Source organism: Nycticebus coucang, chromosome 8 (assembly GCF_027406575.1).
Source record: "Nycticebus coucang isolate mNycCou1 chromosome 8, mNycCou1.pri, whole genome shotgun sequence".
Taxonomy (NCBI): domain Eukaryota; kingdom Metazoa; phylum Chordata; class Mammalia; order Primates; family Lorisidae; genus Nycticebus; species Nycticebus coucang.
In genome coordinates this window covers 65,688,494-65,760,582 of record NC_069787.1, presented here as the reverse complement: position 1 = coordinate 65,760,582, position 72,089 = coordinate 65,688,494, and the positions used below count along the sequence as shown (strand labels likewise).

The window sequence follows — 72,089 nt, the reverse complement described above, 5'->3', positions numbered from 1 at the left end:
TCTTTTCTTAGACTTTCATAGTTCTCCTTATAGAGATCTTTCACATCTTTCGATTGGTAAACTCCCAAATATTTCATCTTCTTTGGCACTACTGTGAATGGAATAGAGTCCTTGACTATTTTTTCAGCATGACTATTGTTGGTATATATAAAGACTACAGATTTATGACTGTTGATTTTGTAACCTGAGACGCTGCTGTATTCCTTGATCACTTCTAAGAGTGTTGTAGAAGAATCCCTGTGTTTCTTAAAATGCAATTTTTTTCCTTCTGCTTTTGAAGCAAGTTCCAGTTTGAACGCAAGCATAGCATCTCAAGCCTGTCAGCACCTGTGTAGATGTGACTCTCACTGACCTTGCAGTTACCTTGAACTGAACTACCACCTGTCATGGGTGCAGTGGAATTCTGTGCTCCTGGGGCATCATGAATGCTCTTTGTGAGTAGAGTAGCAAGGAAAAGCAGATGTGTTCATTGCAGATGTCTCTGCTCATATCCGTGTTCCATTTTTTCATGAAATTTGCTCACAAACTACAGGTTCAAAGATAAATGATGAAATTTCAAGATGGTGATAGAGGACCACAGGTCAAGCCCTTACAGTTAAGGTACCCTCTGTAGCTGCACAGGTCAAAGCCCATGAAGTTGGTTCTGATTGAAGAACTGGACCCCCAAGGCCACACAATGTGGCTCACTCACATAGCCGGCCATTGATGCTGGCTGATTGTTGGGGGTTCAGCCAGGAGTGTAAACCAGAAACTTTATATGGTTCCTTTCAAGATAATTAAACTTCTTTCATGGTGCTCAGCCTCCCCCAGAGCAAACATCCCCAATGAAGCAAGCAAAAGTTGCATGGTCTTTTACAGCCCAGCTTCAAAATTCATGTACTGTAACTCCCATCAGATGTTATTACTCAGAGCCAGTCACAACATTCCTCCAGCTTCAGGTGAAGAAACAAAGACTCCATCTCTCAACAGGGAAAATGTTAAAGAATTTGTAGCCATTATAGGTGATCTGGAAAACTCTTGGGAATGTCATAACAAATGTAATAATATCAGTAGTATATCCTCATATGTCATAATTGAAGGTACATATTGTTTTGCCATGTTATTTGTCCAGCATCCTTTTCCTGACAAGGGTGTGAGGAGGATCAGAAAGGCTGAAGTGAGAGGTCAGTCACTGCATCTTTGAAGCCTGGAATTGGCCTTAGCATCTTTCTCTCCCAGGAAGGTCACATGTTTGGTCTATGAATTAAATTCAAGGCAGCACTGTGGGGAGGCATGCGTCTGCAAAGAGTGAGATAGTAAACCTAACTGGAAAGAGGCTGAGGAAAGGCAGGTGATCCAAGAAGGCCAGAGGTGGGTCAGGGTAGCCAATGAGAGAATGATTAGAAAAAGAGCAAGGAAAAGAAGGCATGGAATACTTTTTGAAAAAATCATGAGAGGAAAAAGCATGTTCAGCTTTCTAACTTGTTAAAGTTGATGTGTTCTGTTTTGTGTGTCTCTAAAGGTAAAAGCAGAACAGACAGAACTTTCTCCTCAAGTCACAACAATTTCGCCGATATTGCCCCTTTGGTAGACCAAGAATAGGAATCTGAAATATTTTAAAGCCAAATTCTGACATTCTACTTGCTTGAGAATTTATGACATACCATGTATTCTGCATCATGTGAAAACTTGGTTTTTATTTTTCTTTCTGCATCACCTGTAACACTCTGGAGATCAGTCCCTAAGAATTTTCTTCAAGGATTAATTTATCCATTTTTACTTAATCTAAATATTGGTTAGTATACTCTTTTGTGAATGATGTTTTAGAAATTTAGTTTTAAGTTAATAATTGAAATAAACAATAAACATAGCATGAGATTGTCCCTGAAGGGTTATGAAAAGATAAAGCCTAAAATTCAGGGATTTTTTTGCCAGCAACTAGGAGATAAACACACACACACACACACACACACACACATATATACATATGTATATATATTTTTTGAGACAGTCTTTGTCACTGTCTGTAGAATGCGGTAGCATCATAGCTCACAATAACCTCAAACTCTTGGGCTCAAGCAGTCCTCTTGCCTCAGACTCCTGAGTAGCTGGGACTACAGGTGCCTACCACAATGCCCGGCTATTTTTAGAGATGCAGTCTTGCTCTGGCTTAGGCTGGGCTTAAATCTGTGAATTTAGGCAATCCACCTGCCTTGGCCTCCCAGAGTGCTAGGATTACAGATGTGAGCCACCATACCCAGTCAGCAAATAGGCTATTTTACTAAGTTATTTAAAGACTTAAACTATGGCAAGAAATATTTTATATAAAAGCCATATATAATAAACGCACAGCCAATTACATACTGAATGGCAGAATGTTGAAGGCATTCCCCCTGATCACTGGAGTAATACAGACTATCTACTTTGCTCATTTCTATTCAACATTATACTGAAAGTCCTTACCAGAGCAATCTGACAAGGGAAAGAGATAAAGGGGATCCAAATTGGAAGAGAGGAATTCAAATTACCTGTGTGGGGTGATAGGATCTTATACCTAGAAAACTCTAAAAATTCCTCCAAAAGACTCTCAGATTTGATAAATGAATTCAGCAAATTCTCAGATTATAAGATCAATACCCAAAATTCAATAGCATTTCTAAATACCAGCAATACCATGTTAAGAACCAAATCAAGAGTGCAATCCCATTTATAATAGTGGCAGAAACAAAAAACAAAAACAGATGGAATAAGCATAATCAAAAAGAATAAAATAACCAGTGTTGATGAAGATGTAAAGTTATTAGAACTCCTATGCTTTAGGCTCGGTGCCTGTAGCTCAGCTGCTAGGGCATTAGCCACATATACCAGGGCTAGCGGGTTTGAACCTGGCCTGGGCCTGCCAAACAAGAATGACAACAACAACAACTGGGTGTTGTTGTGAGCACCTGTAGACCCAGCTACTTTCCCAGCTACTTGGGAGGCTGAGGCAAGAGAATCGCTTAAACCCAAGAGTTGGAGGTTGCTGTGAGCTGTGACGCCATGGCACTCTACCAAGAGAGACATAGTGAGACTGTCCCAAGAAAAACAAAACAAACAAAAAAAAAGCTCCTATGCTTTGCTGATGGAAATATAAAATGGAGAAGTCACTTTGGAAATCTATTTAGCAGTTCTTCAAATGGGGAAACATAATGCTATCATATGACTCAGAAATCCTACTCTTAGGTATATACCCAAAGAATTGAAAACATGGTCACATAAATTCTTGTGCATAAATGTTCATAGTGGCATTATTATAATAGATAAAAGGTGGAAACAACCCAAATTTCTATCAAGTGATGAATAGATAAGTAAAATGCACTACATTTATGCAGTAGAATAGTGTTCACCCATAAATAAGATTTAAATACTGATCTATGCTATAATATGGATGGATTTTGATATTACACTAAGTCTAAGAAGCTAGATGCAAAAGGCCACATATTGTATCATTCCATTTATGTTAAATGCCCGGAATAGACAAATCCATAGAGACAGAAAGTACATTGCCAGTGTCAGGAGCTGTAAAGAGGGAGCAAAAGGGAGTGACTGCTAATGTAATGTCTACTTTCTTTTTTCCTAACTCATGAAAATGTTCTGAAATTAGATAGTAGGAATGATTGTACACCCTTTTGAATGTACTGAGAACCAATGAGTTGAACATTTTAAAAGCATGAATTTTATGGTGACTATTTCTCAATTAAAAAAATGTTCCAGACCATACAGATATACCACTATAGATAAAAATTTTCTTTTGCTCCTAGTTAACTTCCTTGTGATAATTATTATTAAAAATTTCAAATACTTTTTATAAAGAAAGCATACACATACACAAACATAAATATTCATATATAAAATATATACATATTTATATACATATGCATATTCTAAAATTTACTTCCCACATGATGTCATTACTTATGTGATTTTTTTTACAATTTGCTTTGTTTGCATTTAATAATTTGTATTATTCTTCGTGCTACTTATATATTCTAGATGTACCATCTCCATTTTAGAGTTTTTTCTAAATTCCTTGTTGCAATCAATGTTGTAGTGATTCTTGCTTCCCCTATCGTCTGCATTTTATGAACACCTCTCTGTAGGAAATTTATCAAAATGGAACTGATGAGTCAAAGAGCATGTGTTGAATTTTAATTCAACAATAAATATTTATTTTCCACTTCTCATTTGCCAGACATTAATCTGGACACTTACCCTAATGGTTATTTTCACAGTACCATTCAAAGGGATTGTACCAATTTGCACTCCCACCAGATTATGTGCGAAGTTCTGTTTCTTCCTGCCCTTGCTAGCACAGTGTTATTAAGCATATTATTCTTCAATAAGTAGATAACTGAAAAATGATTTGATTTTCAATTTCTGACTCCGAGTATGCTTGAGCATATTTTGTTATTTCTTTTTTTACAAAAAGAAAATTGCTTGCATATATCATTTGACCATTATTCTTGTGGCTTAACAAGTCATCTTCTTCCGTAAGTACTCTTTAACATTAAGAAAACTGCGTGGCAGATGGGTTGCGTATTTTGTCTCTAGTTGTCATTTTGGCATTGTTTTGGGTATTTTGGCCGTGCAGAAGATTCTAATATTTTGTTCTGTTGATCTTTTATATCATGTTTTCTGAATGTTTTGAAATGCTAAATGTGTGGTCATCTTTCCCCTCTTTCTTCCTGGTAATTTGCCTCACTTTACCTCTCTTCATGCTAGATTACTGCCAAGTTCACAATTAATTTCTTTCAGGTATACTTTTCACATTTGAATATTTATTCCAGTTTTAAATAAGTAAAAATCTCTGAAGTGTAAGTATTCACTCTTTTTGAGAAGATAGTTCATAAATATTGAAAGCATATGAGATGCAGAGATTTGGGGTCTAGGTGAAGATTCTGGGTTTTTATAGAAAAATACTTAATTCTTTTTTAATACACACATATATATATGTGTGTAACTACATATTACATAAAGACATTTTCTATACACAAATGTGTTTTCCCTAATGAACTTACTGGAAATTCTTTTATCAAAATTTGACTGCTTTGATTTTTAACTCATGCTTTGGTTGTTCCTTGTTTTCTTTTAGGTAGCTGAGATTTTCTACACCTAATGAAATAAAGAAAACGTACATTTACTTATTTGAGGTTACAGAAAGGTTTACTTGAAAATATTTTGCCTGACTAAACATCAAAAGTGTCTCTGAATACATTACTTGAGAATTTATAGCATTGTAGTGCAAGACAATGAAATAATATTTAGTTTTGTTATTTTTTATTGAGCATTCGCAAGGCACAGATCTATCCTAACAACTTAACTGAGAGATATATTTCATAGTATTTCTATTGACAGATAATGTGATCTGAAAAAATCACTACAATAAAAGGAGCATATACTTGGAAAATATTTGTTATAAATTCAATAAGGGATGTATTCATTAAATAATCATGAATAAATTTACTTCAAAGGAGTTGACCCATGATCTGTCATCAAGACATAGTCATCACAAAACCTCTATAGGCTAAGATTATGGCAGCATGCTTTTCAGTCAAATAGAAGAATAAAAAAAAAGAAGTTGTTCAGGAGTGATATCCAGGACATCTTTGGGGAATAGTGACTTTTTTCAGATTTGATGAAACATATAATTTACATTTGAGGATAGACTTCAGTGGGACTACAAAGAAGAAGATTGCCATGGGCTCAAGATTTGAGTCTGTTTTCCAGTCATCGGGCTGATCTTTGTGGCTTATTGAACCGCTAAATGGAACAATCACCACAATGCTTTTAAGGCAATAAATCTGATGGCAGTAAATAAATTCACAGAGGAGATGAAGCAAAGTAGGATTTCTGGAGGGAAATAGAGCAGTTGTTTTGATAAGGTAGCAAAGACTTGGGTCCATATTGGATATAATGAGAATGCAAGGTAAAATAAGAATTTGTATGTCAATCCAAATAATACATTTACATACCTGGTGAATATTTGGTGCAAACAGTGATAAAATTCTTCTGAAAGCTTCGATTTGAGTGACTGTAAAATTGCCAGAGATGTTAGCTTTTAGCTGGCTTCATATTGGAGAATAGATTTGTTTTCAAGTACATGAACTTTGAGGTGGAATCCTGGAGTGCAGATTAGGAGATAGGAGAGTGGAAGGTTTACTCATCACAGAGATAATTAAACCTTTAAGAAATCATAGTAATTTGTGAGCAGGGCAATGAATTTTTAATACTGCCAATTTATTGCTTCCACTACCTAAATATCAAAATGAGAGTAGAGGACTAAGACTTTGGGAAGGAGACATAGGAAAAAATATTCAAATAGGTGGAAGGGTAATTATGCCATTATTTCCTAGAAATCAAAAGATGTAAAAATTTTAAGGTAGAAATGTGTATGAATTTCATTGGAATAGTATCAGTGAAGCAGTGTGAGTGGAAGCTAGGTGTCCAGGGGATTAATAGTCAAGTGGCAAGGTCATATAGACAATAAGTAGGGGATATTCCTAAATCAAGTTTATTGTGGTATAAATGGTATGCAATAATATGCACCAATTTTAAGCATGCATTTCAATGAGTTTTAATGCATGTATACATCTGTGGAACCACCAACGATTATGACATTTTCATTATTCCATTAAGTCCTCTTATGACCCTTCTCAAATCAATACCCTCATGTGTTGCTTCAGGCAACCTCTGATCTGCTTTCACTACAAATTAAATTCATCTTTTAAAGAATTTCTTGGAAAAATGTCCTTAGAGTTTGTACCCTCTTGTGGCTGCCTTTTTGTACTCAGCATGATTCAGAGATTTATTCATATTGTTGTATGTATCCTTAATCTGTCCTCCTTTATGGCTGAGTATGCAGAATATCTCTTTGAGCAGTTTTATTAGTGAGGTAAGGTAGAGGATACAAGAGACAAATACACATATATTTCTGACTTTTTTTTTTTGAGACAGAAAAAAATCTGTGGGTTTTTTTTATGAGCAGATAAAAAGACCCAATAAAGAAACTATGCAAAAACATAAATAATTTATAGCAAAATGTTCTCAGGGGATCATGGGTCATAAAAGAGAAAGGAGCATGAAATGAGTATAGGTAGCTAATTTAACCTGAGAATTTAAAATAAAAACAACATAAAATTAAAAATATCAGTTTATCTAACCAGAGTGAAGGAGTTCAGGTGAACTGAAGGAGAGGCTAGTGAAGAGGACATCTTCAAGGATATAAAGAATGCGTCAGGGATTGTGACGGAGATTAGATTGCATAGAAAACATACATCAAGGGGTCTTTTCCTTGTAAGCAAGTGAAGCCATCGTTTGAGAGAGGGAAATAAAAAGTTCAGGTTGGACATTAGAGGAAAAGAGTTCAACAATATTATTTTGTTAATATGGTACGTAGAACCAGCTGTTGACTTAATATGCTCGGCACATTTCTTAGCTACTCTAACATTTGAAAAGTAGAATGATCCCAAATGATCTTATATTTGGGGATTGCACAAGGGGTAGAGGATGAGGCCAACAAGGTAAAGCATTTTGGCTTGCTAGAGGAAGCATCATTGAAAACATTGACTTTGAGGTCCAGACTAAGAGGGAAGATAAGTCCGGGAAGTTTGATGGATGAGGAGAACAGGAAGGGAAATGGAGTGAAAGAAAAGGAAAAAGTGGAACATAGGAAAACATCCAGTCCTTTGAATGTAGTTGAATCTCGTAACCATAATTTAGGCACCAATGTGCCCTGTCAGTTAAGATCACTTGGCAAGTGATGCTTTCCTGTGTTGAACGGGAATCTTCCAAAGACCCTTTGACTAGGCAATTGGGACTGCATTTATTTCCTCAGTGAAAACCGTTGCTACCTTGCCCCTGGAACTCTCATTTCTTCTCTGTGGCATCTTTGCAGTTCCTACTCTGTCACTTGACCCTGGCCCACTAATGCTCTTAGAATGAAAAATTTCAATTGCTATACGTTCTTTGTATCAGCGTCTGTATTAGCTATGCTAAAACTTCTCGGGCTTTAATGTATCTGTTAATATTGGGAAGTCTTGTTCAATGCAGGTTCTGATTCAGTAGATCTGAGCTGGACCCTGAGAATGTGCATCTCAGGCAAGCTAACAAAAATGCAGAATGATGCTGAATGTGCTAAAATCATTCTGAGAGTTAAAAGAATCTCACCTACACTCCTTCATCTTGGCCTTTGCAGGCAGAAATATGTCAAGGAAGAATGAGCTCAAAGATACGATTAAACATTGAATGGAGAGAATATTAAGGTCACAGGAGTCGTCAGCATTGCACCAGTAGATAGGAAAATCAACACAGATGCTAACTAATGGCATATAATGAAATGCCAGATGATAGGGTAGAGAGAAAAGCAAGATAAGTGAAGGGGAGAAAGAATATACTGAAAATAAAAACATGACTGATACATGTGTGGAGAGGATGCTATAAATGGATGACCTAGACTTCAAAAGAAGCGAGTGTTGAAAGCTTGCCTGGGGACGGAGAATCAGCGCAAAACACATCATAAACAAATGAGGTGCCTGGTAACTTTAATCACAGATTCTTAAAACAATCAAAACTAATCATTACATGAGCTGCCAAGGTTACCGTTTTCACAATTTAGAAGTGTTGTTTTGTCACTTATAGATGGAAGAACAAAACAGCTGGGCTTTGGAAGATAACTTTTGAAGGCTGTGTAAAACAATCATCTTCCGGGGATCAGGGAGTCTCGGCTGTTGTCTGCTGAGCTCTGTTTGCTTGTGCCGTGTAGCTTTCTCAAATGCCATTCCTTCCCATTGTCTGTTTAGGACTCTGAGATTTCACTGGCCTGTCATGCTGAGGCCCCATGCTCTCAAGCTCCTTGATCGCTGCTGAGAGCTTGCTTAGAATTTTTGTGTCCAGCTGTGGTAAAAGTGAATACTCTTAAAAAAGGAATTGGGTTTTTTTTTTCTTTCTATTGGATCAAACTTGGAAAAGGGAACATTGATATAAAATAAGCAGTACTTAGCCAACTTTTTTTTTTTTAAGTTCCATTTGCTTTGGAAGAGATAAGTTAAGATTCTTTTCCACTTACAGTTTTTTTTCATGTTGAGTCCTACAGTGAAGGTACAATAATGTGCATGTACAAGTAACCAGCGGGGTCTTAATATCAGTGGAAATCAGAGGTGGGTTAAGCTTGAGGGAGTGGCTTAGAGAGAACCCTTCCTATGCTCTTTGAGATATGACATAAACTATTGAAAAGTGTTGTATGTGCACAAGTCCTTTCAGCTGAAGTAAACACATTGAACTTGTTAGTATTACTGGCAAAGATTCATTAGATGAATATTAAGATTACATTTGTGTAAGTCTAGCATATAAAAATGTTTACTACATCTGAGATGAGCATGAAAATTTGACATTAATCTGTCGTGGCTTGGGTTTGCTCAGAGTTAGCCTCTGGGACAAGCATTTGAGGTTAAGTATTTGTTTGGATGCTGCATCCAGAAAATACTGGTTAAAAAAAAATTGGAAAGCGAGATAGGGAAGGAAAGGCAGCCTTGTGGGGGGGTGTATTATCATGCAGCCAGTGCGGTGGGCAATTATTGTTTGATGCCACCGTAGAGGCCCTGGGAGTCAATGCAGGGCACATACCTTAGTGTTAAATCCCCACATGCCTAACCCCACACACATCCACAGTACGAGGAAAGTGGGATGAAGGATTCATACATCAACCTCCATCAGCCATTGGTTGAAAGGTGCTTACAGTAGAGAACGTAGATTTAATTCTCTGGCATGTCTGACCTTCCACATGGGAGCAAGGTGTGCTGGGATTGCAGGAGGGCCTCAGGTAAAGCAGTGCATGCTCTGGCAGTGGAACTTCAGGCTAGTGCACAGCCAGGCAGCAAGGATGAAGGGACATGCAGGGGGCGTCCACAGTGCCTGCTGCCTGCTCTAATACTGAATGCAGTTTACACGTGTTATCTCTTCCTGAAGGCATGTGTTACAAATCAGGATTATGTTTGCATATAAGATGGGAAGTAAATTAAACAAATGTTTACTATACAAAGTCAGGAATTTAGAGAGCTAAAAATAGGACACAAGGCTTGCTGAACGTAATTTTTATCTGTTATTTTAAATGTACATTCACTGTTAATATAATTAGAGGTTTATCAGACATTTTTGAGAGTAAGAACTTAATAGAAACAGCATATTTTTAGAAGTCAGATTTTCTGATTATATTTTCTTTTAGAATGCAAGAAGACATAGAAATAGGTATTTCTGTTGCGTGATGAACAAAACTTACAGTCAAACTCTTGTGAACAGGTGGCTCCCAGAGTGGGTCTGCAGTGCCCCCCCAGAGGGAGCAGCTCTCAGGCAGCTGGGCTGAGCTGAGGATCTGGTAGGATTAAATCCTTTTGGAGTCAGGCTGCCAAGCTTCCCCTGTCTGAGAATAGAAATGGGATCACTGGAAAAGAAATAGCTCAACTTTGATTGGCTCTTGCCACAAGTTGCTGATAGAGGTCTTCCTCAGTGTTCTGCCTTCCCTGTGGTGTCTTCTTGGGTCTCCAGCTTGTGTGTCATTGTGTCCTAACTGTGTTCTCTCTGAGCCTCAGTCACTTTATTAGCCTTTGCCAGTCACTGTGGAGCTTTGCTTAATAGACACTGCGGTTGTCTGTCATGTCTTCAGGTTCAGAACAGTAGTAAAACCATCTGAAGTGTCATAAAGGTATGACTGTAACATAGAAATCAGAATGCATACGTCAACTAAAGACACTTACATTTAGATATTTTAAACACTTACCCCAATAAAATATGTACGTGGGGTATGCTAACCTGGTGAGTAGCCTCTTTGTGACTACACGACTATTTATTTTTAATAAAGAAGGTTAAAAATACAAACAATTAGGAACTTTAGGAAAATTATCTCTTTACATGGTTGAAATAAAAATTTTCTCCTCTGAAGTATACCTGTATTGAATTTATTTATACCTATCTCTTATTGTCTCATCATGAATGTTCTTTGTCCTTATTCTTTTTTTTTTTAAGGATCAAATTCAAGATCAGTTTCTCTTTGATTGCCTCAACATATTTAGACATGTGACTTGCATATATTTGTGATAAGCTAGACTTTATTTTTTGTATGCATTAACTCATGGTACAATTATTTTTGGAGTTGTACTATGAACTAGGTATCAAATGCTGGGGACAGGCAGTATACAATGGTGATTAAAATAGGCAAATGCCCATCTTTACACAGTTTCATTCTAGTGAGACTGGCATGTAGTAAAAACTAAATAAACCTCTCAGAATAAAGATACTTTAGGAATTACATAAAAATGATTAACATGTCTTAAATTTTCACAAATAATAATTCAAAGTCATTAAGTTATTTGTGAGCAACATTCACATTTTTAATCCACTTTGTTTTTATCAACACATTTTTGGACATCTTTATTTCTTTGTCTTATGCATCCAAATTGTTTAAAATTATTAAAATATATTTATTGTTAAGGATAGTGGTTGGCATATAGCATGCTTTCAATAAACACTATTTATTATTATTAAGTATATCATATTCTGCTAGTGGTCAGGAACCCTGCATATACTTTTTAAGCAACACTATTTCTTACCAAATCTTATGATATAATCAGTGTTCTATCCCCAATTTATAGGTAAGGAAATTTGAGGCCCAGAAATAAAATGTGCTCCATGTCACACTCTTCAGCAAGTAAGTGATACAGTGCAAAAATAGAGATTTGTCTCATTTCAGAGCCTACATTATTACTTTATTTATTTATGTACTTATTTATTTTTTGGTTTTTGGCCAGGGCTGGGTTTGAACCCACCACCTCCGGAATATGGGGCCGGCACTGTACTCCTTTGAGCCACTGGAACTACCACCAGACCCTACATTATTAAATATTATACACACAGTAGCACAGTGTAGCTCAGTTTGTCCAAAGCCTTGACTATACCTGTAGAAATTACCAACAAGTAAGCCAGATATAGAAAACAAGAAGGAAAAAAAAATAAGCATGATATATTAAGTTTCTGGTTATGTGTCTGTTTTTCTTTTCAGATCATTTTGATTTAAGATATACTGAACACATTTATAAAGACTATATAATTCTTCTGAAAATTAAAGGAGGGATGATGAGAAACAAGAGAAATATCATAGTGTATATCATAGTATATAAAGTGATATATACTATCACTTTAACTGTTAGTATACAAGTAAACTTATACCCTTAATATCTTAAAAAATGGAAATAATGATATATCTCACTAAACTAAGTTTTGCAAAGGATGGCTTCATGACAGACTCCTTCAGGAATAATTATCAACGAATGATTCAACAAAGATATACAAAAGGTAAAAAGAATATATATTGTGTTAGCTGAGTTACATAATATCAACACTGAATATTTAGATGAACTCTATCAGCACAAAGGCTTTAGAAGGTTTCAAAATTTTTATTGTCATTTAAGGAACTCTCCTGTGGTTCTTATTTTGGTAGCAGTACAGAGAAATTTTACTATCCTTTAATCTTTCTCAGTTGTTGAATACTCTAAACTGCCTAATAATAAAAACTCATTTTACTTAGAGCTTTATGATTAGCAAGAGCACTTGTATATCCATTCTTTCATTTAGTTTTTACAAGAGGGAAGACAAGCTGTTGTTATTTCCATATTATAAATGAATAAGCTGAGGTCTAGAGCAGTAAGAGGCCTGCCCCAAGGTCATGCAGCTTGCCCACTGTCCTGCTAGTTGCTGTTATATAAGCCTAGTTCAGGTCCAGAAATAAGCAAGTTCAAAATTGATGTTCCACTCCTTACTGTCACTGTCCTGATGGAGATGTCAGAAATGACCTTCACCTTTGAGGGCTCTTAGTTTGGTACCTTTACCACAGGATTCCTTTAAAAAAAAAAGTGAAGACTTTTAAAGTAAATAGCTACAAATTTTGTTCATTCACTAAGTTTTCATCCTGTAATTTTTTTAAAAACTAAGACTGTTTTGGCTTTTATGGTGAGCAGAATTGAGGGTGGTCAATGAATCTTCTGTATATAAAGTTTTGAAAATTATCCTGGAAAACCTATGGTTTCTCTACACATTCCTTGAGGGCATTTACATCTGCTACTCAGTCGCGGAGATCTTTTTATGACTATCTTAGAGGTTTTGATGAACAAAGAATGTAAAACTTAAAATTGAATAAATTGCACAAAGATGAATTAAATTTAAATTAAATGTTTTTCAATCTTTGTACCAGCTTTTTGTACAAATATTCTGTAATTTAGTTACTCTCAGCCATGCAAACTATATACCATTCAGATGTCTATATTAACAAGTTAAGAACAAATGAGTCATCTCTTTTATTAAAGAGATCAAAAATGTATAGCTACAAAGAAATCTATTTTCTCATAAAACCCTGGAGTGATTAGAAATCCATATAACAAAAGCAAAATGAAACTTAACTATCCTTTTATCAGAACTTCAGAACTGCCTTGTGCATTGGAAAATTAGTGAAGATTTTCAGTCTTAAGAATACTCTATACCAATGCTTGTAAAACTTTAATGCACATACAAATTATCATATTGATTAATGAAATGTTATTATGTCTGGGCTTTGCTTCAAAATAAGTGAGGTTGAGGGGTGAGGTATTACATAGGGGTACAGGTGCGATGTGATTGATTATAAGTTGGTGATTGTTGAAGCTGGCATTGAATGTATGTGGTTCCATAACAGTTTTTCTACTTATATAAGAAAAGTAGAAAACAAGAAAAAAAGTTTATCATTCTAATATTCCATATATATTAAGTGGATGTATGTGTGTGTATATATGTGTGTGTGTGTGTGTGTGTGTGTATCTTTGAGTATGTATATTTTTGTGTATAGATAAATATATGCGTGTAAGCACAAATGTATGTTTTTATGTGTTCATGCACATATAACTTCCAACTTTACAGCATGGTAAATAAATGCATTAGGTTTGATAACATCTTACTGCTATTAAAGTATTACATAGAGGGATGAAAGGAGATTTCTAGAGATTTCCTTTAATTATCTATGTGAGAATTAGTTCTTTTCCCAGAGAAAATGGGGAAAAAATGAAAGGCATTTGTCTGGTAATGTCTTTATGGAATAGAAATATGCCATACTTATATGGTCGTAAAACAAAAATTATTGAATGTTAAAATATATAAATAAAAACCCTGAAAATAGCATTGGTAGCATAGTAAAATATAACACTGGGTGAAAGTGATAATGGTGGTGGTGTATGATGGGAAAAGAAAGATAAGGGCTTCAGGGGATGTGACTTTGAAAGAGTCTCATGTGGCTGAGAGTTAAAATGGAATCCCATACAGAAGCATATGGCGCATACAAGGACCCAGGAATGTAACACAAAAGGATGTGGAAAATTCTAAAAGCAGAATAGAATGACTTGGGGATAGCATGGACATTAAAAAACAACAATAACATTTAGGAAATAAGAGACACCCAGATGAATAACAACTTTTACCCAGTAGGAGATATGTTCTATTGGTGTTTTTAAGCTGAAAGGTGATATTGTCAACTGAGTTATAGATGGTTAGCTTTGAAATTAGTTCTGTGAAATTCTTATGGAAATTTGGGAGATTAACTGTTAGAAAGTAAACATGATTTCTAGGTGAGAAAGACACAAAGGTCTGATTAAGACAGTGACAGTAGAGAAGAAGTTGAAAGTTAATTAGAAAATTGAACTAACCCATCATGTTGAATACAATGAGAAAAGAGGAAGAACATAGCAAAAAAAAAAAAAAAAAAAGACTCCCTTAGATTTATAATTTGAGAAAAGGGTAAACATCCAAAAATCTGAGAGTGAAACCAGAAAATTTTTACCAGTTTGTTACCAAAACTTACTTAGTTGCTAACCATTACTTGAAATGAACTAAGACTATTCAAAAATCTTTATTTATTCCACTTATTATAAATAATCATGCATTTCATGTGGAAATAATAAAGTATTTCATTATGAGCCTTTGCTCTAGGAAGAGCTGAGAAGATTACATAACATACGCTGTTGGTACCTCATTACTTTGATGAAATCTGAAATATTCTGAATAGCAAAGCACATTTAGTCCCAAGAGTTTCAGATGGGGATTATGGATCTTTTGTACTACATAATAGGATGTCTTTTATTAATAAGATGCCATATAGTCTCTTAAAAGATAAAATAACTATAAAATTTAAGCATGAAATTTCATTCATCTCCCTGGAGAAGAGGTTGTAAAATATATAATGTCAGGGAAAAATGATCAGCAAATGACTCAAATGTGGCTTGGGAAGAACCACACGTTGAGTTTTCCTGTTCTAGTACTTAGCCCATTCATATTCTCCTGACCAAGATACATATACATACACAAAACAGGGTCAGGCCGAGGAGCAGGGAGTTATGAGGTAGAAAGACAAAAAATATCAGAGATGCCCCTATGGTGGCACTGAAAGAGAAGATTCTGCAGAAATTGTTGCAAGTTATAAAAGAATGTCACTTCTGGTATACTTGATATAGGAAAAAAGTCTGTGTCAGACAAAAAAGAGCTTCAGTAAGTTTCAGATCATCACCGTGGAGTTTGACACTGAGTTATGTCAAGTGATTGGCCGTGCTTACAGTTTAAGCTCTGAGAATAGTCAAATGAAATACCCATCAAAATAACTGCTGGATTATGATCTATTTATGCCATGTATAAATTCACACTCCAGTGTGGATAAATACAAGGAGGTAGAACTTTATGGTCTCAAATAAAATAATCCATAAAAATGTATTTTTTAATGAAAAAGGTGTGGCCTCTAGAAATGTTTTCCTAAATAACGCAGATCCTTACATTAAGAACAAATAGTAAATCTGGAGGAAAATCCATTAAAAATATTAAAAAATTCTGTCCCATGGCCAGTAAGATGAAGAGTTTTCCCACACTGTCTTCTAGGGTTTTAGAGTTTTGTATCTCGGATTTAAGTCTTTTCTCCACTGTGAGTTAATTTTTGTTAGTGGTGAGAAGTGTGGATCCAGTTTCAGTCTCTTACATGTGACTAACCAGTTTTTCCAGCACCATTTATTCAATACAGATTTTTTTTTCCTCCAGTGTATGCTTTTTTTACTTTGTCAAAGATCAGGTGGCTATAAGAGGCTGGCTTCATCTCTAGATTCTCTGTTCTGTTCCATAGATCTATGTCTTTATTTTTATGCCCAAACCATGCAGTTTTGATCACTATAAACTTGTAGTATAACCTAGTCTGGTAAAGTGATGCTCCAGATTTATTCTTATTTTATAGAATTGCACTGGCTATGCAGGTTTTCTTTTTTTTTTTTTTTTCTTTTCTGGTTCTATATACAATGTAGAATTATTTTTCACCGGCAATCACAGCAAGAATAAATAAATGGAATCTGATGAAGTTAGAAAGTGTTTGTACAGCTAAGGACACAATCAACAAAGCAGAGAGGCGTTCAGAATGGGAGAAGATATTTGCATCTATGAATGTGACAATGGGCTCGTTACCAGAATCTTCAAAGAAACCAAATAAATCAACAATTAAAGAGCAATCAACCCTGTTACAAACTAGGTAAGAGATATAAACAGAAACTTTACTCTTGGGGACAGAGGAATGGCTAACACATGAAAAAAATGCTCATCAACTCTACTTATCAGAGAAATGCAAATCAAAACCACTTTGAGATATCACCTAACTCTTGTGAGAATGACCTACATCCTAAGGTCTAAAGCAACAGATGCTGAGTGTGGGGAGAAGGGGACATTCATTCACTGTTGGTGAGACAGCCTCTGTGGCAAGAAGTATGGAGGTTTCTTAAAGAACTATAAGTAGACCTACCATTTGAGTCTGCAATCCAATTATTAGATATCTACCCCAAAGGAAAAAAAGACATCTTACCGCAGGAACATTTGCACTCAAATGTTTATACCAGCTCAGTCAATCACAAAGATGTGGAAAGAACTCAGGTGCCCTTTCATACATGAATGAATTAACAAACTGTGGCATATGTATTCCATGGAATATTATTCAGCCATTAAAGGATGGAGACTTTACATCTTTTGTATTTACCTGAATGGAGTTGAAGAGCATTCTTCTTAGTAAGATATTGTGATAATGGAGAAGCAAGTATCTAATGTACACAATAACTAATATGAAACCAGTAGGGATTTCAACATAGAACTTTTGGTGAAGGATGCAATTCAACCTGTAAAAGGTGAATTATACTTCTTTGTAGACTTTTTATGATTAAACAAGTCTGAAAGTGTTATAATTTATGACATTCTGTAGTATATGTATCACTCTACTATGGTGCATACTATGCTGGAAAGAGTAGGGGTAATGACAGCATGGCGGAGAGCTGGAGAGATGATTTAAAGTTAGCTCTCTAATTTCACAACCTCTAATTTGAGGGTAGGTTTGTGTGTTCCCTTGGAGAGTACTATAATAGTGCTCTAATTGGTCTCTCCCTGTCCTTAAAATGTACTACTCTTTAATGTTTCTCCTTTACCATTAGTTTAATGCCAAAAGGTTTAGTCCTGTATGTCCTAAAAGTCGATGAAAAATGCTTGTAAGCAGCAAGCAGTCTTCCCTGCATGATATTCCATCTTTTCCATGACGTGGCCCCATCTACTGTCTGAACTCTTACTTCACTCTTATCCCTTTTATGAACTTTTTTCAACCAAAATGAAATATTGCTTCTTTTCCACATATTTCCTTTATGTTTTCACATCTGGATCAAGATTTTCTTCTACCTAACACCCCTGCCTCCTCACGCCGAGCTCTTCATGAAGAATACTACTTACCTTTAAAAACCTAGCTCCAGCACCACTGCTGGAGATGTTGCCTGTACCTTTTAGAACATAAAATGAAAGGGGCTGACCCTATTATGAGTTCCATAGCAATTTATTAGCAAGGGTACTGTGGTTGCCAAGGCAGTCACGGAAGTCTGACACAAATGCTGTGAACAGACTAACTATTTATGCATAGCATATATTAAAATTTAAATAAATGTTTATCAAGTTATGAAATTTGATGAATATAAAATGCTCCTTTAACATAAGAAAAACATATGGTAGCAATGGAAAGAGAAAAAATGATCAAAGTCAGTCAGATGCTCCAATGAGTCAGAAGAGGTAAAGGAAGAAGAAATCAGCAGGTTGGTATTTTTATCTGGGAGCATAGCGACAAAGTCATAGAGGCCAGTCAGCTAGTCCTCAAGCATTGTTCATGAGAGGCTCTGAGCCACATCAGAACTGTCCAGGCTTTATGTGTATATATTCCAAGTGTGATCAGTGGGTCTTTAATAATAGAAAAATCTGACTCGACAAACTAACATCTCTTGCTCTACTTCCATAGTAGCCAAGCAACTTTGATGTCATAATTTACTTCTGCCTAAAAAGGGGAGATACACAGGTCCCAAAGCTATAATAAGCGTTTAGAACTTGAGACTTTAATCAGTCTATTATGATTTTAGTTAATGTTTATCTCCCTGAAACTTCTCACCTCTGATATGCTAATGAGATCATATTTCTTGCTGATGACCAGAATAGTTCCATGGAAAATTTGTCCTCTGAGACATCTGGATTTATAGTAACCTAGTAAACAACATGTTTCCAACAGCAATGACCGAAGGCTTTTTGATGGCATGTATCACTTTCTGCCTCATGTTACAGTTTAATGGGTATTTTAAAGTAAATTTTTAAACTTTGCATACTGGATCTAAGACAGATTCACCCTGATACCAATTGTTATCTACCTAGTCCTTTGTGAGTGATAGGCCATACCTTAATATGTGTTCAGTTAGGAACCAGCATGAATATAAGAAAACCACAGGCCAATATTCTGCTCCAAGAAGGAAATCCCATCTGTTTACTTGACAACCCAGTGAGTGACCCTTTTCTTCAGATCGGCAAGCTATAGCTCACTGGAAAAATTTAGTCCATGGCTTATTTTTGTACTGCCAGTGAGATAGTAATTGTTTTTAGTATTTTTAAGGGGTCGTAAATATAAATAAATAAATATAAAACAAAAACAGAAGAATATGTAACAGAGATTGCATCGTGGCCACAGTGACCCTTCTGGCCTGTTAGATAAGGTAGTTTGTCAACCTTCCTTTAGGTTCTAAGCCAAATTGTGATGTTATTATAATTTACTGATTATAGTATCATGTGACCAATTTCCTATAATTATGTCTTTGCCTTAAAAATTTTCCTTTTCACATGAAAGGCACGTGACTTACAAACTTCCACACATGAATCTGTATTTTATTCAGCAGAGGCTAAAAAGCTTCTTATTCACTACCTCCAAATAAATGCACTGTCACCATCATGTTCAAACAGTTCTTCGTTGGTTTCAAATTAACACATTTTATATTCTTTTTACCTTAGTTAATGGAATTAATTTGGATGTGCATTTTTGCCAAGCACCTTGCAATTACTTAGTGATTTATTCTCAGGCCATAAATAAGTGAACAAATGCATGATATTAGTTAAAATAGTTCCATACTAACTCTAGCTATACTATTTTCTGTCCTACTATTATATTTTATAATTATGAAAAGAAAATAACCTTTATGTATTCTTAATCCTAACATGAATTTTTATTTCTCCCCCTAAGTCATCTTTACATTGACATTACAAATGGCATTTTTGATTTATTTAAAATAGTCACTTGAAAGGAGAAACATATTAAGTCTGATTTGTTTAATGATGAGAGTATCAAGCCTGACATATTAGAGACTTATTAACACAAGGAAAAGAGAATCTCTTAGGTGAAACATCACTACTATTCTTCCAAAAGGTCAACAATTTATTATAACAGGTAAATCAGAGCCACTTGATCTAGGCTAATCTATTTCTTTTCCCTTCTATCTTCTTGATTTAAAAACTAGGGCAAGAAGACATGCACATGGAAATATAGCAGGATGGCCTGAAGAGATGCAAGCTTAAATGCTTTCTTGTTGTGTTTGTTTATTGTGGAGCAAAGATGGATGGAAGGGCAGAGCAGAGGCTGAGCTCTGGTGGTGGTGGGGGGGAGTGTGCAGCCTTTGATGATCTGCCTTCCTGTTCCACCTGCTTTGTCTTCCCCGTCCTCAGTCCTTTGCAATCCACTAAAAATAAACGAGCAAGAAACTGCCAATTCTTTTTTTATTTGCAGAAGAGAATAGAGATTTGTGAAGAAGAAACACGAGTATATTGATGCAAAAAAGTGCAACTGCTTCTCTATTGCCACAACATCTCAGAAGATTACCCTTTGTGCAGTTATAATCACTTATATCCACAGATTATTTGCAGGACAGAAAAAATTGAAAAGAATTCTGGATGGAACATGTGCATAGGCATCTGCATCTGCTGCCAAATCTGGGAATTGTGGTTGAATTAAAAGCAGAGTCAAACTAGATTTAGAGGAGGAAAGGGGGATGAAGGAATTTACTGGAATATAGGGTGATCTGCAGACTTTAGTATAAGAAATTCAATAAAGCCCCAGTCAGAGTGTACCCAACAATTATAATATACTCAGGAAATACCAGGACCTTTTTAACCCCGTCTTCAGTCTTTGCCCCACTATCTTTCATTATCTTTGCCCCACTATCTTCCCATTTTACTACCTGATTAATTTTCTGGTTGTTTCCTCTGTTTTCTTTCTTCCCCAACACAACATTCTACTTACTTGCTATATAGACCTGATTTATTTTACACTTATGGGAAGATTACATATAGTTACTCCTTCTCTGTATCATCTCCTGGTTCAACCACCCAAATAAAACTCTGAGTCTATTCAACTCCAAAGTCCAAATTCAAATTAATGTAAGATTTGATAGACTCTAGATTGTCTCGGATTGGGCCAGCTAACCACGTACAAATGAGATGTGTGATCTCTAGGGTGAGATTATGTGACCCAATGCCTCTTTAAGAGACTTCAGAGAACCCGATTTTCTGGTAAATTGGGAGACCAAGGTGAAGAAAAGTGGCTACTGACAATTACAGATTCAGGACTTTTATCTGATTTTCCAGTCTGGCATTGAAATGTTGAAGAATATTCATTCAGTCATCAAATGCTCCATTGAATCTCTAGAATGCCTAACAAGCATAATGATGAGTAAGATACAGACCCTACTTTTAAACAATTTACAGCCTACTGAGCTTGACAAACAACTCTGCCAACACTTTCATTGTACGAAAATCTGTTCTTCAGCTAGCTGAGCGCAAGTGCCCATGAAATGAGTTTCAGGGGACTCAGAAAAGATATTTTGGAAAAGTGAGTGAGAAATAAACTGTCCTTAGAAGATAAATAGGAGTTGGCCAGATGAAGAAAGTTGGAGGGAACCATGTAGGGAGTGACACATTCAGAATCTGAATCCATTTGGTGATGATCAGTTGTCAAAAAAATCAACTTGTCAAAAAAGCAATTACCGAAAGATTAACTTACTCATTATCAAAATTTGTTTTAAGGGACACGAATAAGTTATGGATGTGTATTTAATGAGCGATGCTGAATCAGTCATTTGATTACATTGATGTTTAGTGAATTTGTAACCCAGTGGATTGACTCGGGTGGATTTCAAGAGCATAGATTCTATAGTGTTGAGGAAACAGTTCTTGTACCATCTGGCTAGAGCGTGAAGCATGGTGGAGTAGGGAAAGTCTGCAAGTAAAGGGGAAATGAGCTAGCTCAAAGGAGATTTTTATGAATTGAGAAGAATTCTGAAAAACATGAATAATAAAAATATAATTATAATTATAGAAACATTCTGCTTATAATGATTTTATATTTATTCATACCCATACTCTTTGAGATCAAGAATCTTATCCTTTTGAGATACCCCCATTTTCTTCTCTTTCAGCTTGATGGGTTCTTTGAATAATGAGTAACTGTGTTTTAACTGACTAAGCTCTTATGCTCACTGATGTTAGGTGAAACTGTGCTTTTCTAATTCTCATTTCACTGGCGTATACCTCTGTTGTTTCAGAGATAAAAGGTACAAATGCTATACAAATTCTAATTTTTCATGATTTCTAAAACAGAAAAAGAAAACACTGTTGAAACACGAGTTACTTAAGATATTAATCAGCATAAAAGTCTGATGTGTGTTTAGCATTTGAAGCTGTATCTCACTGATTATTAACACAGGTCTCTAGATAGGCATGGAACACAGCTGTGTGATTACCACTCAGTGATTCTTTCTCTTGCCTTCCACAAAATCTTTTCCTGGGGGGTTGGCTGATATAAAAGGTTTGAAATTGGTTCTTAAGTTTCCGATGGATTTCTTTTGTTCAAAACATCTTAGTACATAGCTAAATATGATCTGGAATACAATAGTATTAACTGAACATAAATGAGTATAATTGTGGATAACGGAGACCTCAGGATATCTAGAAATTAAGATTAGAAATTATCTATTTCTCATTACTATCATAAATAATTGATCTTCAAAAATAAATGTTTAAACCCTCTCAGTGGTGAGGCTGAATATGTATTTGGCTTGTAATCTCCACATAAATTCTGAGTTGACTTCTTATGTGTATATTTTTATACTATTGCTTAAGTAAAAAAAGTGACATTGATTGTTCTATTAAAGTTTAAATCATAAATGAAAGCCAAGTAAATGAGCGTTCCTAGGAGGATGGTGGTAAGGTCAGCAATAATGATTTTTTTGCAAGATTCTTGAAAGTAAATGTAAAAGAATAAAGCTATTTCACATGAAAGGAATACATATGATAAATAGTCATAGAAAATGCAATTAAAATTACCAGTGCACAGAAGAAAAAGAAATGTTTTGCTTATATTCGTGTGTATGGTTTTCTTTCTCAAACCAACTTTAGTATATAAATGTACTAATATAAATAGCACAACACCAAATATAGAATAGAGAAATATAAAATCAATATGAATAAAATGTACAGAATGTTTTTACTAAATACAGTTGCTTTCAAATTGTCAGTAAACCCTGCAGTTGAATCAACTCCTATTGTGTTCTCCAGTCTCTTTAATTAGCTTCCATTATTAAGTTTATTTTAACAGCTTGTTTAACTGAATTTATGAGACTAAACATGAATGGGAGCATTTGTGACATGTTTATAAGATTTCTTTTTGTAACTTTAAGCTTTTCAGAGGAATGTGTCATATCTGCTCTGTTTTTGTAACTCCCACAATGTTGTTTCACAGTGTGCCTTGAGTAAATATTATGGGCTGCCTGAATGAATCTGAGAAGCAGGATTCTTTTACGGCCTGCAGTTCTCCACCATAAGACCGTTGTCAATGACTCCAGGTGGCCATATCAAAGACTGAGACACTTAACATATATAGTGCCGTAAACCGGAGATCACCTTGGAATCTGCAAGTGTAACTATAAACTGGCAGCAAAGACTCCCTGGTATCCCATAACAAGGCTTTCCCCTGATTCTCTAGGAGCCTCTTCTGCTTGGTTTTGCCAGCTTGTAAATTTGGGAAGCTACTGACAACGCCCCTTCACACAGCTGGTAACTCTAATCAGTAAACTGTTCATCAGAAAACTGTTGTGTGTAAAGAGGAATTTCAAGGGTCTCAAACCCTGTCTGCCCTGTGTGGCACCAGGAGGGTGAGTATTTTCTGTCATCCTTTTGAAAATTCCCTCCATTCACTTCTGAGGTGACAAAACACCCACGGGGCCCTAGCTCAGGCTCCAGCCTTGAAGGCGCCCCAGACCTCTGTCCTCTGCCTGCCTGCACTGGGAGCTGTGAGATACATAAAACGCCAGGGCACCACCTCAGCCATGAGGCTGAGACCTGCCATGTCGGAAAGACTGAATCTAAACTCTCCACAGAAGAGACTCTGTCAAATTTTTCCAAAGACCTTTTTTTTCCAACATGAATATCAGAAACCAGAAACAAAGGATTCAGTGAAGCTTTGTGGTGGGCTGTACCGCGAGCTTGCTTATATGCTGTATTTTACTTCAGTTAATCCTTACCTCACTCCAGTCAATTGACGAAAGTCACTAGTAATTACTCCATAGATTAGAAAAATAAGGTAGACTTAGAAGAAAAGGTAAATACTCAGACTGAAGTCCTCCAGGTTCCCAGTTTGCTGATGTCAAATAGGAAACAAAGACATTTGGTGCAAAGGCTACCCATAGACATTTAAATAAATTTTGTAAGGCCTTACATAACTTCTCAACCTAACTTCCCTACTTTTTTCATTGCTGCTGTTTATTTTGAGGGTTTTTTGGTATGTTTCCAGTAAGCAACAGCTTCTCTTTATATTTAAGTTCAAGGAGGAACTGAAAAAATATTTCAACTTTGCAAAATCATAAAATTGAAATAATTTTTATCAGGATAAACACCTTCATTTCTTTTTATGCATAAGTAGAAATTTGTGGCTAGAAGAATGGGAACTAGTGTTTGGGATTATTTAGGTTTTAAGAATTAAAGAATGAAGGAAATATATCATTTAAATATCTTCTTTCAGTTGACTCTATCATCTTGCCATGATTAAAGTTGGGGAAAAATGAACTTTCTACTGTCTATTGATTTCCTAATCAAACTTACTTTTTATAAATCTCTTAGGGCAGGGTTGTATGATGGTGTGGGCATGGATTCTAGAGGTTCCTCCTTCTTTGACAACATCTCGTTACAACTTCTGATCTTTACCTTTCTGTGACATCCTGAAACAGTCTCCCCCCATAAAATAGAAAAAAAAAAAATCACTGCCTATTTGATTAGGTTTGACAATTATTTAAACAGGGAAATAAAAGTTTCTAGCATGTAATAAACATTCTAAATATGAAATAGTGATTGCTAGTGTTATTATTTTGAGTCTCTTTCTATAAAATTCCACATTTTATCCTCTTTACCATTTGAAGTCGAATTGATAAATTCTACTGAGATGTCACCCACAGGCATATGTCAATTCTTTTCAGGTTGTGGCCTTACAGTTTGTTATACCTTATTTAAGTCAGAACTCTGACTTTAAAAAGTTGCATTATTTTTATAAAAATTACTTAAAATTTTTTACCGCAGTCCTCCCATGTGAACAATTTGGATGAGAATAAGACACATCGTCCAGCATCAGCATAGTTTGCTTCTGAAGGCAAGAATCTGTATGTGCTGTTCCCCTTGTTCTTCTCCTCCTTTAGCATATGTCATAGACTTTATAGCGAGATAAAACTTGAAGTCAGCAAGATAGGTTTTTGACTAAATGGAACCGTGGCCCAGCATCTCTAATTTACGGTCACGAACACTCTCTACTCGCTTTCCGTCGTATCTGTGTTGTTAATGATGCTGCCTATTTAAGTAAGCCTTGAATAAAACATTCAAGTCATGTTATTTATAACTTCTGAATTTTCTTTCATACATTTCCTGATCCTTATCTTCACTGGGGAGACAATTATAGCTTGGTGGAAAAAAGGAGAGAAAAGTGGGGGGGGGGAATGAAAAGAAAAATGAAAATCCAGACCTCAAAATGGCAAAAGAATGTGGAGATGTGATTGTGAGATTTTGTGTTTTGTTTGTTGCATTTTTGTTTTCTTGTTAAATCTCAGAGCTAAGGAACTTGGGAATTTGTAGGAACAACAGAAGAGAAGGAAGGCATGTAAGATCTAGTCCGTGGGGAACGATACCTGTAAAGATCAACAACCTAAGATGTGTTGAAGAGCAGTAGATGGTGTAGGATTTATATTTTTGCAGATGTTAAAGAAGACATATTTACCAAAATGTACAGCTACTCTATTCAACAAAGAAGGTGCTACTCTGCTTTCCTTCAGTTAGGAAGTAGCATAAGGCAACGCAGGGAATTTATAAACAACTGGTTTCATTTAAAACAAATTGTAAAATCCAACTGAATAAAGTAAGTTAATGATGGAGCAAATACTCATATATGAAGACTGAGGGAAGGTTATCTGTTCAGCTGTTTATTTTTATATTGAATGTGTGTTTTATTGACATACTTTGATGCCATATAGACATTTTTTTTTTTTTTGAGACAGGGTCTTGCTATCTTGCCCAGGCTGGTCTCAGACTCCTGGGTTCAAGCCGTCTTCCTGACTGAGCCTCTCAAGCAGCTGGAATTACAGGTGTGAGCCACTGCACCTGACTTTGTGTATACTTCCTGTATAAAATACACTTCATGTATTTGATAATGGTAATATAAATATGTGCTCGTTTGTTTAAATTCCTGCATTAGCATAAAATATGAAAGAAAATAATATGAAAGGTGAAAAATAGTCTAAGAAAAGATTTCAAACATGATGAAGCAACTACTTTGTTGAGATAAAGTTTTAAAAATTTCCTTGCTTTATAAACTTCTACAATTCAATAATATAAGAAAACCGAACATCTCTCTTCTTCCATATCTATTCTCTAAACATTTATTAGTAGTAATAAGGGCTCGTCAATTATTCGCTTATGTATAAAAGACCTGTAGCCTTCTTCCACAACATGCTTAGGACTAGGTCATTAATTATTTGAAGCTATTTCTCATCAAAAGTCCTTTCACAAAGAAAAGTGTGTCTTTGTTGCAAATATCAGTAGTTGCCTCAACACCATAGATAATTTTGGGTTTTTCCATCTTCTTTCTAATGTAAAATCTCTATCTTTAAATTTAACCTTAACTTTAAATTTACTCGGTGAACCTACCAATTCCAGCTATTAGTTCTTTGTTTATTTTTGTTTTCTGTATCATTGCTTATATATCCGCATATCTATGTGATTCTATAAAACAGTCTGTTCTCCCACCTTTTAATATTATTAAACTTTTTCTTTTCTTTATAAGTTTTATACAAGTAATTCATGAATAGATACTTGTTGAAAACAGTAAACAAGGTAGAACATAAAAGAGGACATGTACTTCTCACTGTAACAGAGTGGTTCCTATGACGCCAATCCTCCCTCCAAACACAACTATGAAAAACTACATACAATCACAACAAAAAAGTAAAAAATTGAAGTCTGAACATAATATAGGAAGGCAAGACTTTTGGAGGCAAGATGCCAGAGAAAAGGAAGCTGCAAGGAAGTAAAATAGATAGTGCCGCTTTTGTTCATCAAGACAATTGTCTGTTGCTGACTGGTACAGGGTTGTGTGTCCCAGGGTCAGGGCAGAAAGCAGGTGCAAAGAAGCTGAAATTCTAAGGCATTTCTGACAGTCTCATGAAGCTTGGGAAAAAACATTAGATTTTTTTTTATAGTATGAAGAGTGGTAGATGGTGTAGGATTTAGATTATTTCAGATGTTAAAGAGGGCTAGATTTTCATCTGAGAGTTCTGAGTGCCTTGGCCCTAAGAGGAAGTGCCCAAAGTTCACTCTCCACATGTCTCATTGTCTAACTGAATCAAGGGGATCTGCCCCCATTCTAGGTGAAGGCCTGAATAAAAATCATCTCTGGAGGAGACAAACGTCTTCGAGAGCTCCTATAAATTTCATATATATTTTCCACCATTTCAACCAAATAAGTAAAAATTGGATTTTAAAACTGAAATTCACCAGCCTGAATTAATAGCTTAATAGATAGGTTGAACAAATAATTAGAAAAGCGGGGAAGTTTTGTGAACTGCAATATAGCTCAGCAAAAATATCTAGATTGAAGTATTGGTAGGAAACAAAAGTGTTAAAATATAGGGGGGGAAAGATGTAGATGTGTGGATCATCATGATTAGTTCAAATGTATTTGTAATTATTGCCTTAGAAGAGGAGGAGCAGAAGCCTAGAGTAGAAGTAATAGGCAAAGAAATACTACCCAAGAATTGTCTTCTTCTGACAAAAGATATCAAATCAAAAATCAAAAGCATCAAGCATGGGCGGTGCCTGTGGCTCAAAGGGGTAGGGCGCCAGTCCCATATGCCAGAGGTGGCGGGTTCAAGTCCAGCCCTGGCCGAAAACCACACACACACACACACACACACACAAAAAGCATGAAGCAGAATAAATTTAACAAAAATCACACCACTTTTTAAAATTTTTTTAAAATTTTTTATTTTTTTTATTAAGTCTTTTGTACATAGATCATAAATACATTTATGCCAATTTCAGTGTGTTGATTATTTGTAGAAATTGGAGTGCTTACATCATACTAATCAGCATAGCTTTCACCTCATTTACCCAATTATAGCATTAGGACATTTGTGTTCTACACATGATAGAACCAACTTGTACTTGCAATGTGCTCCATAGTTGTGGTCCCCCTACTATCCACTACTATCCCTCTCACCCCATCCCCTCCTCCTCCCTCCCCTTCCCTCTTTCATCCTAGGCTAAATTTGTGTTTCATTATTCATATGTAAGTGTGAGTTATTAGAAATCGGTTTCACAGTAGTACTGAGTACATTGGATACTTTTTTTCCCATTCCTGAGATACTTTACTAAGAAAAATATTTTCTATCTCCATCCATGTAAACATAAAGGAGGTAGTCTCCATTTTTCTACTGCTACATGGTATTCCATGGTATACCATGGAGTTAATTTATTAATCCATTCATGGGTTGATGGGTACTTGGGCTTCTTCCATGACTTGGCAATTATGAATTGAGCTGCAATGAACAATCTGGTACAAATATCTTTATTGCCAAATGATTTTTGGTCCTTTGGATATACACCTAGAAGAGGAATTGCAGGATCAAACGGCAGATCTACATTTAGATCCCTGAGTGTTCGCCAAACTTCCTTCCAAAAGGAACGTACTAGCTTGCATTACCACCAGCAGTGCAGAAGTGTTCCCTTTTCTCCACATCCACGCCAGCATCTGTTGTTTTGGGATTTTGTGATGTGGGCTACAAAATCACATTGAAGCATCTTTCACAAAGGAAAGACAAAAACTTTGGCCAGACTAACGAGGAATAGAAAAGTAAAATCTCTAGTAACCTCAATCAGAAATGATAAAGGGGAAATAACAACTGATCCCACAGAGATACAAGAGATCATCTCTGAATACTACCAGAAACTCTATGCCCAGAAATTTGACAATGTGAAGGAAATGGATCAATATTTGGAATCACACCCTCTCCCTAGACTTAGCCAGGAAGAAATAGAGCTCCTGAACAGACCAATTTCAAGCACTGAGATCAAAGAAACAATAAAAAATCTTCCAACCAAAAAAATGCCCTGGTCCAGATGGCTTCACAACAGAATTCTATCAAACCTTCAAGTAAGAGCTTATTCCTGTACTGCAGAAATTATTCCAAAAAATTGAGGAAGAAGGAATCTTCCCCAACACATTCTATGAAGCAAATATCACCCTGATACCAAAACCAGGAAAAGACCCAAGCAAAAAGGAGAATTTCTGACCAATCTCACTTATGAATATAGATGCAAAAATTCTCAACAAAATCCTAGCCAATAGATTCCAGCTTATCATCAAAAAAGTCATTCATCATGATCAAGTAGGCTTCATCCCAGGGATGCAAGGCTGGTTTAACATACGCAAGTCCATAAACGTTATCCACCATATTAACAGAGGCAAAAATAAAGATCACATGATCCTCTCAATAGATGCAGAAAAGCATTTGATAAAATCCAGCATTCTTTTCTAATTAGAACACTGAAGAGTATAGGCATAGGTGGCACATTTCTAAAACTGATTGGAGCTATCTGTGATAAACCCACAGCTAATATTTTACTGAATGGAGTAAAACTGAAAGCTTTTCCTCTTAGAACTGGAACCAGACAAGGTTGTCCTCTGTTACCTTTACTGTTCAATATAGTGCTGGAAGTTCCAGCCGATACAATTAGGCAAGACAAAGAAATAAAGGGAATCCAAATGGGAGCAGAGGAGGTCAAACTCTCCCTCTTTGCTGATGACATGATCTTATACTTAGAGAACCCCAAAGACTCAACCACAAGACTCCTAGAAGTCATCAAAAAATACAGTAATGTTTCAGGATATAAAATCAATGTCCACAAGTCAGTAGCCTTTGTATACACCAATAACAGTCAAGATGAGAAGCTAATGAAGGACACAATTCCCTTTACCGTAGTTTCAAAGAAAATGAAATACCTAGGAATATACCTAATAAAGGAGGTGAAGGACCTCTACAAAGAAAACTATGAAATCCTCAGAAAGGAAATAGCAGAGGATATTAACAAATGGAAGAACATACCATGCTCATGGATGGGAAGAATCAACATTGTTAAAATGTCTATACTTCCCAAAGCAATCTACCTATTCAATGCCATTCCTATCAAAATACCAACATCGTACTTTCAAGATTTGGAGAAAATGATTCTGTGTTTTGTATGGAACCGGAAAAAACCCCGTATAGCTAAGGCAGTTCTTAGTAATAAAAATACAGCTGGGGCATCAGCATACCATGTTTTAGTCTGTACTACAAAGCCATAGTGGTCAAGACAGCATGGTACTGGCACAAAAACAGAGACATGGATACTTGGAATTGAATTGAAAACCAAGAAATGAAACTAACATCTTACAACCACCTAATCTTTGATAAACCAAACAAGAACATACCTTGGGGGAAAGACTCCCTATTCAATAAATGGTGTTGGGAGAACTGGATGTCTGCATGTAAAAGACCGAAAGTGGACCCACACCTTTCCCCACTCACAAAAATTGATTCAAGATGGATAAAGGACTTAAATTTAAGGCATGAAACAATAAAAATCCTCAAAGAAAGCATAGGAAAAACACTGGAAGATATTGGCCTGGGGAAAGACTGCATGAAGAAGACTGCCATGGCAATTGCAACAACAACAAAAATAAACAAATGGGACTTCATTAAACTGAAAAGCTTCTGTACAGCTAAGGAGACAATAACCAAAGCAAAGAGACAACCTACACAATGGGAAAGGATATTTGCGTATTTTCAATCAGAAAAAAGCTTGATAACTAGGATCTATAGAGAACTCAATCCACATGAAAAAAGCCAACAATCCCATATATCAATGGGCAAGAGACATGAATAGAACCTTCTCTAAAGATGACAGACGAATGGCTAACAAACACATGAAAAAATGTTCATCATCTCTATATATTAGAGAAATGCAAATCAAAACAACCCTGAGATATCATCTAATCCCAGTGAGAATGGCCCACATCACAAAATCTCAAAACTGCAGATGCTGGCGTGGATGTGGAGAGAAGGGAACACTTTTACACTGCTGGTGGGACTGCAAACTAGTACAACCTTTCTGGAAGGAAGTATGGAGAAACCTCAAAGCACTCAACCTAGACCTCCCATTTGATCCTGCAATCCCATTACTGGGCATCTACCCAGAAGGAAAGAAATCATAAGGACACTTGTACTAGACTGTTTATTGCAGCTCAATTTACAATGGCCAAAATGTGGAAACAGCCTAAATGCCCACCAACCCAGGAATGGATTAACGAGCTGTGGTGTATGTATACCATGGAATACTATTCAGCCATTAAAAAAAATGGAGACTTTACATCCTTTGTATGAACCTGGATGGAAGTGGAAGACATTATTCTTAGTAAAGCATCACAAGAATGGAGAAGCATGAATCCTATGTACTCAATTTTGATATGAGGACAATTAATGACAATTAAGGTTATGTGGGGGGGGGAGGAAAAGCAGAAAGAGGGATGGAGGGAGGGGGGTGGGGCCTTGGTGTGTGTCACACTTTATGGGGGCAAGACATGATTGCAAGAGGGACTTTACCTAACAATTGCAATTGGTGTAACCTGGCTCATTGTACCCTCAATGAATCCCCAACAACAACAAAAAAAAGCGTCAAACTAAAAAAATTATATAAAAAATTATGTGAAATTTGATCTTTCAACAGAAAACAATAGAAACCAAAGGTGTGGAATAAAAAATACCTAACAAGACATATTCTATACCTATTGAAATGTTCTTTAAGAAAAAGGAGCTAACAGGGTGGTGCCTGTGGCTCTGTGGATAAGGTTCTGGCCCCATATGCTGAGAGTGGTGGGTTTGAACCCAGCCCCAGCCAAACTACAGCGAAAAAATAGCCAGGCATTGTGGCAAGCACCTGTAGTCCCAGCTACTTGGGAGGCTGAGGCAACAGAATCACCTAAGCCCAGGAGTTAGAGGTTGCTGTGAGCTGTGATGCCAAGGCACTCTACGGAGGGTGAAATAAAGTGAGACTCTGTCTCTAAAAAAAAAAAAGAAAAAAGGTAACATAAAGGTATTTTAAGGCAAAAAAATTATGAAAATTTGCCACCAGCAGCCCCACCTTAAATTAAATATTGAGGAAAATCTCTAGTTGAAGGAAAAATGATCTCGGATGGAATTGCTTTTAAGGAACAAATTGAAACCATGAATGTGTGGTAAAACTAAAGAAATAGTAGGTGTTTAAAATAAAAATAATCTCTTTAGGGGTTTAAATAAATGTGACATTATAATAAATGATGAAACATGAAAACAAGTGAGATGTGAGTAAAAATGTGTTTCTTAAAAGGTATGTGAATTTTTCAGTCTGTAGATAAACTGGCAATTTGTGACTTGTAACTCATAAGCAATTTTTAATTCTAATTAAGTGCACGATAGACTATAATCACTGTAATAAGGAGTAAAATAATAACATAATATTATAAAGAAGATAATGCAAGGGATAAATGCAATACAAAGTAGATTAATGAAAAGAAGTCAAGGGAAGGAACAAAAGACCAGAAGAATGGGAAGCAAATAGTAAGAAGATAGGTTTAAATTCAAATATATAAATTATCTTATTGAATGTAAATAATTCAAGGGACAAACACATCTGTTTATTTATCAAGTACATACTATGGGTATTACCATAAGATATAAAAGGATGTCAAAGGATATTCTTTGAAAATGCTAAACGAAACAAAACTGGCACAGTAATCAGAAAGAAGAAAGGGATATTTAAAGGACATTCATAGCTTTGAGTTACTGTTTTCTGCCCATTGAATTAGCAATATTTAAAAATATATTATGTTTAATGCTGATGACAGTTCAATAAAACTAGCATTCTCATGCCTTGGGAGCATGAAAGTTTAGGAACATTGATGAAAAACTACCAGTTGTACATAATGTTTGGATCATAGGTCTCAAAATGTAAAACCATCAAACTTTTACTAGGACAAAATAGGGAGAAATTTCTTTGACTTGAGTCGGGACAAGTGTTGTATGTATGCCATCAAAAGCGTGATCTATTAAAAAAATTGATGAATGGCAAAAAAAAAAAAATTGGTGAATGGCCTTCATAAAAATTAAAAACCTTTGCTCTGGAAAAAAAAGAGAGAAAGATTGATGGGCACTTGGAATGGCTTAATAAATTGTGGTATACGTACACTATAGATTATTATGAAGCCTTAAAGAAAGATGGAGAGTTTACCTCTTTCATGTTTACATGGATGGAGCTGGAACATACTCTTCTTAGCAAAGTATCTCAAGAATGGAAGAAAAAGTATCCAATGTACTCAGCCCTACTATGAAACTAATTTATGGCTTTCATATGAAAGGTATAACCCAGTTATAACCTAAGAATATGGGGAAGGGGGAGGGCCGGGGAGGGAGGGGGAGGATGGACAGAGGGAGGGTGATTGGTGGGATTACACCTGCGGTGCATCTTACAAGGATACATGTGAAACTTAGTAAATGTAGAATATAATTGTCTTAATACAATAACTAAGAAAATGTCAGGAAGGCAATGTTAACCAGTGTGATGAAAATTTGTCAAACTGTTTATAAAACCAGTGTATGGTGCCCCATGATCGCATTAATGTACACAGCTATGATTTAATATTAATTAAAAAAAATAGAAAGAGAAAAAAAGACAGTAACCCTTCAAAAAGAATAGAAAGACATGATATAGACTTGGAGAAAATATTTTCAGGGCACAAAACAGAGAGGTCCAGAACAAAATGAAAATATTGAATCCCTTATTTGAAAAGCAGGAAAGAAAGTGTCACTAAGTGTAGTAAATCATAAAATTTGTCTCTTTCATCCATAGCTTTTCCTTCAGGCTTTCATAGTGTTTTTATTTATTGTAATATCACAGGCTAACTTAAGGTCTGATGTGTATAACTTGGCTGAGGGTAGGGAAAACAATTTCCTATTTCAACAGACACACCACTTAACCCCTGGCAGTTGAGCAATATTCAACAGATTGTCACCTCTGCTTAGGACCTGGATTAGGGTCAGAGTCACAGCTGTATAGACTCACCAAATGTGCTATGGCCCATGTGCTGAAAGTGGGGATGACCACCAACATATCTACCCCATGACACAATAGAACATCTGTGCCCAGGTCCTCACCACAAATGGAGAAAAGAATGCAACCCTTCTCAGTCAATACAGCCTTATCACTGCCCTTGGAAAATGGTGGCAGCAGCTGGAGTCAAGGTTGGAGTCATGGAAGGTAAAGTTGGGCAGTGCCAAGACATGAGAGGTAGGCAGCTGAGACCCTGTCCTGGGAAGGGATAGAGGTGACATCTAAGCTGAAGCCTCAGTCCCCAACACATATTTAATTGTCCCAATGACTTTACAAAATACAGATTCAAAGATTTAACTATTAAGAATTTCAAGATAATTAGCTGAGGACAATAAACCTCAAACACAAGGTCCCCGTAAGTATACTGGTTGAATGCCCTTAAATCTGGCCTTCTGAATAAAAAATTGTACCCAAAATAAATACACGCACACAGACGTTCTCTCTCTCTCTCCTATCAATAAACTGTTCTGCAAATACAAGGACATATTACACATATTAGTAATGTCCCTTAATTTTTTAAAAAATCAGCTTAAATGTTTAAAGATAATAAATCTATATTAAGAACAAAATGCCCTAAAATCTAAGACCTGAAACTGTGAATTTATTAGCAAAAAACACTGGATGAATGCTCTAGGACACTAGTTTGAGCAAAGTCTTTTTGTGTAAGACCTCAAAAGTACAATCAAGCAAATCAAAAATATATGGAAGGTATTACATTACGCTAAAAGTCTTCTGCATGGGAAAGGAAATCAACCACAAAGTTAAGAGACAACCCATAGAATGAGAGAAAGTATTTTCAAATTATCTGTGACAATCAATAATCACAATACATGAGGAGCTCAAACAACTGAATAGCAAAAATCTAAATAACCCCCCAAAATGGGCAAAAGATCTGAACAGGTATTTCGCAAAAGAAGACATACAAATAGTCAAAAAGGCAAACAGGAATATGAAGAAATGCCTAAGAGCACCAACAGTCGGAGAAATGCAAATCAAAACCATAAAGAGATGTTGTCTCATGCCAGCTTGTATCAAAAAGACAGGCACTAACAGGTAGTAGGTGTTGACGAGCATGTGAAGAAAGGGGAGCCCTCATACACTGTTGAGATTGCAAGTTAGTGCAGGCACCATGGAGAACAATGTGGAGGTGCCTCCAAAAACTAAACATGGCATTACCGTGTGATCTAGATTGCAATACTGAGTATATATCCAAAAGGAATCAGTATTATATCTGCCTTCCATGTTTATTGAAGCACTTTTCACAGTAGCCAAAATATGGAGTCATGCTAAGTATTCGTCAAAAGATGAAAATCTTGTCATTTGCAGCAACATGTATGAAACTCAAGGCCATTATATTAAATGAAATGAGTCAGACACAGGAACCTAGTAGAAAAAAGTCCGTATTTTTGTTATACTGGTAGTTATTTCCTATCGTGGATATTTTTAAAAGATGGCAGCTTCTCTAAGAGACATTAGAGAAGCATGAGGTAGAGGTCCGTTTTATAAATAGCATATATCTGTATCCATATTTCATTTTCTTTCAGTTTTCCACCTTAATTATTTCAGGTGGCCCTGGTGTGCTTGCTGCATATTGCTAGGTTTGTATTTGAAAACCTTGCCCCTCAGGGCTTATGATATTAGCAATTGCTTTATGAACTTGTGACTGCTAGCCATTAGACTTGGTGACCATAGCAAATCTCTTAGTGCATATATTTAGGAAAAATTCCTTTAGACACTTCAAAAAGAAATTCATTTGAAATGAAATTAAGATTACTACCATGAATTTAAAAAGAAATGAATAACAGAAAATAATTATCCTCAACAAATCCATTTACTGTACCTACTAAATGCAGTGTCATCACAGAGGACTTAAGTTAGAATAAAGTTAATACCAGAGAATGTGCCGTATTATGGATGGAATGTCAGCCTTGAACTGCAAGTTTCTCATTTTGTATATTTGATTTTCAACTTTAACTATATGTGAATAGTATTAATATTTTTGCCCACAAGTAATTGTGTTAGAAATTACTCTTTAGCAGCAATATAAAATCTCAAGCTGTGACGGCAACACCAAGAATACTGTTTTATATTGCTTCATTACTCCCACTGGGTTGTTTTTATTGTTCCATTTAATTGGTAAGTGTTCATTTTCCAAATAATGCAAACACATCAGGGCAAAAGTGTGTTAGGATTAGTGAAGAATAACAGATGGTGTATGAGGGTTAGCATACATATAGCTCTGTAAATAGAGCTCACTTTCTGCGATAGTCTAATATCATTTGGAAGGCACTGTTTTGTGCTTAATGAACAATGGGACACTTTCAACAGCTCACAAAGCAATGTAGACTCTTCGGCTCAGGGTCCATGCCTATGTCTATTAATGGTTGCTTTTGTGGTATGCCAAGCAAAAACAACTTGAGCTATTCAAATTTGCTTACTATTATCACTTGAAGAGAGACATTCATGACAAGCTGGACAATATAACATTTTTGATGGCAATCAGGAGAGTAAAGGTGTGTATTTCTATAATGCCTCTCTCCAGATAATATGAATCATTTAATTTATTAATGCTCTCAATCTGCAAATTTATAAACCAGTCCACATTTGTCCAATATTTTTGGTATTTCTTTTTTTCCTCCTCTCTTCCTTCCTCAGTTTGGTCCCCTTCTGATTTAAATATTCCCTCTGTTACCACTTTCACCTCTAAATTTAGTTTCGAATTCTATGAACTGGCATAGACCTGTGAAATTGTCATTTATAAAATCTCAAAGATACGGACTGAGGAATGGAAGATGTGTGCTTGCTTTAGGCCTTTCTCAGGTGAGATCATTCAAGTGCCATGATTTTATTTATCCTACGTACGTATGGTTCATATCTAGTACTATTCTGGATGCATAAGAGAAAAGTTAATTCATCATCTATCTGATGGATCCTTTCTAAGAATTTCAGTTACAACAGATTGCTAGTAAGATGGCAGGGATGACCTTGCCATCAATCTTAGTATATAAGCAAAACTGAACCTTAAAAGACAAGAATCCTGATAGTGAAAGAAAACATAGAAATGTTGTGGTTACCAATTAAGGAATAGATTGCATAGGTAATGAAAAGAAACAACAAAAAAAGAATTCCTGGTTTTGCTTCTAAGCCTAGAAAGCTATTGGGTCATTTTACTAGAACTTCTTCTGAATCACCATCTATGCTCTGCTCACCAGCAATCCAGCTGGAGTATTTCTAGTGATTTCGTTACCTGTTTATTTATCATTATATCCAGTGTTAGCTGTACAAAGTCTAAGCTACCAGTCCTCATGTGAGAAGAACAAAAAGAAATGGAACAGAAATGCTTAAAAGCAAAACGTTCCTACTGTAATGAGATCCTTCTCCAGACTTTTGAAAATATTAAATATAAACACATATGTACAGATGTTAATATTTCTTTTTTTCTTTTTATTAAATCATAGCTGTGTACATTAATGAGATCGTGGGGCACCATATACTGGTTTCATAGACGGTTTGACACTTTCATCACACTGGGTAACATAGCCTTCCTGGCATTTTCTTAGTTATTGTTCTAAGACATTTACAAATATACACACAATAACTTGCTTATAAAATATAGCAGAGTCAGGTCTTCTGATGTATCATACCTATATGAAGCAAGACTTATATGCAGGACTTAGCAGAACATGTTGTTTCAATTGCAATTCGTCTCCTCTCCACATCACGTTCCTTTCCATAGCATTGCTAGAACTATCTTCTGAAATCACAAATCTGTCCTTTTAATTTCTGACAGAAGCCCAATGCTTCTTTTTTGTCCACAGAATAAACTTCAAAAAGTTGGCTTCCATCTTTTAGTTCTTCCCTTTTTATCTTTCCTCTGTGATCCCCTCCTGTGCTCCCTTTTTGGTATTGAAATGTAGAGTTTGGAATGTGGATAGTAACTTTGTCAGTTTCTGTTGATGTTTCAATCATGAGACATTGATATAATTAATGTAAAAAATAAACCATTAATATAAAAAATAACCATTAATATAATTAATGTAAACATGAACATAATAGCCTAGCTTAAGGTATGTGTATTAGTGCAGTAGTGCAAATTACTATAATAACTAAACCCAACTGTAGTAAGACAATAAAAAGTATTTCTTGCTCATTGAATAGTCATGTGTAATTTTCTTCTGTACAGAAATTGATGAAATCAGGCTGCTTCAATCTTATGGTTCCCACATTCTGGGTCATGAAGTTTTTGTGGACAACTGGAGAAGGAAGCAAAGCCAGTGGAGCAGACAGACCTTCTTCTTACAAGCTTTAATCCAGAGCTGATCCATTTCATTCTCTCTCTGCATTATACCATTGCAGAGAACTGGTCACATGGCCATTGTATTAGTTTCCTGTAGCTATTGTAACTAATTGCCACAATTTTACTGGCTTGAGTTAACACAAATTTATTATCTGTGGTCTTAAGGTATTAGCGGGGCTGCATTCCTTTTGGAGCTCCTAGGGTAGAATCTGTCGTCTTGATGATTTTTCACTTCTAGAGGCCACCTACATTCTGTGGTTTGTGGCCCCCTTTCATCTATCTTGAATGCCAGCAAAGGTGTGTCAATTTCTCCTCACACTTTATCTCTCTAACCTTTCCCTTGACTGCCATTATATTGTTCTCTGATGGAGCCTAGAAACATTGTCTAATTTTAAGCACTCACCTGGATAATCCAAGATAAACTCACAATTTCAAGATTCACTTCCTCAATCACATCTGCAAAGTCCCATTCACTAAGCAAAAGGACATATTCATAGATTCTGGAGTAGAGTATGGATATCCTGTGGAAGGGGTGTGCTATTCTACCTACTACAGCCATGCTGATAGGAAGGGAGGCTGGATAATGTAGTCTCTGAGTGGTCAATTGCATCCCAGTGACAACGCCACACTTTTTGGGAAGATAACATTGTCATCGTGGTAAATATTTGTGATTCTACACAGCTGAGACTCCTTCACTATTGCACTTCACAGTTACAGGGTAATGTCAAAATATTTTCATAATTTACTTAGATAGCATCTATTATATTTATTTTTAAGCATAATTTTTATTTTGACTAGAATGTCTATATATTCCTCATGGAAAGAACTTTGTTCCTCTGATTTCATTACTACATTCTTCCTACAAAATGAATGAAATGAAATATCTGCATTGTGTTTTATTTTTTTTTATTTTTTTTATTTTTATTAAATCATAACTGTATACAATGATATGATTATGGGGCATCATACACTCACTTCATAAACCATTTGACACATTTTTATCACAGTGGTTAACATAGCCTTTCCGGCGTTATCTCAGTTACTGTGCCAAAACATTTACATTCTACATTTACCAAGTTTCGCAAATACCCCTGTAATATGCACCACAGGTGTGATCCCACCGATTCCCCTCCCTCTACCCACCTCCCCCTTTCCCACTTCTCCCTATTGTTAAGTTGTAGCTGGGTTATAGCTTTCATGTGAGAGTCCCAAATTAGTTTCATAGTAGGGCTGTGTACATTGGGTATTTTTTCTTCCATTCTTGGGATACTTTACTAAGAAGAATATGTTCCAGCTCCATCCATGTAAACATGAAAGAGGTAAAGTCTCCATCTTTCTTTAAGGCTGCATAGTATTCCATGGTATACATACACCACAATTTATTAATCCATTCGTGGATCGATGGGCACTTGGGCTTTTTCCATGACTTAGCTATTATGAATTGGGCTGCAATAAACATTCTGGTACAAATATCTTTGTTATGTTGTGATTTTTGGTCTTCTGGGTATATGCCCAGTAGAGGAATTACAGGATTGAATGGCAGATCTATTTTTAGATCTCTGAGTGTTCTCCATATATCTTTCCAAAAGGAATGTATTAATTTGCATTCCCACCAGCAGTGCAGAAGTGTTCCCTTTTCTCCGCATCCACGCCAACATCTCTGGTCTTGAGATTTTGTGATATAGGCTAGTCTCATTGGAGTTAGATGATATCTCAAAGTAGTTTTGATTTGCATTTCTCTGATGATTAAAGATGATGAGCATTTTTTCATATGTCTGAAGGCCGTGCGCCTGTCTTCTTCAGAGAAGTTTCTCTTCAAATCCCTTGCCCAGCCTGCGATGGGATCCCTTGTTTTTTTCTTGCTGATGCGTTTGAGTTCTCTGTGGATTCTGGTTATTAAACCTTTGTCAGAGATATACCCTGCAAATATCTTCTCCCATTCTGAGGGCTGTCTGCTTGCTCTGCTTACTGTGTTCTTAGCTGTGCAGAAGCTTTTTAGTTTGATCAAGTCCCAGTAGTGTATTTTTGAAGCTGCTTCAATTGCCCGGGGGGTTCTCCTCATGAAATACTCACCCAGACCAATTTCTTCAAGGGTTTTCCCTGCATTCTCCTCTAGTATTTTTATAGTTTCATGTCTTAAGTTTAAATCTTTAATCCAATGAGAGTCTATCTTAGTTAATGGTGAAAGGTGTGGGTCCAATTTCAGTCTTCTGCAGGTTGCCAGCCAGTTCGCCCAGCACCATTTGTTAAATAGGGAATCTTTTCCCCACTGAATGTTTTTAAATGGCTTGTCAAAAATCAAATAGCGGTAAGTAGCTGGATTCATCTCTTGGTTCTCTATTCTGTTCCAGATATCTACTTCTCTGTTTTTGTGCCAATACCATGCTGTTTTGATCACTATCGATTTGTAGTAAAGTCTGAGGTCTGGTAGTGTGATTCCTCCTGTTTTGTTTTTATTTCTGAGTAATGTCTTGGCTATTCGAGGTTTTTTCTGATTCCATATAAAACGAAGTAATGTTTTTTCAAGATCTTTAAAATATGACAGTGGAGCTTTAATAGGGAGTGCGTTGAAATTATATATTGCTTTGGGTAGTATGGACATTTTATAATGTTGATTCTTCCTAGCCATGAGCATGGTATGTTTTTCCATTTGTTAACATTTTCAGCTATTTCTTTTCTTAGAGTTTCATAGTTCTCTTTATAGAGATCTTTCACGTCTTTTGTTAGGTAAATTCCCAAATATTTCATCTTCTTTGGCACTACTGTGAATGGGATAGAGTCCTTAACTGCTTTTTCAATTTGACTGTTGTTGGTGTATATAAAAGCTACCGATTTATGAATGTTGATTTTGTAACCTGAGACGCTGCTGTATTCCTTGATCACTTCTAGGAGTTTTGTAGTAGAGTCCCTAGTGTTTTCCAGATACACAATCATATCATCTGCGAAGAGCGAGAGTTTGATCTCTTCTGACCCTATATGGATACCCTTGATCGCCTTTTCTTCCCTAATTGCAGTGGCTAAAACTTCCATTACAATGTTGAAAAGCAATGGAGACAATGGGCAGCCTTGTCTGGTTCCTGATCTGAGTGGAAATGATTCCAATTTAACTCCATTCAATATGATATTGGCTGTGGGTTTGCTGTAGATGGCCTCTATCAGATTAAGAAAAGTCCCTTCTAGACCAATTTTCTTGAGTGTTCTGATCATGAAGGGATGCTGGATATTATCAAAAGCTTTTTCTGCATCAATTGAGAGAATCATATGGTCTTTGTTTTTTAATTTGTTTATGTGCTGAATTACATTTATAGATTTACGTATATTGAACCAGCCTTGAGACCCTGGGATAAAACCAACTTGGTCATGATGTATAATTTGTTTGATGTGTTGCTGGATTCTGTTTGTTAGGATCTTGTTGAATATTTTTGCATCTATATTCATTAGTGATATTGGTCTATAATTTTCTTTTCTTGTTGGGTCTTTTCCTGGTTTGGGGATCAGGGTGATGTTTGCTTCATAGAACGTGTTGGGTAGTCTTCCTTCTTTTTCTACCTTTTGGAACAGGTTGAGTAATATAGGTACTAATTCCCCTTTAAAGGTTTGGTAGAATTCTGACGTGAAACCATCTGGTCCCGGGCTTTTCTTTTTAGGGAGGTTTTGTATAGTTGATGCTATTTCTGAACTTGATATGGGTCTGTTCAACATTTCCACTTGATTCTGGTTAAGTCTGGGAAGGTGGCGTGCTTCCAAGTATCGGTCTATTTCCTTCAGATTTTCATATTTCTGAGAATAAAGTTTCTTGTAATATTCATTAAGGATTTTTTGGATTTCTGATGAGTCTGTGGTTATTTCATCTTTATTGTTTCTGATTGATGATATTAGGGATTTTACTCTTTTTTTCCTGATTAGGTTGGCCAGAGGTTTATCTATTTTATTGACCTTTTCAAAAAACCAGCTTTTTGATTTATTGATCTGTTGTATTATTCTTTTGTTTTCAATTTCATTTAATTCTGCTCTAATTTTGGTTATTTCTTTTCTTCTACTGGGTTTGGGGTTGGAATATTCTTCCTTTTCCAGTTGCGTGAGATGTCCCATTAAGTTGTTAACTTCCTCTCTTTCCGTTCTCTTGAGGAAGGCTTGCAGTGCTATAAATTTCCCTCTTAGAACTGCCTTTGCAGTGTCCCAGAGGTTCTGATAGTTTGTGTCTTCATTGTCGTTTTGTTCCAAAAAATTGGTGATTTCTTTCTTAATCTCATCTCTGACCCAGCTATCATTCAGCATAAGGTTATTTAACTTACATGTTTTTGTATGGGTATGCAGATTCCTGTTGTTACTCAATTCAAGTTTTATTCCATGATGGTCTGAGAAGATGCATGGAATAATTTCTATTCCTTTAAATTTACTGAGGTTAGACTTGTGACCTAAAATGTGATCAATTTTGGAGTAAGTTCCGTGGGCTGATGAGAAGTATGTGTATTCAGTTTTGTTGGGATGAAATGTTCTGTAGATGTCTGCTAAATCTAAATATTGGATGGTTAGGTTTAAATCTAAGATTTCTTTGCTCCTCAGCTTCTTTCTGGAGGATCGATCCAACACTGCCAAGGGAGTGTTGAAATCTCCAATGTTTATGGAGCTGGAGGAAATCAAGTTACTCATGTCTGTTAGAGTTTCTCTTATAAATTGAGGTGCATTCTGGTTGGGTGCATAGATATTAATAATTGAGATCTCGTCATATTGAGTATTACCCTTAACAAATATGAAGTGACCATTCTTGTCCTTCCTTACTTTTGATGGTTTAAAGCCTACTGTATCTGCAAATAAAATTGCAACACCTGCTTTTTTCTGATTACCATTTGCCTGAAATATGGATGACCATCCTTTCACCCTGAGTCTGTATTTCTCTTTTAAGTTGAGATATGACTCTTGTATGCAAGAAATATCTGGCTTGAGTTTTTGTATCCAGTCAGCTAACCTATGCCTCTTTAGAGGACAGTTTAAGCCATTCACATTGATGGAGAGTATTGATAAGTCTGGTGGAATTTTGGGTGTCGAGTTTTTCAAAGGTCCAGTGGACATTTTTAATCCTTTCGCCAGTGTGGAAGTTGGAGTTTGATCCGAAGTTTCTGGGTGATTTTACTTTTGTGGTATAGGATTGGGTTGGTCATTGTGGAGGATAGGTCTGAGAACATCCTGAAGAGCTGGTTTACTTATGGCAAATTTTTTCAACATATGAATGTCATTGAAGTATTTAATTTCTCCATCATAGATGAAACTCAGTTTAGCTGGATACAAGATCCTGGGTTGAAAGTTTTTTTGCTTTAGGAGATTAAAAGTTGATGACCAGCCTCTTCTTGCTTGGAAAGTTTCAGCAGAGAGATCTGCAGTTATTCTAATATTCTTACCTTTGTACGTTATAGTTTTCTTTCGCCGGGTTGCATTGAGAATCTTCTCTTTCATGTTAACTTTAGTGAAGCTAATTATGATATGTCTGGGAGATGGCTTATTGGGGTTGAATTGTGCTGGGGTTCTGAAGCTGTCTGCTATCTGAATTTCAGATTCTCTAGGCATGTCTGGAAAATTTTCTTTCATAATTTCATGTAGAAGGGCCTCTGTGCCCTTGGCAGCCACTTCATCGTTCTCCGGAATTCCTATAACCCTTACGTTGTTTTTTTTCGAATTATCTGAGAGTTCTCTGAGTGAGTGATCCTTTTTTGCTCTCCATTTCTCTTCCTCTTTGAGAGATTGGGAGCGTTCGAAGACTTTATCTTCAATGTCAGAAATCCTTTCTTCTGCTTGCTCCATTCTGTTACTGAGGGATTCTACTGTATTTTTCATATCTTTGAGGGCTGTAAGTTCTTGTTTCAGTGTGTCTAAGTCTTTGGTGGTTTTGTCTTTAAATTCGTTAAATTCTTGAGACAATTTTTGAATTTCTCCTCGAATTCCTAATTCCATTTTATTGATCTTGTCTGCAAACCAAATTCTGAATTCAACTTCTGACATCTCAGCCAGTTGTTTATGAATGGGATCTTCAATCACATCTGCCATATCTTTTCTTGGGGGGGTTGATCTATTCTGGTTATTCATGTTACCAGAGGTTTTCCGCTGATTCCACCCCATGGTTTACTCCCTTTGGTTTTTTCCCCTGGGGTTTTATCGAGGGCCCGTACAGTGTTGTGGCCTGAGAAACTGGGGCCCTGTCTGGTGTGGTGGAGCAAAGTGGTTCTGTCTTGTTTTCAGCTGGTTTCTGTTCGATCCTATTGCAACTTCTACTCTGGCTTGAAGTCTCAGCTGTGTGGAAAAATCAGCAATTAAGTCGCCCCGCCTGCCCACCTCTGGCCCCAGTTGGAAAAGGAGAATCAAACCTTCCTATAATCGCACACCCAGGGCACCGCCTGAAGAGTCCTCAGTCTATTAGCCCAGTTCAAAAGGTCCGAATCAACTGTCTCAATCGGCACTTGTCTCGGTGGAAGGGTTCAAGAGGTCTCTGGGAACTGGATCACAGGGGCCTGGTTACTCCTCTGACACAGTTCACCCCAGTGCAGCGTGGAGTCAGGAGGAGCCACCCAGCAAACAGAGCAGTCTAGGAAGGTTGACGTCTCCTTCCCCACTTTGCCCCTCCGTCGGACCCAGTCACTGGTATCTCTGCAGATGGCTAACCCAGTTGCCTGCAGTGAACAGACACTCCAGGGGTTTGCACCTGCCTGAATCGCAAGGAAGTCTGCCAGGCCCCCCCAGACTGCCGCTATCTAGCAGGAGGAGATGGGGCCTGACATCTTTGAGTGTTTGATGCAGGTGATGGGAAGGAGGTGTTCACTCAGGCTTAGCCCCGTCCCTGATGGATGCTGCTAACAGAACAGAACAGAACAGACAACTTTGTGAGGTTCTGTCTCTGTTCCTGTCGTCGCCTACAGAAGACGGGCTGTTTTGAGTTCAAACGTCTTTGCTGCTGGAGAATTGCATCTGAACACCTCTCTGGGTCGGCCCCGCCCTGGAAGCTTCCCGGGTTTGTGAGCCGCGTCACCCGGTGGCCTCCTCTGGTTGCCCAGGGAGATAGGGGGTGTGGCCTCAGAATATCCAGAAGTGAGCGTTCTGCCGTTAAAGAAAAAACGGCTGTTGATCTACCTCCAGGGAACTGCTGCTCTGGTGTGGGCACTCAGGCGACCCTTTTCTCCTCTGTCCCACGCCCCAGAGTCAGCACTGAGCGGCCGCAGTTTGTGCTGGGTCCACACCCCTTAAGAGATCCCCCAAGAATCAGAACTCTTGGGGGATGGGCCCCCAGACCCCGATTGGGAGTGGGGGGGGAAGCTAGAGTTTCATTCAGTTTCACGCAATACTACGGTCCGGGGAGGGCTCCTGCACTGCACCGCAGGGAAGTGCCGCCAAGGCTTGATTTCCCCTCAGCAGAGTGCCCTCTCCTCGCTCACATATCCCAGAGTCAGCGCTGACCTGAGGCAGCTCAGGCACTGTGCTCTCCCCTCGAGAAATCACCCAAGGAGCCGAACTCCTGGGGGATAGGCCCTCAGACCCCGAGTGAGAGTAGGGGTTCTCAGCTCTTAGCGGGGAGGCCAGAGTTTGATTCAGTCTTGGGCCCCGTATGCCCGGGGAGGGTTGCTGTACTGCACCGCAGGGAAGTGCCGCCAAGGCTTGATTTCCCCTCAGCAGAGTGCCCTCTCCTCGCTCACGTATCCCAGAGTCAGCGCTGACCTGACGCAGCTCAGGCACTGTGCTCTCCCCTCGAGAAATCACCCAAGGAGCCGAACTCCTGGGGGATAGGCCCTCAGACCCCGAGTGAGAGTAGGGGTTCTCAGCTCTCAGCGGGGAGGCCAGAGTCTTATTCAGTCTTGGGCCCGTATGCCCGGGGAGGGTTGGTGCACTGCACCGCAGGGAAGTGCCGCGAGGCGTGGCTCCCCCTCAGCCCGGTGCTCTCTCCTCACTCGGCGCGCCTCAGAGTCAATGCTGACCAGTCGCAACTCGGGGACTGTCCACTCCCCTTGAGAAATCACCCAAGGATTCGAACTCCTGGGGGATAGTCCCTCAGACCCCGAGTGAGAGTAGGGGCTCTCAGCTCTCAGCGGGGAGGCTAGAGTCTTATTCAGTCTTGTGCCCGGGGAGGGTTGGTGCACTGCACCGCAGGGAAGTGCCGAGGCGTGACTCCCCCTCAACCCGTTGCCCTCTCCTCACTCGCGCGCCTCAGAGTCAATGCTGACCAGTCGCAACTCGGGGACTGTCCACTCCCCTTGAGAAATCACCCAAGGATCCGAAGTCCTGGGGGACAGGCCTCCAGACCTCAGTGGGCGGGAGGGGAGCGCCGGGGATTCAGGGTTGCCGGCAAAGGATTCCCAAAGTTTTATTCAGCCCTATGTCCGGCAGGAGAACGCCACGGCACCCCAGTAGGGGAGGTAGGTCCAGTTTTTAGAAGGTCTCTCCCATGGAGTGTAGTGGGAGGGCCTTTAATTTCTGCCCGCTTGTTCAATTGTGGGGCTCTAGAGCCGGTCTCATGGGGGAGGGGGACTCCTGTCCGCTTGGTGGTGGATTTTGTACCTTTTGTTTGCGTCCTTGTGATCACAGCTTGCCTCAGTGGTGTTGATATGCGTTCTTCAGCCTTCTCTCTTGGTGAGGCTCAAGTCCACCAGGATACTTACTAAATTCCTGTCCCTTAACTCTCCTTCTGGACGGGAGCCTTTGTTGAAAACTGGCTTCAGTCCACCATCTTGTCTCCCCCACCCTGCATTGTGTTTTAAAAGTCCCTGTATGTCTTTGGATGTGTGGATGTGGGGGAAGGAGAGAAATTAGTCACCACAGGAGAGTTTTCATATTTTATAAATTGATTTTTATAAATTAATTTGGGCCTTAAATAGTTTAAACCACCCAAAGTGTTCTGTTAGTTAGCAGAAGCTTGAGAAATAGATATGTATTACCAGTCAATTGAAAAACATGTGGTGTTGATTAGTGCTTAGCACTCTTATTTTAATAGCCCTCAATTAAATAAATGACTGCAGTGTATTTTCAGACTACAAGATGCCAGTCAAATGTTGTTAGTAGAAAAAAATACTGAACAAAGAAAGAAATTTCAGTAAAGAGAGGCCATACAATTTCTGAAGGATTTATTCGTTTCTTTTTACATTTGTTGCGATCTGGATAGATGTCAGTAGGCCCTGACTCTAGAGCCAGAGCCTGAATACAAAACCCACCTCCACCACTTCCTGGCTGTGTCCCAGTTCTCTCATCTGTGAATTATGGATAATTACAGTACTTACCTCATTGGCAGTAAGGGTAAGTGAATTAATATTTGAAGTATGTTTCAACAGTGCATAGTACCTAGTGATATCATTTAAAAGTTTCTAAATTTTTAGTTGTTATTAAGGAAAAAACACTAAAATAACTGACCTTGCTCACATGAGAGAAAAACGAAATTAAATTTAGATAGGAGGATAGGGGAAAAGGGGATGAGTAAGTTTTTACCTGATGGGTACATTGCATGGGGGTATGGCACACTTCCTAGGTGAAGGATAAAACTATACCATGGACTTTAACCTGACAAAAGCAATTTATGTAACCTAATTGATATTATGTACCCACACATTAACCTGGATAAAAACTGCCATTTTTATTAGTTATAAAATACTAATGGTGACACATCTCAAAGATGGTATTGGTACCAATAAATCTAAACTTTTGTTTTCAACAAGATATTTTTATGAATACTTAGTAAGAGCGTGAAATGAAGTAAGATACCAGTAAGACAATTATTGACAGGTGACCAAAAATATATCAAGTGCTTATGATCAGCTCACTTGCCCCTATATTCATCTATAAGTAATATCAGATCCAAATCAGAAGATTGTGTGATGGTCATGAAATCAAGCAGAGGGATAGTTAAATGAACCAAATTTTTTTTAGATCATGGCAGCCTACAATGTCTCCACAACACAAATGCCAATGTCTGATTCTTGCCTACAGTATAGGTGTCCCCCAGAGAAGTCTTTAATAGACCTACGTGACACTCGCCTCTCTGACTCCTTCCTATGCTTCCATGGTTGACTGGTCTTTGAAGTCGGTATTTCTTTATGTATCTGGATGTCTTTATTCAATTTACTACAGGTTGCCTCTGAAATTATGCTGGTCTCTTTCTCTGCAAAGTGACTTAAAGATCTCTGTTCTGACCCATTTTGTGTTGATTTCAGAGATTAATCCTACACAAACCTTCCTTATTTTAAAATTTCTAAAGAAGAAACATAACTTCAGTATCCATTAAGTAAACTTTGTTAAATAATCAGAATGTAAAACTAAGTTGAATTTTGACACATTATTTAAGAGAGTGTGACCATTTGTCCAAGAAAATTCCAGTTTATACCTATTTCCCATTTTAGCACACTGTTCTGATTAAAAGTGGAGTTAAAATAAGCCAGCATGAGTTTGGTATAAATCTCCTTTTTTGTGCCAGCGTCTGCCATTGCTCTGTCTTTGTGCATTCTTAGGTTAACATTCTTAAATTTAGAAGATAATCAGCAATAAAGGAAATTATTTCCCTTTTCTATGAACAGATTTTAGACAAAATAACTAATACCTCCCATACTAGGATGCTTTTTCAAATGAGACGTGAATCCTTTCATTAAAGAAAATGGAAATGATTGTTGAATGGTTTGCAATATATGTATTTGTGATGCGTGTTATTTAAGAAAAAAGATTGCCACTATCCTTGTTTTTGTGCATGTAGTTTAGCTTTTGCTAAGGCTGCAAAAACTTGTTTTATTGATAAGCATCATTTAATTAGAAATGAGTATGATGCTGAGAATACTATATATAAACATTTGTCTACTATTCTATTTATTTGGTTCAAATGTTTTCTTAGCATTCCATTTCTGTCCCAGATAATTGTTGTTCTCCAACTTTATTACTGAGCATTCACAACTTTAACATTCCCATAGCCCCCTTTCCATTTTCATCACTGACATATTGGATTAGATAAAATAGAGCAACTCTATCATTTGGGTGGATTATAAATATAATGAACTGAGATTGATGGTAAATAATGCTATTCTATGTACAGCATGTATCTGCTGATTTCAGCATTTCTGGAAGGAAAATCATGTTTACTTAGAATATATATTAATTTAAACATACCTCAAAACTCAGGCAAGATTTAAAAGAGAATTTTTAATTTTTTTAAATGCCATATGACACCAGGAAACTTTGAAATGTAGATATGTGGAACCACAAATCTATAATATACTAGAGTAGGAAAGAGCTTCATGGCCATCTAGTCTACCTGCTCATACTTGACTTGTACCATCAAGCCTTTGCTTAAGTAATTGAATTCTGACAAGCATCAATCAAATCCAACAGATACTATATTTTAAAAAATATTCTTAAGACAGGGTGGCGCCTATAGCTCAAAGGAGTAGGGCACCGGCCCCATATGCCGGAGGTGGCAGGTTCAAACCCAGCCTAGGCCAAAAACTGCAAAAACAAAAATAAAACTATATATATATAGTTTTTTTTTTCTTAAGACAAAAAACACCATGTTGCACTGTGGTCAATAATGGTAGTATGAAAGTGAAATATCACTTTCCCAAACAGAGGGAACATCTGCAACATTATAAAAGAACAGAGATCGCTTGCCCACCTCCTTCTCCCTGCAAATGAGGAAACAGAGCCAGGAAGGTAATGGGTTTGCTGGAGGCCAAGTAACTGGAAAATGTTAGGATCAGCAAACACTGATGAGGCTTGCTTTTTAAACAACTACTGCGAATTCATAAACAGAACTCCTTTAAGTGATATTTGATATTTAGGTTAAATCCACATATTGCCAAAGTAAAACTTAGGTTTTATAGTCCAAATTTATTAAATAAAATCTTAACCCAAATAAAATAATGGAACTTTCACTTTTAATTAACATTTTTTACATTATAAAAGTGAAACATAAAAGCCACAAAAAATGTATATTGTTGAAAATTGAATTTTAAGATAAATGACATAGAAAGTAAAAAAATGTACTGATAGCCCTAAGATCTACTACTTTGTTAAATTTCATTTAAATAAAAACAAAAATTCAAAAAAACTATTATAGCATGTTCATCTGCTAAACCTAATTTTAAAATAAATTGTATTTATTAATAGAATATCAATAGACCTTTTTTTGTTAAAAGTTTTTCTTTTCTTCCAGACAGTTTTCTTTTTCTTTTTTTATTAAGTCTTTTGTACATAGATCATAAATACATTTATGCCCATTTCAGTGAGTTGATTATTTGTACAAATTGGACATATACTAATCAGCATAGCTTTCATCTCATTTACCCAATTATAGCATTAGGACATTTGTGTTCTACATATGATATAACCAACTTGTACTTGCAATGTGTTCCATAGTTGTGGTCCCCCTACTATCCCCTACTATCCCTCCCACCCCCTCCCCACCCCTCACCCTCCCCTTTACTCCTTCATCATAGCCTAAAGTTGTGTTTCATTTCTCATATGCAAGTGTGAGTTATTATAAATTGGTTTCACAGGACTACTGAGTACATTGGATACTTTTTCCATTCCTGAGATACTTTGCTAAGAAGAATATTTTCCAGCTACATCCATGTAAACATAAAAGAGGTAATAAGTAACTTTTTATAAAGAATCCATGTTTTAGAAACTTTTCTTTTTCTGAAGATCAAAACAGTGGAGAAGAGTAGAATCCATCCTCTTACCTTTAAAAGAGTTTAACTACTTCAGTTGGATGAATGTCTATAAAAAAACAAATGGGGAAAAAAAAGCCCAACCAAGGAATTTTTTTCTTAATGATAATACTACATATAACCTAAATTATTCATACTGTAATTTAAACTCAGCTATTAAAAAACAAAGCGAAAAAAGTCCAAGGAATTTTCTTTCTTAATGATTAAAGAAAGTATAACCTAAATTATTCATGTTATTGTTTAAGCTCATTAATTATTTTTTCTCTTATTGCTAGAAGTGGGCAGAAGCAAAAAACCACTTTCAATTAATGATACCTTCTTATATACTGAAGTTCTTAGTTGTCTTTTTAGGACTAAGAAACCTAGTACTTTACATTTAAATTTATCTGTAAATCTACTGTCTTAGCATTTAATGGTTTTTCACATTTGGTGTAAGGCCTACATTCATATTCATACCGTCACTATTTGGAGGTTAAATCCGCATAGAACACATTTAAGTAATGTGGATATAATAAAATCTTAACTAAAATTTCCTGCCTATGAAAAAACTCTAATGTATGTGTATCATTATTTCCTATCTAAAATGTGCTGTCCTGTAATACTTTCTTATTTACACTAACTGCTATAATTTAACAACTGAGTACTGAAAACAAAAATATTTTAATTTGGAATCTTCTCACAAACTTAGAATTATTGAGTTCTACAAACTTAATAAACAGTCAAGCTTATTCAGATAAGCAAAATATATGTTAAACGGTATGGTAGTGACAAATGACTGCTGCCTAGTTTTATCTTTTTTTAATGGTCTCTACTTCTCTCTAAGTCAAATTTGACAGTCATCCATTTATCAGTGTATCTAGTGTAGCAAGTAAGTTTCTTCTTATATGTAAAATTGGAAAAATTTGTGGATTTCTACAAGTGTGGAGTGTGTGAAACCAAATCCTGGGTCTGAAGGAACAGTTGTCATCTTGAGTAGTGATGTCTGACACAGATGTGCACCAGGTGAGCTACTATTTGTAGGGAAAAGAATTGATTTATTTTTCAGAGTGTTTAGGACACAGTTGGGATGTCTAAATTATGTAAGAAAAATCAAGGTTGTGGTTAGGTGGTAAACTATTTTAGAACTCTTTCTTGACAAATGCATTGCCTTGGAAATTCGGGTTATTTCCTATATTCAATATTAATGACTACAGAAGAGTTGGTTGGTATAGCAGTTATCTATTGCTACATTAATAATATTAAGGCAAATTTAATGTCTTAAAACAATGCATATTTATTAGCTCACAGTACTTAGAATCAGGAGTCCAGACATCATTGCTTAGCAGGGTACTATGCCAGACTACAATGAAAAGAGAAGGAAGGATTGTGTTCTCATCATGGGTTCAACTGGGGAAGGGACCACTTTGTTACTCATGTGGTTGTTTTCATTACTCAGATATTTATTATGGCCTCATTTTCATGCTGGTTATTGGTCAAAGACTACTTTAAGCTCCTTGCCACACTGCCCTCTTTGTAGGGAAGTTTTTAATAAACTTACAATTTTTTCCCCAGGCTTTAACAGTGAAATATAAATATATATACTGATATATATATAAATATATATCAGTATATATAAATATAAATATATATTAATATATATACTGATATATATATATATCAGTATATATATAAATATATATCAGTGTATATATATGTATATATAACAATATATATAACAAATAAATATATAACAAATATACATATAAATAAAGCTTTTGCAGCATACTTTTTAGAAGCCAGCAAGTGATAAGTCTATTCTCACAAGATGAGCATTACAATCTTGGGTACCATAATCATACTCATGTAGCCACATATTTCTCATCACCTCTACCGTATTCTATTGATAAAAGTGAGTTATAGCTTCTGTCTTCCCATCAGGAGAGTGAACTATGGAATGATCTGATTATCTCAGTGTGGAAATCAGAGTGGCCATCTTAGAGTGTATCTGACACAGTTAGGATATATACACATTTCCCTACATTTTATCTTTGTATGAGAAAATATGCTCAAGGAGCCTGAAGATTTTCTGAATCATCAATAGTATCTGTTTTTCTCCTCTTGATAGGGAAAGGGAGGAAAATGGGAAAGGAAACATTCAACTAAGTTATGTTATTCATCAGAATGGTTATGGAAAAGCTGTATGCAGCTCATTTTTTGAGAAATTATGTGTCACAAAAGATTAGATATGGGCAACCATTGAAAACTCCAAATATAAAAATATATTTTAAGAAGAAAGACTCAGTGAGATAAAAGAGAAAATCCTATCATTTTAAGGACTATGAATGAGAGAGGAACAAAGTAAAGCTATCTCTTAAAATAAATTAAAAACCATTCAAGTGCTGAATTTACAAGCCCATATCTTAATCACAATTCTGCTCTTTGTTTGCATGTAAGCAATTATCAAAAGTCCCTAAATTCAGTGTAGGCTACATTTTTGTCCCTTTCTCAAACTCCACAAAGAGCTAGGATATTGCTTGATTGGTATGCCAATATCCCAAGTGGCTAAAAGAGGGGCGGGCCCAGGGCAGGTGCTTAAAATACATTTATCATATCATTTTTTTTGTTTGTTTGTTTGTAGAGACAGTTTCACTTTATTGCCCTCGGTAGAGTGCCGTGGCGTCATACCGCTCACAGCAACCTCCAACTCCTGGGCTTAGGCGATTCTCCTGCCTCAGCCTCCCGAGTAGCTGGGACTACAGGTGCCCGCCACAACGCCCAGCTATTTTTTGGTTTGCAGTTCAGCCAGGGCCGGGTTTGAACCCGCCACCCTCGGTATATGGGGCTGGCACCCTACCGACTGAGCCACAGGCGCCGCCCCGCCCGGCTATTTTTTTGTTGCAGTTTGGCCGGGGCCGGGTTTGAACCCGCTACCCTCGGCATATGGGGCCGGCGCCCTACTCACTGAGCCACAGGCGCCGCCCTATCATATCATTTTTGAATAATCTTCTGGGTACCTACTTTGGCATAACTTTTTACCAGCTGAAAGCCAAAACAATCTCTCTCTAATTTAGGTCTTCAGAAAATTTTCTGGGTCAAACCATTCTTAAGTTTTATTTTAACTATTTTAGATCCAAAGTAAGGTAGAGCTAGCTATAAAGCACTGAAGTTATTTGGTACATTTTCAAGAAAAAAGGGTTGATACTTAAAGCAGTCTTTAAAAAATGTGTTATGATTAGTCAGGAACAGGACTCAGAGTGCAGGTTAGTATCCTTGGTGGAATGGCAGGATCACTGAGGGACATAACTCTAGGGGGTCGGGTTTTATAAAGAGCACCTGAGGCCAGGACAGAATCAAGAAGAAATTCCTAATATAAGGACAGTGGCTCAGAAGACAGAAAAATATTTACACATTGTTAGTTAAAAAAAAAAGAAATAGTGATAATATAATTTTTTCATAGGCCTTCAAAACTCTGAGAGATATCTTAATAACACTGACATTTAACACATTAATGGATATAGATTTTAATTGAGAAATTTATCTTTTTTTGAAAGAAAATTAAGAATTGTTTTTGTTTTATATTTTAGATTAAACTCTGAACTTCTATTTGGCCTCAAAGATAATTGAGTGTTCATAGGGAGAATAAGGTGGATTTTTTTCATCTGAGGTTTCAAATAGAAGTTTGATTTGTAGTTTACAATTGTGAAAGCCTACTACTTAAAAAGAGGAAAGGAATACATTTAAAAATTGTATTCTGTACCTCATTTTACCACTCAGGGTATTGTTTTGTAGGTGAATCCTCAAATATTCTTTAAGAGTTCCATCACCTTGTGAAAAGCATAATTGTATTGAGACTAACAAATTTAGTTTGATGCCATGATGTGATAAAAACTGTAATTGAAATACAATCCATTAATCTTGATTTGTCTTATGTAATCTTCTATAATATAATTTCCTGTCATAAAACTAAGATATTACTAATTAAAATGGTTCCATTTTTTAAAGTTCCAAAGTGATATTTAAATTAGGAGACGATATAAAAGAATTGCTGCATTTTAATAAAGAACTTATGGTAAAATATGAGAAACAGTTTAGTATGTCTGACTATCTGTGACATTCCTCCAATTCATCTGTAATGTCTGATTTTTGCAACTATATTTTGGTGAATTTATGTGGGTTCATTAGCTATAACTAGAGGTATATGTTCCACTGAAGCCGAATATTGAGCTAGAATACATGTATATTAGATCTTCACAAAATGACAGTAATGCTATTTTTATGCCTAATGTTACGGGAATTTCCACATGCTTTAGTTTTAATTTTAAATTCACACTGCACTCTAGTGGGGAATGAGATCAATGCAAAATTATTTTTATATTGGCACTTTACAGCACTAACTATGAACTATTAACAATTTTAATAGTGAAATGTCACCTATAATTTTCTCCAAGCTGCAATGTTATAAATGTAATTTACTTATTCTCTATAATTTGCATTTAATATTGTACCATGACAATGTGATATGATTTTTAAACTTTGTCTTAAAAATAGAGGAAAATTCACTATTGAAGTAGTTCATTTGATTTCATGTAGCACATTTGAAGTACATATACACATATTTTATATAGAGACATAACTGATAACTCTATAAATCTAAGATAAGGAAATGATGAATGAAAGTTAATCTCTCATTTCTTTTGCCAAGAAGGAAAAAGAATGGCTATTTATTTTCATAAATTTTAAGAACAAGAAAAAGATTTTATTTGCTTTTAATGTTTCATTTATAGTCTCAATTTTATTAAACAATTTTAAGTCCTGTGTAAGCACCTTGGACAGCGATGTCTTTATCATCGCTAGAGCTATCTTTTGAATGACCTACGAGTTCTTTTATGTATTTTTTTCAAGTTATTTCAAATTAAGTTTGAGTGCATTCAAATTCTACTTATGTTATCTGGGAGTTTTTATTGCAAACAAGTGGTATCTAATCCCCAAACATTAGTATGTTTCCTGTTTCACTCTATAAATGCTTGTTCACGATTTCCACAACGGTTCACTAATTTTTAAGGTGATCTTGAAAAGGTTTCTTCAAAACAATATCTTAAAATTTCCAGCCTATGATCAAATCCTCAAAAATAATTACTAAATCTTTATAATATTTATTATCTTCTCTTTCATTGAGCCAGTCAATAAAATTTGCATGAGAATGATAAAATTTATTAGAATTTGTACAGATCATAGAAATTACAACTCTCTTTTTGGATTGATGTCTTCCTCCCAAAACAATATTTCTTTCATAATAAAGCAATTGAGAAAGCTGTCTATATACACTTGTACATTCTGTAAGGAATTAAATATTGGTAGATTCCTCTTTCCAGCAGGGTAATTTTATTTTTTGAATAAGACTTTTGCTACATTTTGGTGGTATTTAGATATTTAGTTTTATTTCTTCGATGAAATTTGTTTTGAAAGAAATAGTTAAAATTTACTACCTGTTTTCTCTGTTATAAATATTATTCATACTTAAATAATTAAAGCTGCTGATCAAATTAACTAATAGTTTTTTTTTTTGGCAAAATAACCCTAACTAGTTATATTTCAATTTTGTCACTATATAGTGATGGGTTGACTAACATGGTGTGTGTGTGTATATCAGTAGCTTATCTTTTATCTTCATTGGAGCCAATGACAGACACAAGGGCTCAGTTGAAGTGTATTGGATATTTTGCTAGTGGGTTGGTAGATTAGTTATTTAGTAGGAAAGGTGACATTAGAAAAAATGACATAAAACCATGCCCCACATTAGACTTTTTACTCTTTCTTTGAATTAATTTGAAATTCCTTCAATTTAACTAATAATCACAGGCAGGGCAGCTGGAGGCTTCTGGGCCTTCCTCCAAGGAATGGGCAGCCCTTACATTATGAGTTCACATATGGCAACCAAGAAGACCAGAATGTAATTTTAGGTGAAATTGAGATACAGAACCCACACAGTAGGCCACACATGAAGCAGTGACCTTTTCTCTCATCTTCTCAATCATACGATTTACTTCTGTTGTGGGATGCGTGAGCTGAGGATGAGGAGGGCAGAAGCCTCTTTCTCATTTCTTTCACAGAGCACAGAAGTTCTAGGGAGGTTCCTTTTTTATTGTCAAAAGGGGAGAATGGTCCCTGCTCTATTTCCAAACTTTTAAAGAACTTAATATTTTACAATATTTCTAGAGTTGTAGAAAAGTTTCCAAGTTAGTAGAATTCTCATAGCTACCCACCACTTTCCTCTACTGCTGATATCTTACGTTAGTATGGTACATTTACCACAACGAATGGACCAGTAACAGTGCATTTTTATTTGAGAAACTCCTTACTTTATTTAGATCGTATTAATTTTCTCCAATATTCATATTCTGTTCCAAGATCTCATCCAGATTACTACATTTCATTTTGACTCAATATTTCCTTAGGCTCTTTTGGGCTGTGACAATTTCCCATACTTTCCTGATTTGGATGTATTTGGCAGTTTTGAGTGGTATTGGTCAGGTGTTTTCTTGAATGTCCTTCAAGTGTGTTTGTCTGATGTTCTCATGGTTGACTGGGGTTATGTGTTTTTGCAGGGAAAATCACAGAGGTGATGTCCCGTTCCTAACACATCATATCAAGGATTCATGCTCTGAGTGTGACTTATTACTGTTGAGGTTAAACTAGATTATGTGGCCAAAGTGGTATTTGTTAGCTTTCTTGACTATTGAGCTACTTTCTCCTCTTTCCATACTATGCTATTTGGAAGCAAGTCACTAGGCACAGCCTCTACTTAAGAGATTTGTATCTCTTCTTCCTCTTTGAGTGGAGAATATGTAATTCAATTATTCGTAGTATTTCTATGTAAGTGGTTTGTATTTTTTTCTCATTTTTTATATCGGCATATATGCAACTAAGTTTATTTTATTCTTTGGGTTATAATCCTGTACTATATTTTTTAGGTTATGGTTAAATCATTTCAGCATCCATCCTTGGCAGTTTTTTTAGTTGGCTTCTGTGTCTAACTTTTGATTCTTAATTGTTTGGGTTCACCAAGTTTAGGGACTACCAGGAATATGTCTAATACAGTTTACTATACACAATGAAGGGGGCGGCACAGGTTAGAGCATATGATCACTTCACCAGCCAGTCTTGATGCCAACAGCTGGTGCTGTGGTACATGTGGTAACATTTCAACTTCATCCTCACGTATGAAACAGGGAAAACTATAGTCGTCATTTCATTGTTATGATGATTAAATGAGGTAACAGGGACAATTAGCACAGTATTGGGCCCAGAAAAACAAAGTAAAATGTTTGCCATTTCTATCAAAGAGGCTATCGACTTTTGGAAAGTATAGAAGTAAGATTAAAATGAGAAGAGTGTGGAAATTCTGAATTTTGAGTTCTTAAAGGTGTAGAACAATATTTGCTATCCAATTTAAAAAATAGGAAGGAGTATAGAAATCTTGATCTGCTCGTTCATAACTTTCTTTGCACCCTTAGATTTCACATGTGCACAAGATGGGGAGAGTGAGGCTGAATTTGTAGCTGATGACTTCGATGAGAAACCAGAAAGAGAAAAGAAGCGCACCAACTTCACTTTGTGCAGCGTTTGTAACATTCAGCTGAATTCGGCCACTCAAGCACAAATCCACTACAATGGCAAATCACATCAAAAGAGATTAAAACAACTGAGCAATGGGATACTGAAAAATGACAATGGTAAGCTTTGCTATAAATATGGTCTTGATTTTACATTGTCAACTTAAGTTGTTTGTGTACCTGCAGATGTGAAAGATAAAACAGTGGACTTACCTCATTTTTTTAAACAAGGGGGAAAAAACATTAGATAAACGCTTTATCAGCACATTATGTTGAAATAAATCATTTCTCTCTGAGTGAGAAGGAGAAATTTTCTTTGTTGTGTATACTAAACTGGGTTAGAATTGTGACCACTAGGAAATTTGCTATAACTGTGGAAAAGGTTGATTTTAGAGTTTGTTGATATTTTCCTTTAATATAGTTATATATGAAAAGGACGTCCATTCACAATGGATATAAAACAGTGGGTTTTGGTGTTTCTTTCCTTTTTTTTTCTTTTTTTGCAAGTGTGGAGGATTAGTAACATTGCAGTTGATTTGAAATAATACATTATCATTTCAACTAGGTGTTTTAATCAATAAGCTATAATGTGTTAGTATAGACAGCGTTTAAGTTTGCTAGTGAAATTTAGCAGATTAGTGTACTGTTTAAAAGTATGTGGATTTAAAAAAATGGTTTTGGACAAATAGAAGGTTATTAGAAAATATACAGGGGCAGAGGTGGGTGGACTTAAGCAGAAGGGACTTTGAAGAACTAATCTAGAAGGACTAGGGTTATATATTGTATTCTAATTGGATGTCTTATACCACATATCTGATAAATATATTTTGTCTAAATTCTATCAACATTTAAACATGAGGCTCAATTTTAATCTGTTCTGATATTTGGCAATATAAAAATTTTTAATGTAATTTTGTAAGTTGCTTTAATGTGACCAAGTAATGGCAAGAAAAGAATAGTTATCTTTAAAATGGAAATTGCTTTTCCCTTGCTTTAGTTTTTGTTTGTTTTTGGCCTACGTGAGATATAACATTCTACTGAAAAGGATTTCCCATTTCTCTTTCAAATGTATGGCATTTATTTAATTGTGAATGTTATTTGTTGAAAAGATCTAAGAAACCAAAACTGTCATCAGAAAGTAACTTAAATTCTATAGGCATAAAATAAAGCTAGCAAAGCAAATATACCTATTTTAAGGTATGATTAAAAATGTAAGTTACACAGTCCCTACTTTTGAGCTAACCAGGAAACGTCTATTACTTATCATTAACTTTGAGGTGAAGCCACTTTAAGTATATAACATGATGCAAAGCCAAGTTGTTCTTTTTCTCTCAGTTTGTTTTGGTGGTGGTGATGGTGTGAGCTTTGGTGTTTTATGTCATGTACCTTGACAGTCACAAACTTCTTGAGGAAAATGAGAAATGATAATGTACAACCAAAAATATCCCTGGTTTAGTAACCTAAATAAGAGATATTCCCAGATAAAATTTATAATAACCAAAGATTTTAATACTGTAACACTAGGAATAAGTTTCTTCAAATTGAATACTTCAAAATAATCAATTAGTGCACTTCTTATGGGCTAGCACTGTATTAAAACTTGGTGTACATTTTGTTATTCGATTATTCCTTACAACCAACCACAGTGATACTGTCATTCTGTTCAATTCATTGATGCGAAAATAGAGTATACCATCCATTGGATATTGTGTTGAAAGTCATACAACTTTTAAATGGTTAAACTTGCGATCAAGCCCTAGTCTTACTTTCTTAAATACCTGCACAGAACTAAAGTCTACTGTCTCCCAAAGCGAATATTCTATCGAAACTGCCTTTTTTCCTTCAAACAGAATAATCATTTTAGAAGAACATAAAAAATTAAAATTCTAATATGTTCCCCCAAATGCTTTGATTAATGTAGTACTCAACAAAATACTTATTGCTAGATTTTCTATTCAGATTATTATTATTTTTTTTGGTGAGGCTTTTTATGATTCACCATATTAGTAAAAGCATGATGATAGGTCATTAAAGCAACCATGATTAATGGGAACATTGGGGTTAGGTCATCTTGTTTTGGCCTGAAATTACACGTCAGAGGAAGGTGGACATGGGGATGAGAAAATCTAGGAATGGCAGGATCAGGGCTAAGTCTTAAGTACGAACTGAGAGTTAGGGGAGATTCTGGTTCCAGCAGTGTTGTTCCCATTATCTGAGAAGGTATGGTGAAATTGGCCTTAATATGGACTGTGTGTGTTTTTAAGGATATTGATCTGGTGTATAGAGTCTAATTGCAAAAATCAGTAGAGAGCAGTGACACTCGAATTAGTAGAGAACACTCTATAGCAATTCTTATAGTTGATTTTAATTTTCTGGGGACCCTGGCTCATGGGATTGGGTTAGTGTTGAGAGAGGAGTTGCCAAGAATTCAGTGTGACTCAAATTTCAATAAAGTTCACGTGGGCCAGGATTTCCTCTTAAGAAAAGAACTGGAAAAGGAGATAGAAATCATGATGTAAAGATTTAATCAACTCCATAAAGGTTAGGAGAAGGTTAGGTTCTTATAAAAATTGTAGTTAGTAAAGCAAACCTAATTCATTTCAAATCCTAACTTTTAGTGGGATAAAATTTCTTAAATACTGCCAGGTGCCATGAGGGGATGTATGTGAGTGGGAATACAAGTAAAGATTTCTCCTTAAACTATTCTGCTAATTGCCTTACCTGTCTCCCAGTCAGTTCCCATAATGTTTCTTCCACGTGAGAACTGTCGCTTGAACCCCAATCAACTACTCTACAAAGAATCAACAATTCCATAATATCAGAAGTACATTCTTTTGTCTGATAAATTTATATTCCACTGTCAACAAAATCACGTCATACATTTCTTATGCTTAATTTATGTCATTTTTGAAATCACTTAACTCATATTATTACAACAAAGCTGCTATTTTCCTTAAATTTTCATCAACAAATAGAACTGAAAATATTTTGCACAGCGTAATTTTAATAGAGTCATGTAAAAAGGCCATTTTGTAATTCATCACTTTATATTTTCTATGACTCCAGGAATACACCTTTTTATGTGAACATACTTTGTAAAGATGAGGTGAGGTAAGGAAGTGCCAGAAGAGAGTTCTATAATTAAAAGTTGATTAAATGTGTAGACTTTACCACATTCCAGAGATTACATGATTCACCCTCTCATGAAAAGTATAGATCTAAGAAATTATAAAGCAGATTGCCTGGTTTACTAAATTTCTCTTTGGAAAATGACTTTGATTTTATATTTATGATGCAGTGGAGTTATGTAAGTAATAATTATTTTGCTGATGATAAAAATAATATCCCATGAAGGCTGCATGCAAATACATAAAACTACGTTAAAAATAACCAAGAATTCCACAAAGATAATTACTTCTAAACTTTTTGTCACAATTCATTACGTATGCTAATAAATATAAATAAGCAATTTTATCTATACAATTTTACATGTGTTATAACAGTGTTTTCATATCATTACCTTTTATGATGCATGTTTTAAAATTATCACAGATTCTGGGCGGCGCCTGTGGCTCAAGGAGTAGGGCGCTGGTCCCATATGCTGGAGGTGGTGGGTTCAAACCCAGCCCCGGCCAAAAAAAACAAAAAAATAAATAAAATTATCACAGATTCTACTCACATTTGTCATTTTGTTTTCTATGTGATATAGTATATAATAAAAATTAACATGATAATGAAGTATAAAGTGAAGTATTGAAATAAAGTATTTTAAGGGACTTTATCTAAAATAGAAATTTGATGATTAGAATAAAATTCGTTGTTGATAAGATCATTTAAAATATTAATTACAGATGGTACAATTTTCAGGATATTTTAAACTTTTGTGGCTAATGCATTTAATTCTTGTTTCAAAAAATTCAGATTAAGATGAGGGTACAAATGATTCAGTTACATTCTTTGCATTTGTTAGATAAAGTTCAAGTTGTAGTTGAGCCCTTCCCCCAGTGGGTGTGCTATATGTCCTTACATTGTGCCCATTAGGTGAGAACTTACCAATCATCCTTTCTTCTCCCCACTGCCCTTTCCCTTTTCCCACTTCCCCCATACTTGAGTTTAATTGTGCTGTTCTCGTTTGTGGGCATGCAGTTGTTTATCTATTAGTTTCATATTAGTATTGCATACATTGGTTACTTTTTCATTTTTGTGATACTTTACCATAAAGAATGTTCTTCCACTCTATCTAGGTTAATACAAAAGGTTTAAGTCTTCATCTTTTTTATGGCTGAATAGTATTCCATGATGCAAATATACCATAGTCTATTAATGCATTCATGAGACGATGGGCACTTGGGTGATTCCATGTCTTAGAAATATCAGGCTATGAAGATTTTATGAAGAAGACCCCCTTGGCAATTGCCACCACACCAAACAGAAGTAAATGGGACATGATCAAGCTAAAATATTTCTGCACTGCCTAGGGTATAGCAACTTAAGCTAACAAACAACCTTCAGAATGGGAGAAGATATTTGCATGCTATGAATCTGACAGGCTGCTAAGTAGAATCTATAGAGAATTCAACGTAAAAACCAAAAAAGAGCAAACAATACCATGTATCCCTGGACAAGAGACATAAACAAAATCTTCTCTGAAAAAGACAGATGAATGGCCTACAAATACATGAAAAAAATGTACATCACCTAACCCCTGTGAGAATAGCTCACATCATAAAATCCAAAAGCTGCTGATGTTGGTGTGTGTGTGGAGAGAAGGGAACACTTTTACACTGCTGATGGGATTGAAAACTAATACAGCCTCTATGCAAAGAAGTATGGGGAATCCTCAAAGAGCTAAAAGTCGACCTTCCATTTGAGCCTACAATCCTATTTACCCAGAAGAAAAAAAACATTTCACCATAGGGACATTTGTACCAGGATGTTCATTTTAGCTCATTCATGATCAACTAATTTAATTCATTTTCAGGTGCTCACCATAGTAAAGCTATTGTTAATACTGTTGAAAGATTGAGTAACAAGTTGATCTATCATGGCAGCTTTGTTTTATTCACATGACCATGCCATGTTTGAGTTATTTTACTAAGCCTGGTTTCCCGTTTTTATTGAGCTGAAACTGCTATCCAGTAATTCAGTTTTATCTAATAGTATTCCAGACTCTTTTGACACTCACCATTTTGTGCCCTTGTCTATCCTGTTAGCATTAAATTTTCTTTCATTTAACAGTAAAACTGAATAAAATTTTATTTTCTAGCTCTCACTAATCTATTTTATTTCTTCTTTCATGGATTATGCAGATTATTTTAAAAGTGTCAGCAAAATTTCAGTTTGCAAGATTTCCTTTTTTTTTTTTTTGTAGAGACAGAGTCTCACTGTACTGCCCTCGGGTAGAGTGCCGTGGCGTCACACGGCTCACAGCAACCTCTATCTCTTGGGCTTACGCAATTCTCTTGCCTCAGCCTCCCGAGCAGCTGGGACTACAGGCGCCCACCACAACGCCCGGCTATTTTTTTGTTGCAGTTTGGCCGGGGCTGGATTTGAACCCGCCACCCTCAGTATATGGGGCCGGCGCCCTACTCACTGAGCCACAGGCGCCGCCCAAGATTTCCTTCTTTTGCAACAATGGTAGTTAATGAAAAAAAAAATAACTTTGTAGGACTTTCCCGCACTTAAGGCCTTGATCTATGTACAGATTCATCATTTATATGTAGATTTGTCTTACCTTTTCATCTCTAAGGACGATTTGTGCTTCTGTAGAAGTCAGTCAACCAATTGGAACTTGCCAGTATATCTCTGGATTCTCAGTGATCTCTCTTGTGATAACTTTATTTAATAATGACCACTTCTTTCTTAATGATATCTTATTTACTACATATTAGTATATGACATATTGCAATGTGGCAATAGGGGCTATCTCTGTTCCTACTTTCCTCCCTCTGATCATTTCTATTTGAAGGTTCAACCAAGATGAGGCCATGAAAAAAATGTTAATAATAAATTGCCCCCAAATACATAAAGACATTTTGTTCTTGTTTGAGGGAACTAAATTATTTTTACATCACTGAAGAACAAAAATGTAGGAGAAAGTGATAAATACTAATTTAACCATTTTCAAATTTTGAGTATTTTCTTCCTAAATAGAAAACAGGTCATTTCAAAAAGGATAAATTTCTAGCTGCTGGCTAATTGCTCACCTGACTTAAGATCACTGCCATGGAAGGGAAGCATCTTTTACAGCACAGAGATCTCTTTATCTAGTCTATGTCCCTGAGAAATCGCTTTTACTAGGACAAGGGTGAGGTTTTGCAATGTGAGGCTGGTAATGAGATTGACTCCGGGCTGGAGACCATCGGGGAGGCTACTGGGTGCAGTGGATTCATTCTTCACGATTGCCGTTATCCATGTACAGTTAGAGAGAGAGAGAGAAAAGAAAGAATGGATTAAGTGCAAGCATTTAGCTTGAGAATAGAGTTTATTTAGATAAGAAGATTTCCATTTGTGATTCTGTGTGCGTATATGTGCGGGAGTCTGTGTTTGGTAAAGTTTGAAGAACTACAGGAATTGGCAGCTTGTAGCAGTGGTAATACAAAGAGAGTAGAACACATTTGGGGGGAGTCTTAACTTTAAATCTCTTTTGTTCACGGAGAACTTCTTCTGATTTCTTCACCTTTTGCTTCTTCCCATCACTAACTCTGTCTAAGAGCAACATTTTCCAGTTCTAGTGTTTCTCTACCCCCAATCTTGACAAAATAGTCGCTTTTCTACTTTTCTAGGCTTGAAGGTGTAAGCCTTTCCACATTTGTTCTCTTTCTTCCTATTTCCTCCAAATGTGATTTGCAGGGTAACAGACTTAGTAGGACTAGAGGTGGAGTACTTGTATGTATGAAATTCCTCTTTCCTGCCTTATGCCCTGAACAAGTTATTTTGCATTTTGAAGTTAACTCTGCTTAAACTGGTCTCTGGTTTCCACGGGTCCATTCCAGGCCTGGTACGCTGCCTCTCAGGCATCACCTGTTTTTGTTTGTTTCTCCAAAATACTAAGGTGGAGTTAAGGTTAAGGTGGAAGCACAGATTCCATTCACTAAGTAGAAGTTTTAAATATTAATACTTAAGTATTTATTTTTTTTAACAAGCTGTGCAACCATTACCAATGTCAATTTTAAATATTTTTCATAACCCAAAAGAAACCTGTGCCCATTACCCAACATTCTTTTTTTTTATATATATATACATATATTTATTTGGTTTCTACTTTTTGCCTTCACAAAATTAAAAAGGCTTAAAATTTAATAACAATAGCAATGTTTAAGAACTAGAAACAAAAACCTCATAAAGAACGAATGAAGACATACTCTTATTTGACAATGTGAAGTTACTTTTTTGCATTATTATTATTACTCAATATTTCATTGCAGCAATCATCTCATTTCTTTTCTGAATGTATTTATATTTTAGTCTTTAAAGGAGAGTTCAGAAGGCAATTTTTAAAAATACCAGCCCATATGCAGGTTTCCAAAATTGTAGTATTATGTAATAAATTTGAAAATATAAGCAAATAAATCCATAGCAGCATTGCACCCTTGGGAAGAGTAAAATAGTGAGAAATTTCTGGAAGATATAGAGGAAATAGGATGAAAATGAGGTGAAAGACTGGATCTATATACAAATAATCAAACTTATTAAAGTGGAGAAAAAAGGCCCCGGAACTTAGACCTCCAACAAAACTTCAGAATATATTTAAGATTATTCTGCAGAAGCCTTAAAAATATTGCCTATTGTTGGATGAAAATCGTAATGAATTTATCCTGGTTTGCAATTAGAAACTAAGATGTATCTTAGCTGCACCGCCTAATAGTGAAAAATAAAAAGAGCCAATGCGTGTTGGGGCTGTAAGGCAGAAAGCTCATAAAATAAACATCCCACTGGGCTCAAAGTTAAGAGAGTATAGAGATAAAAGACAGGTCCACTAGAAATTTTTATTTTTTTTGGTTTTGTAATGTGTGCTGTAATTCCCTTTTCCATCTCACCTAAGGAATCTTTCATAAACATGACTTTGCTTCTTTACTTTTTAAAAAATATCGAGATTAGAGGCCTTCCCATGGAACTAAAAAGGCTCCAAGACTCTATTCAGGTTGAGGTTGATGTTGTACATGCAAGTCAAAGGTAAAGGATGGTTTACATACGCATTACCTATCTGGAGCTGCTTATATCAGGTATAGTGTTGAAATCAATAATATGAAGTAGTCATATTTACTACTCAAAATTTGCCAATTCTTAAGAGGAGAAAAGGTGTGTCCATAAATTTCAGTTCAATAATTGAGAGAAAACATGATTTTACTTCAAGATTTTCAGTGACTCAGTAGAAGCACAGAAATATAGTGGCTGCATGAACTGATCAGTGAGTGAGCGGTAAAAAGCTTGTGGTTTCAAATGCAAAAGAATAGGAAAACTCAGCTGCTCTGGAGGATCCATGCGCAATTGCTAAGGTACATCTGATGAAACTCTGACTCAGGGAGCACGCATTACTACCACACATAACAAGGGACTCTGCAACATCATAGGAGGACATGAAGAAGCAGTCCTGTGAGGGAAGAAGCCAAAACCTACCAAAGCGTAAACAAGTTGGAACCAATAGGCTATTCCTCAAAAATGATGCACCCCAAGAAAAACATAAGAAGCACAAAAAGAAAAAAGAATACTTAAATGAAGATGTGAATGGATTGATGGAATACCTAAGACAGAACTCACAGATGGTTCACAGTGGGGAGGTTATAGCATCAGACATTAAGAAGTAAGGGAAGAAATTGCAGTTGCTTTAAAGAAAGACAGTTGACGGGAAGGAAGACGATTAAAAAGACAAGCAGCAAAGAAAAATGCAATGGTATGTTTCCACTGTAGAAAACCTGGTCATGGAATTGCAAATTGCCCAGCCGCACTTGAAAATCAAGATATGGGCACTGGAATATGTTACCGGTGTGGCTCCCCAAAGCATGAAACAACCAAGTGTAAGGGTAAAGAAGACCCAGCTGTTGGTGAATTTCCTTTTGCAAAATGTTTTGTTTGTGGGGAAATGGGACACCTGTCTAGATCTTTTCCTCATAGTACCAAAGGACTCTATGCTGATGATGGTGGTTGCAAACTTAGTGGCTCTGTGAAACATTAAAGAAAGATTGCCCTGAAAGTCAGAATTCAGGTCGAATGGTCACCGTTGGTCGCTGGGCAAAAGGAATGAGTGCAGACTATGAAGGAATTTTGGATGCATCTGAACCACAGAAACATACCTAAAATTGTTAAATTTTGATAATGGCTAGTACAATTGTTAGTTACCACCCTGTTGCCACTTTCTAAACTGGGCCTACTTCACTAAGTAGAGCTAGGCTCCTTGGAGCCAAACCTTTATTATAGATGTATGGTTTGGGGATACTCAAAAACCGTTTTCTGCATTCTCTCCATCAAAGAGTACTTCTATCACTATTTGAAGAAAATTACTGAAAAAAAGAATGAGACAATTAAATTGGATTTTCTAAAAGAACGCATTTTTAACAGAACTTAGAGGTATCTTAGTAATTACATACCTGATTGTAACATTCATCTTTTTTAAAAGCAAAATTATGCATAAATGTAAATAACCCCTAATAAAGGGCACTAACTGTTTTTGGAAATTAAAAAAAAAAACAAATGCGAAAGAATAAAATCAGAATTAATATAAGAGTATTTAATTTACGTAACGTGTATTTGGTAAACCCTTCCTGTATGCAGTAGGAGTCTGACTTGGGTTTTATCCTCACTGGTAGAATAGCTACAGGGAGTTATAAAAGGGACAGAAGAAAAAAGATAGTGACCATAAAATTTCATTCTTGTCTTGTAGGAAGATGATGAAGGGTCTGCTAAGGAAATGGTGAAGATGTCAGTAATAAACACGATGAATAATATTTGCTGTACATTTACTCTATTCTAGGTATGCTAATAAATCTATGTATAGTTAGTTCTCATATTTTATGAATTAGATATAGTTATTAGTATCCACTCTGTAGGATATAAACTGATACCAGGAAAAGTAATTTGCTTAAGGTCACCTGACTGGAGAAGGATGGAGCCAGACCCTGAGCCCTGCAAGCTGGCTCCAAAGTCCATGCTCTTGTTCATGATGCTGCACCAGCTCTCCGGTCTGGTGAGCAACATGGATTGCTCCAGAGGTCAGAAGCCAAAGCGGGAGAAATTTTCAGAAAAAGAGAAAGTGGTTGTCTAATGGGTGCTGAAGGCTTTTTTTAGAGCGGTCAAGATAGGCAACTTCTATGGGAGATCTGGAAATTGATAGAGTATCTTTGAAAGATTACTTTTTAAAAAAGTATCCAATGTACTCAATACTAATATGAAACACACACTCATAAAAATAATAAAACACAAATATAGTCTGGCAAAGGGGAGGGATGAGGAGGGCCAGGAGAAGGGAGAGGGGAGGGCAATTGGTGGGAGGAAGGCAGATGTTTGGTGGGATCTCACCAATCTGCCCAAGGCCAGGGTATTTAGCAGGCCTCCCGTCCCTGGGTGAGGGGCTCTCCTACAACTTGAACTTTACCTTGGATGTGAAAACAGTGTAACCTAAAAATTTGTTTCCTCATATTAGTTCGAAATAAAGAAAAGAAAGATGAAGGAATGAAAGTATAATGCAGACATACAAAATTCACAAAAAAAAAAAAAGGAAAGGTTACTTTAATGAAGTGAAAAAAAACATATTTTGAGAGGTTAAGAACGTGTTTCTCAGATGTTCTTTAGATTATCTAATTCAGAATCACTTGGGGTGTCTTTTAAAAATTCACATTCCCTGGGATACATATACATTTCAAACTCCCTGAAATAGGATTCCTCATGAAGATGTAGTTAGAGGAATAGAAAATCAATAAGGGGGGGACAAAAAAATACAATAAATAAGTGAAAAAAAATTTTTAAGTTTAAAAGGGGCGGGGGAGAAGGGTGAGAAAGAGGAATGAGATGGCCACAGCCCAATTTGTATACCTCAGTTTGCAAGGAAAACTCTGCCATAAAAGCACGTTTGTGACCATCTGTTTGTATTCTAACGTGCTGAGGAAAGACTAATTCCTAGCCCAGGGGACTAATCAAAGTGCTTTCCTCTTGCTATATTTTCAGTTATGTTTTAGAGAGTCTTATTGATCTACCAGTCATGAAAGCAAGTAGCTGTCTCCCTCTAAATCTAGCTCTGGAGGTTATGAAATAATCCTGAGCTTTGTGGGTAATTTGAAGACCAGATAATCCATCTGTGCAGAGGACAAGAGGATATGAACATTCAGTTTGCATCTGGTCTTGTTCTGTTTGCTTGGCATGCTATCAAATTTTAGAGCTTTATTATAAATGAGTGCCCAAGAGTATATACTAGTTCCTTCAGCAATATTTCATGTATTTTTCCTGTTTCTTATTGTATCTTCACTTGTTAAGGGTATTATCTTCACATGGTGGTAAGATATTTTTTCCCAGAAGTACATTTACATTTTTAACCTGATAAATGCTCGTGGTATAATTATCGAGTAATACATCAGTGCTGAAGGTTCTGTCATGTCTCCTCTGTATCAGTCACATAAGTGCTGGAGTCCCCACCTCTCTAGGATATTATGCCTCGGAGAGTTACCAGGACAAGGAGTCTTTGATATTTTCCTTTCATTTCATCCCCTATCTAAAATTCAAAGTCCTTGGTACATTGAGGTACCTTGAGGTATCTGAATACTATTTTCAATAGTTACCTTTCCTTATGTTCAGTTTACCCATTATGAATTCTAGAAGTGACCCAAACTGAAAATTTTAAACAACAAACCATATTATCCTTATTTTATTTTAACAAAAATTGAGAAAATATTACCCATTACATTTGTCAAGGCCTTAACAGGTTTTCGAATTATACTTACTTATTCTAATTTGAAGATCTAATTTTTAAGGCAGAAAAGAACAAATTTATAGGGACATTTTTATTTTATTTAAATCTTTCATTTGAAAGTTCCAATTAATTAGGATAGTGTCAAATAACCTAACACAGAGGTTCTTAACTTTCCTAATTGCTGCATTATTGCAAATGGAACAAAGGGGTCATGACCCACATGTTGAGAACCGCTGACCTAACACAACTTATAGGTGCTCAATTAATTGTAATTTACAGTTGTAATTCTGTCAGGCACAGTTTATTTGGTCTGCTAATCAAAAATCTCCTTTGCCATTACTCATGGAAAGATCCCAACATTTGTAATTACTGCTATCAGGTTTTTATTACTGCTTCCACAAAGTAATTTTTACATTTTACATAAGAAATATCTTTAGTTCCAGAAAACACCTTAATAATGTATAATATTCTCACTTATATGAGCATCAGAGCCTATTATAATTCCATTGCATTTCTTATGTGGAATAACAAATCAAAGCAGAGGTCCCTAAATTCCATGACCCTAATCCTGAAGTAATTTCTTTACCAAAGTTATCAATAATTTTTGTACTTCTCTCATATAAATTATTTCTTTCTATTGATACAAAATGTACATATTTATGGAGCCATGTGATATTTTGACATGTGCATATGATGTATATCAGGGCATTTAGGATATCCCAAATCTATCAACAATATTGTCATTGTTCACCACATGAGATAGACTAATTCAATGATGCTTGAGTTATCTGCCTAATTTTCACTTAACACTGTTAAGTGACTGCCTTTATTAACTTAATATAAGAGCCAACCATAAAATCTTATACACTGTAATAATAATTTCTTTGAAGTTAAATTACAATCAAATTATATAAACCAAATGGCATATTGCTTTTAATATAACTGGAAGATGGATGCTACTCATTTTCTGTGATGAAATGATGTTGTTAGGAATCTAATAGTTAAAGGGTTATACGATTTGAAACAGAATAAAGTTATGTGATTGTGAAGTAGTCCTGACTGTGTAGAGATTGCTTATCATATGTGTTAAAAATTGAATGAAAGGGCGGCACCTGTGGCTTAAAGGAGTAGAGCGCCAGCCCCGTATGCCGGAGGTGGAGGGTTCAAATCCAGCCCCAGCCAAAAACTGCCAAAAAAATAAAATTAAAGTAAAGTAGCAGATATAGGAGAAAATGAAAAGTGAAACATGAAGTTCCAGAGAGGCAAGATGTATATATATTAAAGAGGTTCATGACTTGAAGAAACTTTGGGGCTCATACCTCATGTAGGACTCCAGGATAATTCTACTTTGGTGAGTTTGTGTGAAGTAAACAGATAAAATAAAGAAGGCTAATTGTGCCAGTCTAGCACGTGCCTCAGTTGCCTTATGGTGGAGAAGAGGGACATATATATTCTCCTGTTTCCCT

At 36.2% G+C, this 72,089-nt stretch overlaps 1 pseudogene; it reads left to right on the top strand.

Moving 5' to 3' along the window:
• The first annotated feature begins 34,262 nt into the window (after nucleotides 1-34,262).
• LOC128591355 (zinc finger CCHC domain-containing protein 9-like) lies at nucleotides 34,263-68,037 on the top strand (annotated as a pseudogene).
• The last annotated feature ends 4,052 nt before the right edge of the window (nucleotides 68,038-72,089 follow it).